The following is a 72,089-nucleotide window of genomic DNA, read 5'->3' as shown; positions in this document are numbered from 1 at the left end:
CACAGTAAAATATGAGTTTAGGAAGCAAGTAGGTAGCAAGGGATAATTCATTTCCATTATATGCCATTAGCTCTTGGAAGGCAGACTTCCAATTATGAAAAACACTGATTTCATTGAAATGAGGGTTTTCTTCTCCCTGAACAGAAAGCCATGGGAATAGGTGGTTTTATTCAAGTGACCAAGTATGGCTAGAATCACCTCTCACCTCCCTCTCCACATTAACCCTGCAGATGCAAACAGACTTCTCTCTAGTTCTAAAGATTACACACTTCATCTTGATACTGTTGGGAAATGAAGAATTAGAAGAAACAAATTCTAGATTACTATAGTAGCACATCTATAAGATGAGATTTTACAGATTAATCCTCTTTGCTGAAAAACTAGATTTTTTTTTTCCTCTAAAAACCTTCAGCTTTCTTTGCTTGGCTTTACCCATTTTTTTCCCTCTAGCAATGGTCAAGAGACAAATTGTACTCTTCTGGAACCAAATCTTGAAATATTTAATAAATACCTAATTTATCTAAATCGTGTATTTATACATATTTGTTCAGAATACATAATATGGCATAATTTGTCATTTTTTAGTCATAAACCTCCTCTGACTCCTTCACAAAGGGCTCAGGTTTCCTTGCCTTGGCCAACTCCCTTCACCAAGAGACTCTAGGATTGGTACTTCCAGAAACCTGGAGGCCAGTGGGGCCCCCTCTTCCCCCTTCCTATACTCCCTTTTCCACCTCCCTGCACCCAACATGCTTTGCTCTTCTCTATTCTAGGTCATTCACTCCATCACAACCTCTGGGATTTCCACGTCATTACAAAACAAGCTTCTTTTATCCTCAGATACCAGCTCTTCACTGCTTGAACAGAGAGGATCCGTAGGGCCCCGTCTTTGTGACCTATAAACCAATCTGATACAGAACACAAATGATCATAGCCAATATGTACTGGCTGTGTCTACTGTGCCAGGCAGGAGCTTTCAAAGGTCTTCAATGTGTTAATTTATGTGAACCTTTCAGTAGCCACACAAAAAGTATTTAATCAGAAAAAAATTATATAAAAGTGTAATCTAAAAACATAGAAGAACAATCCTGAAAAGAGTGTGTTGAGCATTTATGATGCAGCTGGTTCTTTGAGAAAGCCTATCAAGCATAGACAGTGAATCAGAACACACCCAGGGCAGGTTCCAGAGGCCACCAGGAATGCTCCTTGAGGAGGTGCAGTGGAGAAAGGACAGCCTGCAGGACTGAGGACCAGAAGAAAGGCCAGACCCCAGTCTCCGTCTCTATTCCAAGATAATGCCAACATCATTTGGTCTCACACGTCTGGTGGCATCTAACAGTCCTCTAATGGAGAAATCTCTGGAAAGGTCTGAGCTGAAGTCATTGGAAGGGAGGTGTTAAATGTAAATGTGTCACATTCATTCCCAGTTGCTATATGAATGCATTCTAACAAGCTGCTAGAAAGGGAGTCAAGGAAAGGAAAGATTCTGATCCATGTTCCAAAAATGCAAAGCTGAAGAGACGTTGCAAGATAACATTCAATTTGGGGAAAAGCCCATAATGGGGCTTCTCAGCTTTGCAAGAAAACCATGAGATTAAGAGGAATGATGAAGACCCACCATCCAGACACGATAGAAGCCCCTAGGGTTTCCTACCTGGGCTCCCAGGGGCTTTGACTCAAGCAGAAGAAACCTGGACACACCCAGATCTCTGCCTCTCCCTGTAGGCACCACAGGGCCCCTGGCTGGAGCCTCTCTGCTCACTGATGACAGCTATTGCTGCACTCACCATGGATGCCAATGCAAGCAACACAGAAAAGGGGGTCTGCAGTGCTCCTCTCAGATGCCAGGCCACACTTCCAGGCCACAGCTGAACTTGCATCTTCACAGACACCATTAAAACTCAACCTACCGGCCGGGCACGATGGCTCACGCCTGCAATCCCAGCACTTTGGGAGGCTGAGGCAGGTGGATTGCTTGAGGTCAGGAGTTCAAGACCAACTCGGCCAACATGGTGAAACCCCATCTCTACTAAAAATACAATAAAAATTAGCTGGGTGTGGTGGTGCACGCCTATGGTCCTAGCTACTCAGGGGCTGAGGCAGGAGAACTGCTTGAACCTGGGAGGCAGAGGTTGCAGTGAGCCGAGATTGTGCCACTGCACTCCAGCCTGGATGACAGAGTGAGACTCAATCTCAAAACAAAACGAAACAAACAACTCAGCCTACCATGTGTCATATTTCTGCCCACAGTAGAAGCCCTTAGAGCTATCCACTTTCTCCCATGGGGTTATCCTAACTGATGTTTTCCTTTCACCCAGCCCTTTTTCACTCCTTTTCCTCCCAAACACTTCCAGTGTCTTCTCTCAAGTGTCCTTTCCATTGCAACACCACTCCCATGCTTTCTGAGTCTCAGCCTTTCCTGAAAGCTGGCTGCATCCTGGGGACACTGACTCTTCTGCTCCTGGAGGATAATGGTTATTTTGCCCCTGGAGTTTCCTTGGGATTCTTTTCGTTCTCCAATGTTTCTGCCAAATAGTAGTTTGAATTCATAATGCAAAGACTTCATTTATTGAAAGTTCATTCTCATGGATCCTGTCCCATCTGTCATGCCTTCTCCAGGCTGCATTCCCCTCTTCCTCACACCAGGAAACCACGCACTGGATCAACATGGCTCCCATGTCACCAGGTCCCCTACCTGGACCACTCATCCTCGTTACCCCCAGCTGGCCAGTCCCTGCTGCAATGCTCTCTGCTGTCCACTCCCGTGGTTCTTCAGCCAGTTAGTCTGTGCCCCTTCATTGCGTTTTCTCTGCTAGATTACCTTTCTGTCTGTGACTTCTAAATGTTAGAGTAGTTGGGTCCAATCCCAGGTGCTCCTCTCTATCTCATCTCTCAAAGTCACTTTTGGCAAATCCCAGGGCCTTAAATGCAGCTAGATGCCCATGAATCCCAAATTAATATCTCCATTCCAAGCCTCTCCAACAGTCTATCCAACATCTTCTCTCAGATTTCTATTATGTCCAACCTCGTGTGTCCAAAATAAATCTCTTAACTCTCCCTCCCCCATCTCAGGAGAAGACCTTTTTATCAACCAGTGACAGTACAGGACACTGAAGGTCCTCCCTTCCTCCCCCACCCCCAAATCATCACCAAGCGCTACTGAGCCTTTAGAAATTAAAGTCAATTATTTTTACACTGTTAAATATTTAATACACACTTGTGCTACAAAATTCGGAAAGTCCAAAAAGTAACACGATGAAATGTGAGTCCTCTCCCCAACCCGTCCCTTCCCCAGGAAGCCAGGTTGGCTCCTCACATTGCCATATTTGTGAGGTCACTTGCAGTAGGTATCTGTGCACATACCCACATATTTTAAAAATAAAAAAAAACGGTTGTACTATACTATACTCACCGTTCTGAAGCTTGTTTTCCTACCTCACATTATACAGTCAAATATTATTCTGGGTCAGTATAAACAGAGCTGCCTCGTTTGTGTTACAGTTGCACAGTATTCAAACCTTTGCCATTACAAGACAATACTGTAATGGGCATGTGTATAAGTTTCTATTCCTAACAATAATGCAATGAACTCCCTTATAAAGAAGTCATTTCCCATCCACATGAGTAATTCCTGGAAATTAGATTGTGGGTCAAGGAACATAAGACATTTGTCGTTTTGATAGATACAGCCAAATTGCATAGATGCTGTTCAGTTTGTACCACCAGCAGCCTTGGGTGGGAACCTGTTTCCCAACATTCTGGCAAACACACCGTGTTATCAAACTTCTTGATCTGTGCCAATCTGATAGGTGAACTATTCTACCAAATTGTGGTTTTAATTTGCATTCATCTTATTACAAGAAAGGTTAAGCAACCTTTCATACATTTAAGCCTTTCTTGCATTAGTTTTCGTTATTGTGAAATTTGTATTCAGGTCATTCACCCATTTTTAGAATGTTTTTCATTTCTTATTTTTTATAGCGCTCTTTTAAAGTATTAAATAAGCATCATTAGCACTTCATCTATGATACTGGCTGCAATTTCCTTCCAGCTTGTATTTTCACTTTGCTTTTACTGTTTTTGTTTTGTTTTTACTGTTTTCCCCCTACAGAATCCTATTTTAGAAAGTCAAGTTTATCAATATTTCTTTATTTTTCTACTAGGTTTTATGGTTTCATGTTTTAATATTTAATTTTTTGCTTCACCTGACATTTTAGTGAAAGGAGAAAGGCATCTAACTTTTATGTGTCTACAGGTATATTTTCTGGTTCTGCCAACTCCATTTACTGAATAATCTCTTATCCTCCAATGAAATAAACTGCCAGCTTTATAATATGCTTTGTCCCTTGTATCTAGATTTATTTCTATACTAAATACAACTGACCTTTTGATTTGGCTATGTGCATGTAGGTTCTCCACCTCCCACTGGTTTGTGAGCTTCCACTGTCAGGGTCTGAGATTTTATTCCCCTTCTCTTAGAAAGTAATGTTAGCCCGTCACCGTCAGGTGGATGCTGGCAGAGGATGTAAGCCTTTCCAGTCAGAGACTCACGGCACAGAAAGCGGCATGACTTGCCTCTATTCCTCTTGCTTCCCGGGCAGCACGGGGCAACAGGGCGGGGCCTTTTGGGTGCCACGCCTGCAGTGGGCTGTGTTTCGGCTGACACAAAGGGCTTGGGTAATCTACCATTTTTGTAGCAGGAAACAAGCAGGCCCGCTCTTTGTTCTGGAATGCGACCTCACCTTTTAGTGTGGTTTGCTGCAAGCACACTAGAAAAGGCTTGAGTAAAGCGAAGCCAGGGTCTTGCGTATTTCACTGACCCACTAAGAGGCGTGGGAGCAGGAGAGACACACGGAGGAGGGCCTTTCCCAGCAGACACAGGTGAGTGGTTGTGGTCGGTTTGCATTTTGATGTCCACAGCATCAAACAGTGTCTAGTACAAAGTAGATGCTTAAGACACGTTGATAGATTTGACAGAATCCAACATTTTATTGGGTTAGAATGAATTTACCACCACGTAGCATAACTACATAACTACATCTATTGAGTATTATTCTCTACCACACAGATAGTTCCTCACACTATGGACCCAGGCAGTGTCAAGAGTCTAAAACGGTACCTTTTAAAGGAAGCAACCTAAAAATAAAAGAAATAGAATTACTGTTTGACTCATTAAAACTAATTTCTGTGAAATGAAATTTAGAGACTTTATTTACTATCTTCATTTCCTGTGAAATGTTCAGCTGATAACTTGTAAGCAAGCACTGAGTTGAAGCACCCCTAACTGTTTTTTAGTGGCTGTGCCATATTTATCAATGGCCCTTGGTTATTATCACTAAAATGTTTTAATTATGCCTTATTATGTTTGAAATTACTATCTAACCATGACCGGGAACACCATCCAGTGAAGAAACACGAGGAGATAAAAAAGCGTTTTTCCCTCTTACGAAATTAGCTAAAGATTGCAAATACCATTTAGAAACTAGAAAAACGAACTTGTTTAAGAACTTAAAGGAAAAAAGACCCAATGGAAAACAGTGAGACAATTGGTAAATAGTTTAACTATACTTAAGAAACATTTGGAAATGAATGACAGAGGATGCAGTCTCCTTAAACATGTAGACTTGTGAGTTTGTGCCTGCACACTAAGAATTGAATGACACGCATGACGCTCTCTGTGGAAGCACATTAGAAGACAGTTAATGTCACAGGTGGATGTGCTGCAGGCCTCACTGAAGCTGGCACACTGAAAACACCTCTCTGGATCACTTACAAATCAATTTAAATGTTAACATTTAACATTGGTACATTAAAACAAAGGTTGCCTCAATTTCTCTTCTACTTGTTTTCATTTACCTCGTGTCTTCTAACTGCAAACATAATTTCAATCAGAGGATAAATCTATGTAACGAAGATGGAGTTCCATTCTTTTTTTTTTTTTTTTTTTTTTTTTTAGAGATGGAATCTCGCTCTGTTGCCAGGCTGGAGTGCAGTGGCACGATCTCGGCTCACTGTAACCTCTGCCTCCCGGGTTCAAGTGATTCTCCTGCCTCAGCCTCCCGAGTAGCTGGGACTACAGGTGCACGCCACCACACTCAGCTAATTTTTGTATTTGTAGTAGAGGTGAGGTTTCACCATGTTGGCCAGGATGGTCTCGATGTCTTGACCTTGTGATCCTCCCGCCTCGTTCTCCCAAAGTGCTGGGATTACAGGCATGAGCCACTGCACCTGGCCCATTCTTATCTTCTTACCCTATCTTTATATCACTTTTTCTTGGAATTTCCCTGAATATGTTATCTGATGTGATATTTGATACTTTGTGAAACTTCCTCAGCTCAAAGATAAAAGTCACTTTCTCTACTATATACCATTAGTAAGAAGAAGCTAAAATTGCAGCACTGGACATTAAAATTAAGCACTAAGAATGTTAAAAAAAAAAAAAGCCAGATGATGGTTATAATATATGGCAATTTTTATCTTCAAATTATGTGTGGCAATATTGTAACAAAAGACACAAGAAAAAAATATGTGAGGAAAGAAATATTTGAGGAAAATAGTGCCTTATTACTTAGATAGAAAGCTAATGGGGCAAAGACCTATGTTCTGGGTAATTCTTAGTATACGTTTGAGGCCTAACAAATATTTAGCACATTTTTAGTAACAATGTTTGCTGATTTTTATATTCAGAATTGAAAAAGCCATAAATGCACCTTCACAATAAAGGGTGAGCCCACTTTTGCATTATTCTGTAACTAAAACATGATGATATTTAAAAGAACAAAGCAAAATGATGTAGATATTAATTTCCTTTAAAGTTTATATTGTGAGAGACAAGGGTGCCATTTTGAAATTGTGGTGTACTTTTAGTGTGAAGAAACCTTAAAACTAGGTACAAGTTTATCAAAATAAAACAGGTAAGTATCAAGTCTCAAAATTATGTATTTTATTTTCTGTGTGCTTTTAGTGGCAGTGAGAATCATGTTTTTAAATTCTCACTTTTACTACCTAAAAGGAAATTTTTGTAGTATAAAATATAACTTTAAGATGTTTTCAATATATAATTCCTATTTTTTTTTCTCTTTTAGCAAGACAACCTTGGGCTGACATTCGAAACTTTTACTAAAGAACCAGCAAGTATTAAAATGCAGGCTGATGTTTACACTTTCAGTAGTAATTCTTAGAATGTGTTTATCTGAACTGAAATCTCCACTTAACAGTCAGCGGGAAATGGCAATAAATGGCATCTGCCCTAAATTTTACAAGTTGTTGCTTTATTTATTTTCTTGTGAGCCTCATTAATCCATACTCCCTCAAGTCACTTTAGTTTAGTTAATATTATTTGTGTGACAGAAGTGTTTTAAACAAGGAAAAATGGAAAATTCATGTGTAAATAGCTAATCATTGTTCTTAAACGTAGCATATACATGGAGGCTCAGAGGACAGGTTGGTAAAGATTACTCAAAAGGAGAATTAAAAGACCTTTAGCTCAATTCTCAGTTGTGTCATAATCGTATCTTTATAGTAGCTACATATTATATTTTTTATTTATCCCTCATGCTGGTAAGCGTCAAATTCATGATCGTTGTGAGTACACTGACAAACTACTCTCACAAGCTATTACTATTATTGCTATTTTATATATCAACTTTTTTTTTCATCCATAAAAGTACCTCAACGACACATTCAGTAGCAAATAAGTCAAGTTTTCAGATCCCTTCACTCTATTGAATAACAGCTCTGAACACTTGGACTAACTTGAATATCTTCTATTTGCAATGCCTAAAGATTGAGAATAAAGCAGTTAAGAAGGAAGGTGTAATTTGTAAATTTAGAATTGCCAAATTAGTAATGAGTACGTAAGTTCAAATAATTTTACGCAATCAAAAAGATAGTGACATTTGATGCTTATTGCCATTTGTTATTTATGTTTTTAATATACTTTTTTGTTATGTGTCATTTTCAGAGTATGTTTTCTTTCCTATCTTACTTTTTCAAATTTTGCTTTTCAACATCTTTCAAGATGACTTTGGCTTATCCTAAAAAGAATTTGAGACTTAAAGGTCAATGTAGGGGAGAAATACAATTAAAAAACCTTTGCTTGCCAGATAAGCAAATCTTGATTATAACTTATTTTTGATTAGGTAAACATTCTAAAATAATACTGAATTTAGATTCTTGTTTTTATTTTGTTGGCTAGTATTCTAAACTCTTAAGTGGGCATTGATATACATTTCTATTAAACTGCATAAGTAACTATGCAAATTGGGATATAAACTGCATTAGAAAATGTGAACATATTTGCTTGATACTTAATTCAACCATAAAAAATAAATTATTGCACTTATTAATGTTCTCTTTCCTCATTTGTCATCTGATATTGCTCTTAGTCACTCACTATCAAAATTTCTTTGTTTAATCTTACTTCTATTAATTTCCTTAAAGATTCATGTAAAGCAAATCTATGTCAGGTTGTAAGCACCTTTCTCTCAAAGCAACCACCACTGTATTTGTGACAACTCACGCCAGAACCCTGAATCTGCCTTGGGAAGAAACATTGCCAGTTGGTGGCAGCATTCACAAGAGAGGGTCACATTTCCTGTCTTATCTTTAGGTTGAATTTCAAAACAACCCTAGAAAACAGACTCAGAGCGCTAGCCTTGGAAACAGCATGCAAACAACTGCAGAAAAGTGGAAGGTTTCTGACTATAATACAGTTCTACCAAACAGCAGAGCATGTGGCAAAAAAGCAGGCTGGCTCCCTTCCTCCTGTTTACCTCCTGAGCAGTGTATAAAACAGGATGAGCTTGCTCCTGGAATCAATAGGTGAATCAATGAACACAGGCTGATCTTCCCCACTTCATAACATCTGTACTCTGTACAAGGACACTCCGGGCCACCCTCGCTGAGCATCCTCCCGCCCTCTCCCAGAAAATATAGCTGTGTCATCTTACAGACATTTTTAATGTCATCTGCTTATGATGTGCAGATCGAGAAGCAGACAATTTTGTTCTGCTCTGGCATGAAAAAAAAGTTTTAATCGGCAGCTAGGATAGCAACATGAAGCAACACACAGGACATCAATTTCATCATGCAAAATATGAGTGTATTATATTACAGGGGCCAAGCATTCCAAGGAAAAGTAATGATCTAAGAAGATGCTCTTGCATTTTAAAAATATCTACTAGTGTTATACAGTCATTAATGTGTAATTTCCATTTCAATAATGGAAGCCTTCAGGGAAAAAAAGCTTGTGTTGCTTCTGAAATCTAGAAACACATTCTCAAAATTCAAACACAACAAAATCCAGAGGCATATTAATAAATATTTTAAACTCCTAACCGCAGTCACTTTTTAATTAGGCATTTATGTATTTCTTCAACATAATTATATTTATAATGAAAAATGTTGAGAATACTGGATTAGCTGCATTTGTACCTACAACATATTTTTCTAAACAGTATTAATTCAATTGATAGACTTTTAAAAAGTTATAGTAGTTTGTTCTATCATACATGCACATTAATAATTTATTTTAGAAAATCCTCCCTCATCAAGTGAACATTTAGGAAAGAGACAGATCCATATTTTTAACAAGAATAATAAACACACAAGTAGAAAGCCTTTATAATTTCCAAGGGGCTGATCAATTCCTTTAACAAATCCTGATACTTCAAATGTTTGCAATGCCATACACAGCAAATGATCCAAACAGCAGTTATATTCTCTCATGTAAGTCATTCTGCTGCACATACACAGAGTTAGCATGTTACAAAACTCTTGTGAAATTTCAGTTGAAACATTACCAAATAAATTTGCTGGTAAAGTGCAAGAAGTCTCCTTATAAATCCTAGATGAGGAAAAGTCTGTCCACAGTTCATTCATCAGAGGAATGGAATTTCTCAAATGAGCTACTGAACAACATTATCTAATAAAATGAAATGGTGCCACTCATTTTAAAGATTAAATATATCCTTTGACAGAAAGTTGTGAAGTTTAAAATCTTTCCCTCTTAAAATACCTTTTAAATTAAAGCTATTCTAACTAGTTATATAGCATTCCACTTAATCTGCTTAGTTTTTAGATTGAGTTCACCTAAATACAAAATACTGTCAAATACCTACAGGGCAAAGAACTAAAAAAAGAAAGAAAATTTCACAAGCAATAAAATGCTATTCAACTTTCTCCTCCCATACTTGCCTTTCCTATATGAAACAAAGAAAAGAATTAGTGATGTTCATTACTGGTAGTGCTACTAGTATTTGTATTGTGAACCTGTAACATTTTTAAATCTCTACACTTTTATATAATTGATTCTTTCTTGAAAAGTACTTATTTCAGAAGGCTTCTAATAAAATAATCATTATTGTATATGATTCTGTTAAAAATAGAAAAAACAAACAGAAAAAACTCCCTGCTGAAAGATATGGCCATTTTATTAGCTGTGAAAGGAAAGAAAGCTTCCAAGGAAAGATCTTGAACCATGAGAAAAAATTTCAACCAGGCTGTTTGCTGGCAAGAGGCCATGCCAGCCCCAGCCAGTCCTGCGTGCAGAGCATGTTGGCAGATGTTATTAGCTGACTTTTGCTGAAAAAGTATGGAAGAACAGTTGGAAAATCACAAGGTGTAGAACAAGCTTTAAAGAAATAAATAGCTTATCTGGCAATATAAAGGCAGAAAGAAAACAAGCTCCTCGGTTGAGGAAGAGGACTGGGATACTTCCAATTACACAGTTTCTTACTGTTGGTTTGTTTCATGGGCTGACTCTCAATGAGAATTGAAATTGTGTCACCCATATTTGTATTTAGAGGTTCTAATTGCAGAATTGCAATTAATTTCCAGTTTGCTGTAGGAAATTTATACTCTCTATGACAGAATACCACGGACATAGGTGATAATTCTTTAACCTTCTCTCTTTTGTCCCCAGTCTGGTAACTGAGGCAGTACAAGGGAAAAGTGCTAACTGCCAATCCAGAGCTGCTGACACCTTAAAAACACTGGCCTTTAACACTAGGATGGCCCCAAGAAGCAAGCAAACAGGAAACGATGACACTTGCTAACGTGTGACAGGCACAGCAAGTAAATGTTCAACACGGATATGAAAATGCAACTTCATATTAAAAGTCAAAATGAAAAAGAAAAAAATTGCAAAATATACTTTCTCAGAAGAAACCACGACATGATGTTTAAAAGTGGTGGTTCCTTTAGCATTGTCTACTGATGGCTGGCAACATACAGGAACACAGAGGTGGCCCATTTACATCCTCATAAAAGTGGGATGTAAGTGATCAACAAAGCCAATAAAACTACACCACATTTTCTTCAAGCTCCAAGATAAGAATCCCTTCATCTTTCTTGAGTAGACATATTGCTAGGCAACATTTGTGAACATAAAAAAAGGTAACAAGATCTAAAAAGAACGCCGAAGCGTAATGTTCATAAAGGTGGTGCCCCCAACACACACAATCATACACACATACCTATACATACACAATCTATTATATAAACAAGCACACACACATGCACAGATAGGTGCACAGACTTAAAATGGCATTTCTTGAGGTATTATTTTTTTAAGGTATGATTTAAAAATGGAAGATCAACTTTAAACACACCTCTTTGAGGCACACTGTGTGATATTTGCCACAATGATTATTCTTCCCAAATTCAGGCCACTGATCAATAATCCTAACTGTATACATGCTAAAAATAAAAACGCTATAATCTTTGTACTAGTCAGGGCTCTCTTGACACATAAAATTAGCCAACACAATCTTCAAGTCACATGTTACAAAAATATATTAAAATATATATCACCCTTTCAAAACTACTTATTTTCTCTTAGATTAAGATTTTATTACTTTTAAAATACTTCTATGAATTACAGAGGACATCCAAAAGTAAACATCCGGGACTTAAAAACAATAACCAATATTATAAGACAAATTATTGCTGTAAATTATTTCATGAAGGCACAATTTTAAAAAAAATAAAATAAACAGCCAAAGCCTGTTTTGTTGAGCTTTCTTCGCTGCGCAGGATCGGGGAGCTCGCTGGGATCTGAACGCAGGAAGCCCTCACCTCACCCTGACTTGGTCATGGAGGAGATGTAAACTGCAGGGGTGCTTATTTGCTATAGGCTTTGAAACTCACAAAAGCCCAGTAGATATAAGAATTCGAAGCAGTTCTCCAAGGGCATCTCCAACTCGGCCGTCACCACCCGCACCGCGCACACAGGTAGTGGACGCCCGCCCACCTGCCCGTCTGCTGGGCGCAGGGCGCTCCTGGGGTGGGGAGGGCGCTCCTGTGGGGGGAAAAGGGGCGCTCCTGCCTCGGAGGGGGAGAGGACGTCCCTGTGGAAGGAAGGGGGGCTCCTGCCTCGGAGGGGGAGAGGACGCCCCTGTAGAAGGAAAGGGGTGCTCCTGCAGCGGTGGGGGGAGAGGACGCCCCTGCGGAAGGAAGGGGGCGCTCCTGCGGGGGCTGGAGAGACGCCCGCGCGGTCTCCCGGCTCAGGGGCCGCTGGCTCGCGGGTCCGCCCTCTCCCCGGCGCTATGGAAACCGCACTTTCTCCGCCTGCCGTCCCCGATCTCTTTCTCCTATTACCTCCCAAACGCGATTTCAACTTCCCGAGAAGCTGACAAGTGAATGGCGCAGAGGACGCCCCGTAAAGCGCCCACGAGCGGGTGGGACACGGGCGCCCCCTCTGCGCCCCTCGCAGCCTCGCTGTCCTCCAGGGAAGGGCGCGCGCCGCTCTCGAGCTGGAGCGCGGGGCTCGCGAACCCGCGGTCGCGGGCCCTGGAACCTCCCCGCGCTTCGCGGCTGCGGGGGACGGAGACAGGGACGGGGGACGGGGGACGGGGGACGGGGAGGGGGCGCGCCCACTCCGAGCGCGGGAGAGGCCGCCCTCGCCCAAAATGGGGACCCCGCGCCCCGAGAGCACGGCCCGGCTCGCCGCCCATGCTTCCCCTGCAAGGCCGCAGCCCCCGCTGCCGATCCCGATCCCCCGCCCCGCCCAGCCGCGGCCCCGCCCGGCGCCCCCTCCCCGGCGGAAGCTCAAGCCCAATTAATTGAGTCCGAGGCGGGAGGGAAGGGCCCTGCGCGCCGTGGCCCGCCCCGCCCCTCTTCCGCGCCCCTTTTCCCGCCCTGGGTGGCATCTCCTCCGCCGGCATCCACAACAAGCCGCTGATTAATGAGGCCGGGGCCGCCCCCACCCCGCCCGGCCCGGCCGGGGCCTCCGCGGGAGGGTGAGGGGACGGCGGGAAACGCGGCCCCGGGAGAAAGGGGGGCGGGGCGGGGGCGCGCGGCCCGCCCCCGCGAGCGCCGCGCCGATTGGCCGAGCGGGCCGTCCGTCGGGGGGCGCGGCGCCAATGCGAGACAGCGGGGCGGGGCGGCCGCGCCGTGTGTGCCTGCGTAACGCCGAGTCACATGTTGTTTTGCTCTTCTTAGTTCAGTCACTCGGTGCGCGATGTGTTACTCACTGTGCGGCGGGGACCGCGACGAGCCCGGGTCGCCGTTGGCAGCAGCAGCAGCAGCACCAGCAGCAGCACCAGTCCCGGCGGCGGCGCGGACCCCGAGCGCCCGGGCGCACCCCGGCTCCCCGGAGCGCGACGCGGCGGCAGCAGCCCCGGTGCGGCCGCGCGCTCCTTAGGCTCGGCCCCGCGGCTCGGGGACCCCGACTCCCGGCCCAGCCAGCGCGTCCCCCGGCGCCGCCCGAGAGCCCGAGGAGGCAGCGGCCGCAGACAGCCGGGGCGGGGGGCGGCCACCGCCCGCGCCGGGCATCCTCGGGAGCCCCGGAGCGCGGAGGGCGCGGCGCCGCCGAGCGGTGCTGGCCCCCGCGGGCCTCCCTGGACCTTCCCCACCGCCTGGGCCCGAGGGACGCGTGCTCGGGCGGGCGGCCGGGCGCAAGGGTGGGAGGGAGCCGCCCCCGCCCGCGCCCCCTCCGCCCCTCGCCCCAGCCCCTGGGCGCCGGGCCCGGGCGGCGCGGCCTGAAGCGCCCGCGATGGCGAGCCCGCCGCGGCACGGGCCGCCCGGGCCGGCGAACGGAGACGGCCCCAACCTCAACAACAACAACAACAACAACAACCACAGCGTGCGCAAGTGCGGCTACCTGCGCAAGCAGAAGCACGGCCACAAGCGCTTCTTCGTGCTGCGCGGGCCCGGCGCGGGCGGCGACGAGGCGACGGCGGGCGGGGGGTCGGCGCCGCAGCCGCCGCGGCTCGAGTACTACGAGAGCGAGAAAAAGTGGCGGAGCAAGGCAGGCGCGCCGAAGCGGGTGATCGCGCTCGACTGCTGCCTGAACATCAACAAGCGCGCCGACGCCAAGCACAAGTACCTGATCGCCCTCTACACCAAGGACGAGTACTTCGCCGTGGCCGCCGAGAACGAGCAGGAGCAGGAGGGCTGGTACCGCGCGCTCACCGACCTGGTCAGCGAGGGCCGCGCGGCCGCCGGAGACGCGCCCCCCACCGCCGCGCCCGCCGCGTCCTGCAGCGCCTCCCTGCCCGGCGCCCTGGGCGGCTCTGCCGGCGCCGCCGGGGCCGAGGACAGCTACGGGCTGGTGGCGCCCGCCACAGCCGCCTACCGCGAGGTGTGGCAGGTGAACCTGAAGCCCAAGGGTCTGGGCCAGAGCAAGAACCTGACAGGCGTGTACCGTCTGTGCCTGTCGGCGCGCACCATCGGCTTCGTGAAGCTCAACTGCGAGCAGCCGTCGGTGACGCTGCAGCTCATGAACATCCGCCGCTGCGGCCACTCGGACAGCTTCTTTTTCATCGAGGTGGGCCGCTCAGCCGTCACAGGCCCCGGCGAGCTGTGGATGCAGGCGGACGACTCGGTGGTGGCGCAGAACATCCACGAGACCATCCTGGAGGCCATGAAGGCGCTCAAGGAGCTCTTCGAGTTCCGGCCGCGCAGCAAGAGCCAGTCGTCGGGGTCGTCGGCCACACACCCCATCAGCGTCCCCGGCGCGCGCCGCCACCACCACCTGGTCAACCTGCCCCCTAGCCAGACAGGCCTGGTGCGCCGCTCGCGCACCGACAGCCTGGCCGCCACCCCGCCGGCGGCCAAGTGCAGCTCGTGCCGGGTGCGCACCGCCAGCGAGGGCGACGGCGGCGCGGCGGGGGCGGCGGCCGCGGGCGCCAGGCCGGTGTCGGTGGCTGGGAGCCCCCTGAGCCCCGGGCCGGTGCGCGCGCCCCTGAGCCGCTCGCACACCCTGAGCGGCGGCTGCGGCGGCCGCGGGAGCAAGGTGGCGCTGCTGCCGGCAGGGGGCGCGCTGCAGCACAGCCGCTCCATGTCAATGCCCGTGGCGCACTCGCCGCCCGCCGCCACCAGCCCCGGCTCCCTGTCGTCCAGCAGCGGCCACGGCTCGGGCTCCTACCCGCCGCCGCCCGGCCCGCACCCGCCCCTGCCGCATCCGCTGCACCACGGCCCCGGCCAGCGGCCCTCCAGCGGCAGCGCCTCCGCCTCGGGCTCCCCCAGCGACCCCGGCTTCATGTCCCTGGACGAGTACGGCTCCAGCCCAGGCGACCTGCGCGCCTTCTGCAGTCACCGAAGCAACACGCCCGAGTCCATCGCGGAGACGCCCCCAGCCCGAGACGGCGGCGGCGGCGGTGAGTTCTACGGGTACATGACCATGGACAGGCCCCTGAGCCACTGTGGCCGCCCCTACCGCCGGGTCTCGGGGGACGCGGCCCAGGACCTGGACCGAGGGCTGCGCAAGAGGACCTACTCCCTGACCACACCGGCCCGGCAGCGGCCGGTGCCCCAGCCCTCCTCTGCCTCGCTGGATGAGTACACTCTGATGCGGGCCACCTTCTCGGGCAGCGCGGGCCGCCTCTGCCCGTCCTGCCCCGCGTCCTCTCCCAAGGTGGCCTACCATCCCTACCCAGAGGACTACGGAGACATCGAGATCGGCTCCCACAGGAGCTCCAGCAGCAACCTGGGCGCAGACGACGGCTACATGCCCATGACGCCCGGCGCGGCCCTCGCGGGCAGTGGGAGCGGCAGCTGCAGGAGCGACGACTACATGCCCATGAGCCCCGCCAGCGTGTCCGCCCCCAAGCAGATCTTGCAACCCAGGGCCGCCGCCGCCGCCGCCGTGCCCCCTGCGGGGCCTGCGGGGCCAGCGCCCACCTCTGCGGGGGGCAGGACATTCCCGGCGAGCGGGGGTGGCTACAAGGCCAGCTCGCCCGCCGAGAGCTCCCCCGAGGACAGTGGGTACATGCGCATGTGGTGCGGCTCCAAGCTGTCCATGGAGCATGCAGATGGCAAGCTGCTGCCCAACGGGGACTACCTCAACGTGTCCCCCAGCGACGCGGTCACCACGGGCACCCCGCCCGACTTCTTCTCCGCAGCCCTGCACGCCGGCGGGGAGCCGCTCAGGGGCGTTCCCGGCTGCTGCTACAGCTCCTTGCCTCGCTCCTACAAGGCCCCGTACACCTGTGGCGCGGACAGCGACCAGTACGTGCTCATGAGCTCCCCGGTGGGGCGCATCCTGGAGGAGGAGCGGCTGGAGCCTCAGGCCACGCCAGGGCCCAGCCAGGCGGCCAGCGCCTTCGGGGCCGGCCCCACGCAGCCCCCTCACCCCGTAGTGCCTTCGCCCGTGCGGCCCAGCGGCGGCCTAGGCGGCGGCCGCCCGGAGGGCTTCTTGGGCCAGCGCGGCCGGGCGGTGCGGCCCACGCGCCTGTCCCTGGAGGGGCTGCCCAGCCTGCCCAGCATGCACGAGTACCCACTGCCGCCGGAGCCCAAGAGCCCCGGCGAGTACATCAACATCGACTTCGGCGAGTCCGGGGCCCGTCTGTCGCCGCCCGCGCCTCCCCTGCTGGCGTCGGCGGCCTCGTCCTCCTCGCTCTTGTCCGCCAGCAGCCCGGCCTCGTCGCTGGGCTCAGGCACCCCGGGCACCAGCAGCGACAGCCGGCAGCGCTCTCCGCTCTCCGACTACATGAACCTCGACTTCAGCTCCCCCAAGTCTCCTAAACCGGGCGCCCCAAGCGGCCACCCCGTGGGCTCCTTGGACGGCCTCCTGTCCCCCGAGGCCTCCCCGTATCCGCCGCTGCCCCCGCGTCCGTCCGCGTCCCCGTCGTCGTCCCTGCAGCCGCCGCCACCGCCGCCGCCCCCGGGGGAGCTGTACCGCCTGCCCCCCGCCTCGGCCGCTGCCACTGCCCAGGGCCCGGGCGCCGCCTCATTGTCGTCCTCGGACACCGGGGACAATGGTGACTACACCGAGATGGCTTTTGGTGTGGCCGCCACCCCGCCGCAACCCATCGCGGCTCCCCCGAAGCCAGAAGCTGCCCGCGTGGCCAGCCCGACGTCGGGCGTGAAGAGGCTGAGCCTCATGGAGCAGGTGTCAGGGGTCGAGGCCTTCCTGCAGGCCAGCCAGCCCCCGGACCCCCACCGCGGTGCCAAGGTCATCCGCGCAGACCCGCAGGGGGGCCGCCGCCGCCACAGTTCCGAGACCTTCTCCTCCACCACGACGGTCACCCCCGTGTCCCCGTCCTTCGCCCACAACCCCAAGCGCCACAACTCGGCCTCCGTAGAAAATGTCTCTCTCAGGAAAAGCAGCGAGGGCGGTGTGGGTGTCGGCCCTGGAGGGGGCGACGAGCCGCCCACCTCCCCCCGACAGTTGCAGCCGGCGCTCCCGGCGCCCCCTTTGGCACCGCAGGGCCGGCCGTGGACCCCGGGTCAGCCCGGGGGCTTGATCGGTTGTCCTGGGAGCGGTGGATCGCCAATGCGCAGAGAGACCTCTGCCGGCTTCCAGAATGGTCTCAACTACATCGCCATCGACGTGAGGGAGGAGCCCGGGCTGCCACCCCAGCCGCAGCCGCAGCCGCCGCCGCCGCTTCCTCAGCCGGGAGACAAGAGCTCCTGGGGTCGGACCCGAAGCCTCGGGGGTCTCATCAGCGCTGTGGGCGTCGGCAGCACTGGCGGCGGGTGCGGGGGGCCGGGTCCCGGTGCCCTGCCCCCTGCCAACACCTACGCCAGCATTGACTTCTTGTCCCACCACTTGAAGGAGGCCACCATCGTGAAAGGTGAGGCCCTTTGCCTTGGCGTCTGGCGGGAAGGAGGGGTGGGGCGGTGAGGGAGCTTCTTGGGTTTCACTGCTCTCACTTTTTGGGGACCTTGACCCAGAAGCCAACAGCCTGGCTCTGGCTCCTTGTTTTGTTTTTCTGCGGGCTGCCTTGGTCTCTTCCCTTAGCGAACTTGCCAGGAACATTCGTCTTTGAGTTGAATGTGACGTTTTCCGCGTGGGAGGGAGACAGATTTTTTGAGGCCCCACCCATTCACCCATTCTGTGCGTCCCACAGCCCCCTGTCCCTTAACACAGTGGAAGTTCTCCCAGACCGGCCACACTAGAGGCCGCGGGGCACCCGACTGTCTTCATCTGGGTGCGTGGGTCCGTTCTTCTGGAAGGACCTCGGGTCGGGACCGCTGCCCTCAGCCGCAGCTTTCACCTTTCCCTGTGTTCCTGGAGCTGGGCTCCGCCTGATTCTTGGTGAGCTTGAAGGTTCAGACCTGAAAGTCATTTAAGAAATGAGCATCCATTTTGATGGCTGCTAATAGCGACAGTTAACCATTTCCATTTTACGCATAAACTGTAGGAGCTTTTCCATCAGAGGCATTGTTTTTCTCTGAAGGGGTGAAACGGTAAGGCTGCGCAGAGCCTAATGCGGTGGTGTTCAACTTGAGCACATGTGGGAGTTACCTGGCGGCTTTGCTGAAACATGGATCTCTGGCCTGTGTTAACCCCGCAGTTGCCGATGCTGTAGCTTTGGGGCGCGGCCCAGGCTGTGCATTTCTAGTGAGTCTCCACATAATGCCGATGCTGCTGGCCGGGGGACCACCCTGTGAGGACCCTGCCCCAGGTGAGACTCACCTGGGGAGGACTGAGAAATTACCTATTGGGCCTCACCCCAGACCCATTGAAGTGAAACATGACATGGCTAGGAGGCAGGGACGGGCATTTTTCAGAGTTGTCCAGATGATCTGAATGTGCAGCCAGGATTTACAATCAGTGCTTTGGAGAAAACAAGAGAAAGACAAAAAAACACAGGTCTTTTCAAGAACAATTGGATAGGAGGGTGCCTGGTGTTGTTCTTCCCGTTCTAATCAAATATCCATGAGGAGAGAGAGCTGAGCTGACTTTGCAGCTGGTGGTGCATTCTGGCTGTCTAAACTTTGAATGGTGTTTGGGGTGGGGGAGATGAGAGGGAAAGGTGAATGCTCAATTCGGGAGACTTTATTTAATTCTGTAGCTGTTTTCTTTGTAGGGTTCCTAGCAGGATAGAGGCTTTGTGGGAACAGTGAAACATGTAGTAAAATTTGGATGCTGGATTAGATGTGAGCCTAAGGTGTAAACAGTCTTCAAGGGTCGTAAGATGAGGATCAAGGTGGGCTGGAGATTCACAGCCTTTTGTTCTTAAATAGACCAGTTTAGTGCTATCTAAATCCGGTATCTGTTTTATAGTATACTTAGGACTGTCGGTCCATGGGATTTAAAATTATAGCTGTGGGGTGAACACCCTGTTATTCTAGCGAAATAGAGAAAAGCTATTTCCTTTATTAAAACCGTATACTAGAAGATGAAAAGAGTCACAGAGAATTATCAGGAGTGTGGTGCTTCAGCATCCAATTAAATCATTGGAAGTCGCCAGAATGTATCCCGTGAACAGTGATTCTCAGCTGAAGGTCACTTTGGTTGGAGTTACTTATACACTATTGCTAATGTGTCAGAAAGTTGAAGGATTAGCTGCCTTATAAGACACAGACCATTATAAACATAGCAGCAGCAGCAGCAGCAGCAGCAGTATAATTGAGTGGGGAAAAACACACGTTTATGGTCTGCACAAATGGATATATGCCAGAGTGAACATGAAAGTAAATTACATCTTGCCCAAATCTGATTCTAATCAGAAAACAGCCTAAGAACATAACACCTTTTCCTGCTTTCGGTGGAGCTGGTGGGGCAAACCTGGACTGGGTGGAGCTGGGGCCCCAGCAGTGGGCTCTGCCATAGCAGGGGCCGTAAGCTAGAATTTGTGCCTCCAGGCCTGGAGGGACGCAAGACCTTTCTGATGAAGCTGATACATTCAGAATTGGGGTCCAAATAGGAAATAATGCCCTTTTCAGGCTAGTGAAAATGTTGAACTCTAAGAGATAAGTTTATTTAGAGACTGGATTGAGCTTTTGTTTAAGATTTCCCACCTGCCTAAAATTCCTTTCAGCCCATAGGATTCTCGATTCTGAAGTCCAGACAGAAGCCTGTGTTCTGTAGCTGCTGAACAAAGATGAGAGATCATTGGGGCTGCTGTTTGTCTGAAGTTCGTGTGGGTATCATGATGAACCCTCTTCTAAGAAGTAAAAGGACTCTTTTAAATCAAAATAGACAACTGCGGTCAGTCCACCATGCCAAATGACATTTAAAAAAAAAAAAGAAATATCTGCCCCATTGGGTTTCTAGTAAAGTAAGTTGAACACAGAGAACAGCAGAATAGGAAAGGCTAGTGTCACCTTAGTCCACGTAGCACCAAAGTTGTGGTCCTTTGAGACAGAAAGGAAACATTTAGGAACTTGGGATAAATATCCACTTTATTTAACTCACACATGCACTAGAAATTTGTTTGTGACGCTCATAAATACAGAGTTCACTGTAGATAAGTGTCCTTTGAGGAAATGATTTGTAGAAGGCAGACCTGCAAAGCATTTCTTTGAAGATGAAATAGAGAAAGCACTTCCTGGGCGGCCCCCTGTCCTGCCTGGCTCTTAGAAGTGGCCTGTGTTTCCACCCTGAGCTCCTCCTGTTCTGCATGGGAAGACCTCGTTAGTGATGCTGATGCAGAATAATTGGGGTTACGTGGGTAATGTTTGGTATCTGCATAAGTGATAGCAGAGAGGTAAGGTTCCAGCCATGTCTGGCAGTTGTTTACAGTAGAATTATTGTGAATGGGGGTGGGGTTTCAATGCAAGAGCCAATTAAAAAGTACATCTCAGGTACATCTGTTTTTATGAGTCCAGAGCAAACTCTAAATTATGCATTTTATTTGAGGGCAGGTTAAGGTTACTTATCATGTGTTTTTGGTGTGTGTGCATGTGGAAAACTCTAACCAATTTGTTAGGTTTTGTTGTTGTTTGGGAATTGGAAATACGCTACTGAATTTCCTGTGCTTTAAAACTGATTTTTAAAATTAGCTTTATATATTTTTGTGTTAGGATGGTAGATTGATGAATGCCATAAAATTTGCTGTTTTAGTATTCCTCTTTAGTGATTTTAGGGATTTTATTCTAAAATTGGTATATATATATGTATGTATGTATAAGACAGATTAGATCAGAATTACCACTGAAAGTATCCATATTTAAATTTTGTTGAATAAAAGGACTATCTTTTCTTAAGGGGAAAGAATGATAAGAGATATGTTTACAAAGGGACAAAAAAATCACGATTTATGTTGAAAAGTTTTGCCTTTTGAAGTCGTAAAGCAGAGAATTTTCCTAAATTCAGAAATCCAGTGAGATGATTGACAAACCACACAAGCTTTCTGTTTGCTGTGGCGGATGCTAGTTTGCTTTAGTTGGCTGGCTCTGGCCATAATAAGATAATGGCGTGCACTGCTGCTGCCCTATTCGCAGGAGCAGACAACTAAGGTGCTAATGAAAACACACACGGGCTTTCGTGAATGAAAGTCACATGACTTGTTCTGTTTCCTTTATTGAAAGAGAAACCTTTTCAAAAATAGTACTTCATAGAAGGAAGCATAGTATGTGGAACACTAAACCAGGAATCAGGAAGCCAGGTTTCTAGTTGCTGGTCTTAATGAGTCATTGTGTGTCTATGGGCGAGCCACTTAAGCCTTCCTTCTCACTTTCCCCGTCTGTAAAATGGGGGTAATTATAATCCTCCCCTTTCTGTGTCACAAAGCCGCTGGAAGGTAAATGAGATCATAAACATCCAGAGTATTTTAAGCTCTCCTAAAGGAAGATGCTAATAAATCCAAATGTTGATACTTATTACTTTGAAACCATGAATGTATACAGGAAAGACACTTTTGTAAATGGGTACTCTTAAATTGAAACAAACAGTAACAGCGTAGTCTGAAAATGGAGCGAGCACCTTAACAATTGCTTACCTTTACTGCTTCATTGCTAGTTCCACTCCAGGTTCCCAAGAGCCGCTGTTTTCCCCCTTTATGTAACTTAAGATCTGTTCCTAGATATTTATGAACGGATTGTAACAAAGTAGTGTTCTAAATTACATAGTAAAGTAACAATTAGGGAAAACAGTATGGTAATCCTGAAACTATATTAAGACTGAACTTCTGATTACCTTTTTTGGCTTGTTTTTATATTAAGAAATGTTGACAAGATGAAAATGTATAATTAAAATATACATTTTAAAAATCATCTCTTAATGCCGAATGCATTGAAAGAAAAACAGAACCCTGAGGTTGTTTGACTACTCGTTGTTTTTTTTTTTTTTTTTTTTTTTTTTTTGAGATGGAGTCTCGCTCCGTCACCAGGCTGGAGTGCAGTGGCCCGATCTCGGCTCACTGCAACCTCCGCTTCCCAGGTTCAAGCAATTCTCCTGCCTCAGCCTCTCCAAGTAGCTGGGATTACAGGCGCATGCCACCACGCCCAGCTAATTTTTCTATTTTTAGCAGAGACGGGGTTTCACCATGTTGGTCAGGCTGGTCTCGATCTCGTGACCTCGTGATCCACCTGCCTCGGCCTCCCAAAGTGCTGGGATTACAGGCGTGAGCCACCGCGTCCGGCGACTACTCATTGTTTTTAGTCAGGGGGTTCATTCTTTGGGGTTGATTTAATGAGGGTGGTCATTCCTGCAGTTTTGATGGTAGCACGGTGCTTATCAAACATAGTAGGAAAATGTGTGATTCTTTTGTTTTTCTACCACCCAAAAAGGACTCTTAGTAGAGAATTGATATTTTCTTTAGAAGTATCAGTATTTAAAATGAGGCTCTTTTTTCTGAAGAGAAGAACTTGGAAAAGTTTTAGTAACAGCATGAGTATAATGGATTTTCTGTTAAAATTCCCACTAATGCATTTTCTTTAGAAGCATAGTTCTAAGAGCTAATTTTGGTATCAGATTTGGCAAGTAGAAAGGGTTTTTGTTTGTTTGTTTTGGTTTTTTTTCTAGGGGGAGTAGCACAGAATCAAGTGTTCCCATTTCACCTTATAAACTTAAGGGAAAACGTAACTTTATTCTTTCATCTGCATTGCCAAGTAGAATCAGGAAAACACTGGGTGAAGCAAAGTGCTGTGCTCCCCACCCCCCATCCTGCATTTGGACAGCTGTGATGCAGGTGGATTCTCTGTTTAATTTCTCTAGTACGGATGACAGCAGAATGTATATTTCTATACAAGATGAACAAAACATTTTAATGTTGGTATTTTAATGAACAAATGAAAACAAAATTTTCTGAATGTCCAAAAGTATTGGTTATAAACATATTAACTGTCAGATCATGATTTTTGTGAAAATAATGCTGTCCAAGTTTAGATAGGGACACTCTTTCTATATTTAGTTTGAGTGGGTTCTTCAAGATTGCAGTGGTTATTCTGACTCATTTAAGATAGATTATTGTACACAGAGTTCAGTGCTAGGCTTTTCCAAAGAAAACTAGTAAAGTCATCATTTGGCATGGAGGAGATGATGGGGTTGATGATTGCTACTGATTTCAATTTCTTTCCAGATAGCTACAGAGACTTACATTAACTGGGTGCTAAAATAAAATGCATAGGTGAAGGGTAGTATAGAGAGAGTTGGAGTATATGTTGTATACCAACATTTTGCTCTGTAGGTGCAAAATATGCAAGATGCTTCTGTGTGTTATAGCTTTATTACCTAAGTGAATTCATTACATAAGAATTCCTAAATAGATTGGATAAAACTTATAGGTTACATGTTTAGAAATGACAAAATATTCAATTTGGTGGTTCTGATTAATTTTCTATTAGACTAGAAAAATACTAAGGTTGTATAGAGTCACTTTTATGTGTCCAAAGACACTATAAAACTTGAATGGGTAAAGGTGAAGCCTTGGAGACTTTGTCCAATTTTCTTAATGTCATATATGATATCTATATACACAAACAAGGTTTATAAAATATTCCTTGCTTACTGTGTTTTTACTGAAATTTGGTATATTTGATCAAATATTTTGACACACAATATATTTTTTAAAGATAAGTGATCACATGCATTGCACCCTGTAAATGCTGGGTTTTTTTTTTTTTTTTTTTTTTTTGAGATGGAGTCTTGCTCTATCACTCAGTCTGGAGTGCAGTGGTGTGATCTCGGCTCACTGCAACCTCCACCTCCCGAGTTCAAGCGATTCTCCTGCCTCCGCCTCCTGAGTAGCTGGGACTACAGATGCGTGCCACCATGCCCTGCTAATTTTTTGTATTTTTAGTAGAGACGGGGTTTCACCGTGTTAGCCAGGCTGGTCTCGATCTCCTGACCTCTTGATCTTCCCGCCTCAGCCTCCCAAAGTGCTGGGATTACAGGCATAAGCCACCACGCCCGGCCTAATGCTGGATCTTTTAATATTCATTTTAAAGAGTATCAGGTTTTCCAGAAATAAATATTTGGGGCTGGAGTTTGTGTGCGTGTGTATGTGTGGTTCGATAATACCTCATCTAGTCATGCTCCAGTAGGCTCGAGGTGATATTTTTCTCCATAACTGAAATTCAAGTATTAATGATGTGTTCTTTGTTCATGGTGAAACTTTATAACTTAAGCATAGTCTACTGTTACTTTATCCCTATACAGTTAGTACAAATACTTGAGTCAGTTATTATGGTGTGGTATGAAATTTCAATTGTTTTCAATGCATAAAAACAGATATTATGATATAGTTCATTATACTATGTGATTTTGTTACTTTACAATCCTATTATACTAGGTGATTTTGTTACCTTAAAATCCTTACGTTTATGTTAAGAATGACTCATTCTTGGATGGGTGTGGTGGCTCATGCCTGTAATCCCAGCACTTTGGGAGGCCGAGGCGGGCGCATCATCTGAAATCAGGAGTTCAAGACCAGCCTGGCCAACATGGTGAAACCCTATCTCTACTAAAAATACAAAAATTAGCCAGCCATGGTGGCATGCACCTGTAGTCCCAGCTACTCAGGAGGCTGAGACAGGAGAATTGCTTGAACCCGGGAGGCAGAGGTTGCAGTGAGCCGAGATCGTGCCACAGCACTCCAGCCTGAGCAACAAAGAGTGAAATTCAGTATCAAAAAAAAAAAAAAAAAAAAAAAAGACTCATTCTTTTGCGTAGTATTAATGCTTAATCTTTAATATTTAAGAATATGATATAGTGCTTTCTCTATGCATTCTATGGACTTAAATAAGTCAATCTTTGGCTTCCAAAGCATAAGTGTAATAGATAATCCTGCAACTTGGTAGATAACTGGCAACTGAAGATTTTGAAAGAATGTTATTGAAGTCGAATGCAATGACGATATACCATTATGCTGATCAGTATTGACGGATAACTGCCTGCCACTCTCCTCTTGGGGTTAAAAGAGTTGTGTAAAATTCAAAAAGTGTTTTTCTTCCCTTTATAGTGGTAAGACATTTTCCTATATACAATATTGTATAATATTCCAAAAAATCCTATGGCATAGGCAGAACCACCATGAACCCCATTCTTTGGAATCGAGCACCTACAGTGTGGAGAGGCCAGATGACTTGCTTAAGATCTCTGAGCCAAAAGGAGAAGGAGTGTCGGGTTCAACCTCATACCATCTTAGTATCCCTAGCCCAGTTCTCTAGTGTCATATTGTCTGCTTGGGAAGCTCATATGCAATAATTACATTAGGATTGTATTCTAGACCCTTGCCTCAAGCAACATTTAAGTTAATATTTTGCTGGAGTGATAGTTACTTAATCCCCCCCCCCCTTTTTCTTCTACTTGGTATCAATTCAAAGAAAAATGGGGATAATTGAGGAGGAAGACTGGTAGGAAAGCCCTCTATTTATTTTAATCAGTTTTTACATCCGCCAGTTTGGAGAGTTTAGTATTTGATACTATTTTCAAGGCTGTCATGTTGCTAGTGAATTTTAGAGTTGACAATCAAGTTGGTGATGGATCTGTTCTGGGGACTCCAGTCGTGCTTCCTGGACCTCTAGATGTGTCGACAAAGTGGAAAACTTAGATTCCTCTGGCTGTCTTTGATTACGTCTTAGTAAAGCAAACTGTATATGATACTTGCTAAGATACCTCCCCATCACCACCACCATCAAATACATTAAAACTCTTGCAACTCGGGTGGTGACAATAAGAAAACAATATACAAGGGTGTTTTGAGAATGAAGAGATGAGAACCATTGATGGAATGTAACTTACTTATTTTAAGGTTGTGAAAACAGGCTGTGGGAGGTCCGGAGTCTTAGTCAAGGTCACTGATTTAATTAGTGGTAGAGTTGTTTGTAGATATCATCAAGAAAGAGTAGGAGAATGTGATACAAACAATGACACATCTCAGTTAGTTCTTTGTATCTTGATGAATAACTTTCTCCCAGGATACAGCCTGTGCTCTTTAGAACAACTTAGTATTTGTAGAAATGATATTAGTCTTTTTACTTTGGAACATTTTAGTAACTTTCTTCACCCATAGACTAAAAGAAACCCTGAAAGCCAGAAATAGAGAATGCAGAATTCCTTAATGAAGAAACGCATTATAAATCAGAGAAATATGGCTGTTCATGACTATGTGGACGGTGTTTACTGAGTGGGGAGAAGATTTGGCAAATATTTAAGGTCATGTATTTACTTTGTTAAAGAAATGAAACAAAGTTATTGTTTCATGAAGACCCCCAGTGAAATCTAAAGGCATACATTACCTAGCAGAATTGAAGTCGGCTCTGTGTAACAGGTTCAGCCTGGGCGGTGACACAGTAATTGATGAGTCACAGGTGTGTTCAGTCACTGCTCTCTGTGTCTGTAAGACAGGCGCTTGTTCTATAAGTGAAATATCATATATTCCCCATTATGGATAAGTCCATTAACATTTTCCTAAGAAATGAGTCATTAACCTATTTAATGAGTTTATTTGAAAACTAACTAATTTAGAATTTGCCTAAGGACCAATAACTAACTAATCAGTTGTTGCTAGGTGGTTATCTTCTGGGGATTTGAGTATTTTGTCAGTGCCTTTTTATTTTTAACAGCCCTTGTTTTTTGTTTCTTTTTTTTTTTAATTCTCAGGAAAAAAATCATTTAGCTGGATTTTTATATGAAGATAAATAGTTTTCATACAAATTTAATTTCACAGAAGCTGCCATTATTCTAATGACGTGGGTATAACCTCACTTTCAAAAGCAGAAAGAAACACTTTAGCAAACACATAAAAATTCTTAAGATATTCACACTTTAAAAAATGTAATAGGCAAATCTGTGGCCTGGAACTCTTGTGGGCAGTGCAGTGTTTGGTTTGTGTGAGCTGTCAGGCCCCTCAGCATCAAGAGACGGTACCTCCTTCCTGGCCAGCACCCCCAGCGGTGAGCCCCGTGACCCACCAGACAGCAGGTGAGATTGGAGACCTGGCTGGATGAGCAAAGCAGGAGCACAGTTTTGCTATTGGGGCGAATGGAGTTACAGGCCTCTTTCCAGGTTAAGAAGAAAGCCACGTTCGGAGCACCGTATGTTGCAGTGATGGGTTTGTTGAGCACCCACCAATTTAGTCAGGAAAACTGATCCAGACGTGTGGTCCGGGGGTCTTCATGAATAGGCCAGAAGCCTTTTCCCCAGCAAGGTTTGGGTGCCTCTGGGAACTTTTGCCTTCTGCAGAGGACCTGGGAAGAGTGTGCACCTACCTGCACTGTTCTGTGCTGTGAACCACCGAAAATAGGGACTGAAGTCATGGACCATCTGACCCCGTGAATTCCCGGGTCTGCGGCAGAAGCCGCCCCTGATCCCATCATCTCAGTGGCCACCCACACCCATGACTGCCCTGCGCTGCCTGGGCCCAGCGCATGCCGGGTGAGCCTCTCTGCCCTCCTTTCTTTGTTCGGGACTTCCCATACCCAGATGGATGGATAAATAAGGGGAACTGTGAAGCAGGGAGAAAAGTTTTGGAAATAGGCCAGAATTTCCTTACGAAATTTAAAAACCATGCACATAATCCTTTGGAAACTCCAAGCAATAAGCAGGATTAAGCAAGTCGTGGATTAGAGTGTATTGAGCAGAGACTGTTTTTGTTTGAAGAGGTCAGAAATGGAGGTTCTGGGACCCTAGTTTACTGTGGACATCGCAGGGCTTCTGAACATCCCAGACAGCAGAAATTCCTGGAGAAGTAGAGTCTTGTGATCAGTTTCTTACCCCACACCTCCGGTGCGTTTTTAAAAAATAAATTACTAAAGTGCTTTGCTTCAGTTTTATTCTGGTATGATAGTAGGTATTCACTTTTTATTGTCTTCCTGCATGAAAGCGAACTAAAATAACATTTTACATATGCAAATGAAACAGAAAACAAATCCATAAGCTACCCATACCCTCTTCCAGTTCTGTATATCAGGTGAGTGTGCTGAGACTGGTACAAATAACTTATGTTGTCAAGTAGACATCTACTAAATGTATAGTTCAACTGAAAGTATATTTGGGTATGCTTTAGCAAAACGTATTAGTTGCAAAAGTACCAAATCTCTTTTTCTCTTTTAAAGTATTATGAATCCAGGATTGTAAATTTATTTTAATTGCAGTCAGTTTCAGAAAACTCACTTTAATTTAGCTGGCTGAGAAAGCAAAAGAGAAAACATTAAAATTTTAATATTGAACTGCATGAAAATACTAGATACAAAGGCTACACAAAACCCTTTTAGATATAAACATCAATGAATTTGCATTCACTGATGCAAAGACACTGTTGAGATTATTTGTTCTGACAAGTTTTTTAAATGAGAATTTTCTCCTAAAGGTTTTGTAGCTTCTTCATGTAAGGGCATTTTGGTGTTTGAGGACAGATGAAAGTTGCAGTGGTCCAGTAGAAAGGACACACCTTGGTTCTGTTTGCCGTCTTACTGTTATTTGCAGCTTAGCTTATCAGTGTTCCTAGTTCCAGATGAAATAATCACTGCAATAAAATGTCCAAGTTTTTCCAGCAGGGAGCATTTAATTAAGTTCTTAGAACAAGTCTGGGTGATACGCATTCATGTGTGTGAGTCTTGATCTGTCCAGGTCCGCTGGACTGTTTAGAATTCATTGGGTCTTCAGCCATTTCCAAAAGGCGGAACACAGTTGATATTTTAAGCCAATCAATGTATTGAGAGTTCAGCATGTGTCAGCACAAGAGTAGATGTCCTGGGAGATGCAGAAGAAATGTGAAGCCTGGCCTCTGTTCCCTAGGTGCCTTCAGAGTCAACTTGGCAGCATCCCACCGTGCGCCATTTTCTGGGCAGCCCCTCTGATCCTTTCCATAAGTGTCCACCCTGCAGGTAATCTTGGCTGAGCACAGAGAATGGGATGTTTCATGGGATGTCTCTGCTGCGACTGTGGATGTCCTTGCAGGAGCATTCACAGTACTCGTCCCATTCACAGCTGGGACCACTCAGATGTTTCACCCCTTCACCCCTGCGTGAACCTGGGGTGCATCAGATGAGGTGGTGTTTGTAGGTTTTCTTCTCTGAAAAATAGTAGCTTTGATTCTGCTGCTATCCCAATTCCTAGATGTTGGCTTGCCCTGAGCTCTTGGCGGTCTTGCCTCCAAACTCTCCTGGTATTTCATTCTGTGCTCAGTCTTTGTCGTTAATGGTAGTAGTCCAGAAACTTCCCCATTGTTAGGTTTCTTGGCTCCTTTTTGCAGGCGGCCCCAAAGCCTGCGTTAAGAGTATTGATCCCATTCTTTCTACAGGCATCCCTGGCCTGTCCAGGAAAGCCCCCTCCTTTCCTGCCAACCACAGCCCCCCCGGCTCAAAGGGCTGCTTCCCGCTCTTGGCCTCCCTGCCCTCCATGGTGGTGGCCAGTGTAGGCGAAAGAAGGAAGTCCCATTGGGTTGGGGAGCTCCAAGTCACCCACCCGTGAGGCTGATGGGGGAGTTAGTCACAGATGAGTCTCCTCCCATTCTCACCTTTTGCCACCTTTTACAGTTTTCAGAAAAAAAGAAAAATAGGAACTTTACTTATGGGGTGCTTGAGAAAGGTAGAAAGTTGGGGGCAGAAAGGACGATGGCAAAAATGGTGAGATCTCCCTTTAATTTTTAAATGTATTCAAAATGTTAAATTTCTGCATGTTTTCATTACAAAGATGACAATTGTTACATGTAGACTATCTCAAAAATGCTTCATCCATTTTAGCAATATTAAAGGATAGGCTAGAGAGAAACAGATTTAGTTTTTCAAGCTAAAAAGAATAACAGAAAGTGGGCAAGCCTTCAGTGAGCTGTCTGCCTTTGAAACCTAGGAAGTAAACTTAATTTGGATGTGCATTTAGGACACGAAGCACTACAGGTGGTGAAATGCTCTAGAAATGAAGCAGGGAAGGGAGAGGGGGAAAAGGAAATTTGAGCCAAGCAACCTGAAGGTGGGAGGAAGCCAGTCTTATGGATGTTAAGGGAGGAATCCAGGTAGGCAAAGGGGATGAACAGCAGTGCCAAGGCTCTGGGGCAGCAGATTGCCCGGTATGTTCCAGAACAGGAAGGAGGCCAGTGTGGCTGGCATGGAGAGCTAAGGCTCAAAGGAGAAGGTGAGGAGAAAGAGATAGTAAGGGACCAGGAGGAATTGAGCCCGGCCAGCCGTGCTATTGCCGTTAGTTCACATGTCACAGTGTGTGAGGGAGATAGAGTCCTTGGGAACAATAATATGCAGAGCTTTTAAAAACTTTTATGCTGTAGCCATCAATTCCATCATCATGGTGGTGGTATCTCTGGGTGGTGGTGGTGACTTGGTAGAGTATATGTCAACTCGAATTTTTTCCTCAAAAGTATATAAAATTTGAAAAGACCTAGAAGTGATCTAGTGGAATGAAGACACTGAGATATCATTGAGGTTGGGGAAACTACTGGGATGTGCTTTCAGGATAAACTGCAAAACAAAAGCACAAGTTTGTAATCATGGAATGACATGCCTTATTCTAAAAACTTACGTTTGCAGCATACCTTATAATTCATAAGACATTTAAAAATGGTATTGAATCCCGATAACCTATGCGTAGGGTTGGATCTTGTTGTTATCCCTGTTTCTTAATGGAAAATCTGAGGCCTGAAGATGGTAGGCCATGTATATGCCTGGCCCCTGCTGTTAGAGGAACTTTCCCAGTCTGTAGCGAGAGGATGTGGTCCTGGCAGGGCTGGCTCCTGCCTGATTCTGTATCTTCTGGGTAACACACAGCCGTCATTTAAAAAAATGGCAAGGTCTTTCCCTCTGACAAACTAAAAGCTGAATCCGCTTATTTCGAACTCTGCCTTGAGGCGGGGCGCCTCGTGCATTACGGTTAACTGTAGGACCTGCTAACCATCGGCTTATCAAACAAATCAATTTCACTCTTCAGCTAATCTGGAAATGAAAATTATAGAAGTTAGAAAAAATGTGCAGAAAATGTATTATTCCAATGTATTATTCCATTTGTTTCATAGAGATCCTGGCTTCACAGGAAAGAGCCAAGGGCATGGGTTTTGGTGAGGGCGTAAGAGCTCGGGGAAGGTGAGGGCTAGGTGTGTACAGGTGCCCTGATGTCCTCTTAGCCTGCTGATGAGGAAAGTGCACGTTTAATAAATGGGCTCCAGCCAACTGTGTGCAGTTATTTGTAGCCTGCATAATTTTAAAAATGTGGTTGAGCATTTAGGTCTATCTTTAGAATTTAGGTTCCATTTGACTTAGTTTTCCTGAAATATGTAGAAAACTAATGGTGAAAGAGGACCTATTTCTTGAATTATCTGCTTGAACTGTGTTGCTAGTTATTCCAAGTAGAATTTGTAAAATGACCCATCATTCTCTAAGCAAAATGAGGGAAATAACAATTATTTTATAGGAATTTCATATATATTGAATATTACAAAATCATGTAACTGGAAATGTTTAAATGATCAAGCTGGGCCAGGCATGGTGGCTCATGCCTGTAATCCCAGCATTTTGGGAGACCAAGGCTGGTGGATCACAAGATCGGGAGTTCGAGACCATCCTGACCAATATGATGAAACCCCGTCTCTACTAAAAATAGAAAAATTAGCTAGATGTGGTGGCGCATGCCTGTAGTCCCAGCTGCTTAGGAGGCTGAGGCAGGAGAATCGCTGGAACCCGGGAGGCGGAGGTTGCAGTGAGCCGAGATTGCACCACTGCACTCCAGCCTGGGCAACAGAGCGAGACTCCATCTCAAAAAAAAAAAAAAGGAAAAAAAATGGTCAAGCTGATTTTCCAGAATGGAATGTCACTGTGTGATGCTGTCTGGGAAGAGAAGGCATTAAGTCTGTAACACACAAGATAGAACTATTGTCTACTCTGTACGCATCTGCTTGATCCTGAGTTTTGTCACCTTGGTTACTAACAAGATGGTTAGAAAGTTATCTCTCTTAGGCCGGGCGCGGTGGCTTACGCTTGTAATCCCAGCACTTTTGGGAGGCCGAGGCGGGCAGATAAACGAGGTCAGGAGATCGAGACCACGGTGAAACCCCGTCTCTACTAAAAATACAAAAAAAAAAAAATTAGCCGGGTGGTGGCGGGCGCCTGTAGTCCCAGGACTCGGAGAGGCTGAGGCGGGAGAATGGTGTGAACCCGGGAGGCGGAGCTTGCAGTGAGCCGAGATTGCGCCACTGCACTCCAGCCTGGGCGACAGAGCGAGACTCCGTCTCAAAAAAAAAAAGTTATCTCTCTTAAATCCATTCTTAAAGGCCTTCAAGGACTCAGGCACAGCCTTGGGAAACCAGGAAATGTGACTGTGTCAATCATCACACACAGTCCAACTTCCTTTTCATGTAAGAAATGTTTTCTTTATGATTAATTGATCATTTCTCTCCTTTCCAAACTTCTGGCAATTTGGGAAATGGAATCTTTACGTTGCTGGGTATTTTCTTCTTCCACACCTCCTCCTCCTTGCTGGAAAGGAGGGAGGGCAGAAGACGTGTTTGTGGCCACATTCCCAGTGTGGCCTGCCTGGACATGAGCTAGGATGCACACTGACCTGCATGGCCTCTGGCCTCTGTCCCTGGGCCTGAGAGGCAGGAGCAAAGGGCCTGTTCTCACTCTGAATCCAACTGCTGGTGACTCAGGGCACCCTGCTGGACCCTCCAGGAGAAGTTGGGGCCCATGTTTCTAGGCTGCCCGCTCATCCAAACCTCCCTCCATGTCCCCAACCAAAGCATTTCACGAATCTGGCTCCTCTGGTGTGTGAGGCTCCTCCCAGCCCATGAGCATTTGAAAATGTCTACAAGATCTTTGTCATTTTAGGTTCTACGGAGGCTAAAGAATGTATGTTTCCTCTGCTTAGACTTAAGTTTTTGAGTAACTTTATAGACACTCTGGCGTTTTGGCTGAAAGGGCATGTGCAGTAACTTAATATGACTTGTGCACTGTTTCAGTGCCAATCGGTCACATGCAGGGGAGTCGGAGCCAAGGTGGATGAGGCTGGGATATCTACATGCTTGGTGGGGAGGAGGAACCAAAGACGTGGATTTCCTCTGTCTCCACATCCTTGGGCAAGGCCTGGCGATCAGCTGCTGCTGTCTTCTTTTATTTGCTTCTCCAGTAAATGAACTTTATATAGTTGGTAACTTGGCGTTTTCCATTTTGCATTATGAAATTTCAATAAATAGTGCTTTAGTTAGATGTAAATCTCTGTCATTTGTGGCAGAGGAATTTAAATGTCGGCCTGCATTTTAGTGCACCTTTTTGTATAGAGCAGAGAGAAGAGAAGTGCTGTCCCCCAATGGCCTGGACCAGGCGGAGTCCAGCCTGTTGATGATGCATTGTGTGTGCTTGGCATGTGTGACGTGGCAAGGGATTCGTGTTCTCTACGGGCAGCTGCCTGAGTAGTAGACATGTGAGGCCCCTCCCCAGGCATTTTGTCCTGTCCTGAGGACATGAAGAAAGCAGCTAGGCAAAGGCACTCTTTTGCAGCTTTAAATGGCCTAAAGTTACCCCCAGAAAAACAATTCTACTTCTGTTCCATTGCTGTCCAATTAAAACAAGTTTGTTCATTTTATTCTAGGAGCTATTTGCTATTGTTTTTGTGCATTCGGCAGTTGTTTATTTGCTGCTTGCAGTTGTGGTTGTTCATGGTATCATTCACGAATACAATTTTGAACGAGGAAGAGCTGTGATGACAAATGCACTAAGAGACACCGACACCACTGTGGCTCTCCACAAATTAGCCAGAACAGAAGGGTGGGAGGAGCCTGTCTTTCCCTGGCAGCACAGGGCTGCCTGGTCTTCAGAAGTCTGTAGTTGAGAACACAGCATGTGGTTACATGTATACATTATTTGAAGGTGCACAAAGAAAGCAAAGGGAAGCCAACCACAAAATGCCAGTTGTGCTAGTAGCATGTGCTTCTTTATGAATGAAAGAACATATGTATTTTTGGTATTTTCATATATTTTATACATGAAATCTCATTTGAAAGATTCCTGTGACTCCACTGGGGAATTCAGGGTGAGAGAGGTAGTGCCCCCATCTTCATAAGAGGGAGAAGACTTAGAGACATAGCTGTAGAGATTACAGAGCTGGTAAGAGGTGGTTCCTAGATGCCAGCCCTGGGGACCTGGCTCTGGTGTGGCCACAGCACCTTTCACACCTGTATCCCGAGAGTCGTGGGAATGGCATGTAGTTTAAAGCACAGAGATGGTGGCATGGAGTCATTCCTAGGCTCCCAGGGAAGAGCAGGATGTTTTTGATATGGCCGATGAGGAAGAATGGGTACTTTGATCTCTGCAAAGAGAGCCTGCGCTTCAGTGACTAAGTAGGATTTGACCCTTCAACCTTGACTCTAGTAGATCGCTCAGTTAAAGGCTACATGGTCATTCTTATGAGGCTTTTAAATTAGATAGATGGATTTGTCCCTGGAGAGACAAAGCCGAAATCCTGTATCACATAGATATTATAGACCGAGGAGGGGGGATATACCTACAATTATTTAAGCTTTTGAAGTAGAAAAAGGGTCCAGTTGAAATGATATATAACAACAGGCTCTTTGGAGATGGATATATTTTGAATAAATAATTATTCTACATTCTCTTAATTTGGTAGCAAAAATATTAGGTTTTATAATTTCAGATATAAACAATATAAACATTGTTATGATGTACATAAAATTTTTTAGATTAGTAAAAAAAACATACGTATAAACGTGTTAAATCTGAGAAAAGAATTACATCATTCATTAGCTATTTGCAATTTTAATGCACGTTATATCACTTGGCCCAAATACTCTCAAGGCAGAAGCATAATGCTTACATTCACATTCTCAGATGACCCAAGAAAGAGAAAAGATTTGGACCCTTTATGAATTGCAGATCTCATATGTAAACCTTTACTTCTGTTAAAGGAAGAATGCTAGTGTAGGATGTATTTAGCAATGATTAGATTTATTGAGCACTTTTGTGTTATGCATGAAAAATCAAATAGAATAGCGGTAGCCGAGAGAAATTCATTCCAAAAGTGTGCTGGCTTCATAAATGATTTTGTGGTGTGTGTCCTCTTTTTCAGTAGGGTCTGTAACAGGATAGTGTGGTTTTTTAGTAGACAGTATTGCATTTCTAAAGTACGTAAGCTTGCAGATAATTTTCAAAGGGATATCCATTAGTTTCCCAGTATAACACACAGATGGAAATATATGGTGTTATTCTGACAAATTTGCCTGTTTTTCTTCGCATTGTCTTCCTTAGTAAAGGTTGCCATGTTCATGTGCTCCTTGAAGGATTAACAAACATTCTGTGAAAGGTCAGGTAGTAAAGAGTTTAGGTTCATTGCCATGCAGTCTCTGTCACAGCTGCTCCACTCTGCTTATGGTGTGAAAGCAGCCATATGTAAATACGTGAGCACGGCTGTGTCCTAATAAAACTTTATTTTCAGAGACAGGCAAGCCAGATCTGGCCTTACTTTACTGACCTCTGCTTAGAACGTCACTCTCCGAGTGGGCTGGAAAGGGTTTTCTTTTCTTCTGGGTCTCACGCAGTCCTAAAGCTTTGTTCTCTTTCAGAAAACTTTATTGAGCATTTCTGCGTGTGAGAAATGGCATGAACCACATGGGGTTTTTGCTTCAATTTAATACCTATAAGCTTTACTAAGGACCTGACCAGCAGGGTGCCGGGTGCTGGGGACAGGGAGGTGAGAAGGCAGGGCCTGGGCCTCAGCTGGCAAGGAAGACAGACCGTGGAGCACACCCGCATCGACTCACAGGCTGCACTGAATCATGTGGCATGCCAGTGTGCTGTTTAATGTCCTTCGAGGAGAGGTTTATAAAGAGCTAGTGGTTCATTGTGGAAGTTGACACTCTGGGGCCCCAGGTGACAGTTGCAGGTGTCTCCGTTCCTGCCCTGTCCCACCCATGTCATTGTCATTAAAGGGGAGCAGAGCAGAAAGTGTTCTGGGAGAAATTGAGGACTCTGTCCTTCCACAGACTGGCAGGGAGGCTTCAGCAAGTTGTTCATGCTTCCTGGTCTGAGTTTTAACTAAAAAGGGTCTAACGTTTCATAATTTAAAAGGAAGGGTCCACCCGCAATTCTTGGGACTTTTTGTGTCTCAAGTGTTTGTGCGGAAGAATCATCGATACTGTTTCTCGTACGGCATTGACGGCTGCTGCAGGGGCAGTGGGCAATTCTTGCCATAGACGAATAGCTCACATCATGCACATGGCAGGGTTTTTAACAATAACACTCAGAAAAGAACTGTGTACGTTCTGTGTTACACTATCTGCTGTAGCCATGCGCTGTAAAATTTATACAGGCTCCTGTGTAGGAAAGTTGAATGTGTAGAGGGAATTTGAAGTGCAGTAGGTAAAAGTTTAGGAGGCCTGATTTTCCTAGTTTTGGATGATTAAGACCAGGTCTTATGTGCAGGATTAAACAGGAGTTAAAGGGGAAAGATACCTTTTACTAAACCCAGCCTGTGAGACAACTAGATTGTCTCATCCTATTTTGTATTGTGTCATTAACATCAAGTTGCAACTTGATATTCGGAATTTTTTTTACTAACAAGCATTCAAAATGAAATGATTTTAATTGTCAGTGGAAGTGATGAGCTCATAGAAAAGAATGTTGTCAGTCTTTCTCAAGGAGGGCAGGAAAGCAAGTTATTGCCCCTGTTTGTCGTGGGGAACTATTCTTCCATATTTTCCTTTTAAGTTACTTTTTTTTCCAATTTAAAAGAAAAGTTCAAGTAACTGTTTTTCCTAGAATCTCTGGCTTTTGTTATCATAACCAACCTTACCTTTTTTTTTTTTTTTTCATATTCTTAGAGTGTCTTGCTTTAGTAAAGTCTGGAGATACTAAATTATCGGGTTTATTTTTCTCAGAATTGCTCCTGCAACTGAAAAGTCAATTTTCCCTCGTAATTCTGTGTTTAACATAAAAGGCTGAAACTGGCCACTGAGATGTACCTGTACAATATGTTTGAGCTCATGGAAGGTTTCATTGCTTTCGGAATCACATTTGCTACTAGAAATACAAATTTTAATTTTAAGAAGTGTATTGTTTCATTTTGTCAAGCCCATCAGTATTTGTAACACTCCTAATTTAGCTATGGCTGAAAATGTGAAAGCATCTTTACCTACTCCATGGATTTGTCCTAAAGGCCTGTGAGGCCCCATGTCTCACTGCCGTGCCATGGGGCCCTACGTGGCGGCCATAAGCCCCTCTGCAGAGAGGAAGAGGGCCTCCCTGGGCAGAGCTACCATGACCCAGGTGTATATCCTGGATTTTGAACATCGAAATGTAACATTGGAGGCAAACATGTCCAAACCCAAATTGTCATGAGAAATTATGAAGAAAAAGGATTCGTGAGTCAGACTGTGTGCCTAAAATGCTGCCTGATTTTACTGGCTGGAGCAAATTGACCTTATTTCCAACATGTTCTAGGCTTGATGCCCACTTCAGTTTTCTGTAATGTGATTGCAGTCATGGTGCCCAGCTCTGTGTGGCATGTCATTGTTGGGACATTGTTCCATATATTACAAGGAAGCTTTCCTCCTTGTCTTAATCACAATGTTCTCTAGTGATTTGTTTTCTTTCCTCCTTTCTCTCTTTTGGGGGAGTCAAGTTGAGCAGTTTGAAGGTGGAGTTTCTGCTGACAGCTCTCTCCTTCATTTGCATTCTGATTGCTCTTTTAAGTGGAGGAGAAAAGGGGAGGAATTATTGCCCATCTGCAGGGCATTATGGTGAGTGGCACAGGGGACTGTATCCCACGTATGAATGTCATCTGTCATAAGCGACAGCAGAAAGGAGATGCGGAGTGGATACACTGCACGACATGTCACATGGAACAACTCTCATCTCTGCTGAAAGTGTTTTTGTTTGTTGGTTTTGTTTTATTTGCTCAACTATACGTGGATACGTCTGTGGATGGATTTCTTTACAAAGCAACATCTAAGGGACAGAGTAGTACAGTGTGTAATGAATGATGTGACAAATTCAATGACTATCAGTAAGTTTACATTTTGTATATACATTACCTGTAGCAGCAGAACTGGTGGATGGTGTTCTGTCATTGTGTTCATGAGCAACACGTGAGTGTTACTGTTTTCTTTTTGGTTTTGCCATTATAGCTGATGAATTCAGAAAATCTCTCCCTTCTTAGTGAATATTCAGGGTAGAACAGCCATAAAATTAATAATTCTTTGCTTCTACTAAAATTAACACAGATAATACAACAAATAAGTTTTTGCTGGAATCTCATCTTCAGGAAGCCTGAAGTTTGATCATATTTAAAGGTTGAGGATGTCAGATGATTAGTGTTAGAAAATTGTTGGTTTGTTTTTTTCCCCTAGTCAGGATGAACCAGGCCTATTTTCAGGGTGAGGGGTAACTTCAGTTACTTTGAAAGTAAATGAATATAAAGGCAAAAGTTTACTCTCGTTCCTAGGTTTGAATCTATGGAGTGTTTTCCAGCTTGCTTCTTCCTGGGGTAGGGGAGTGTCACTGATGAGTGGGTGGCTGTCAGGTGGGTGGCAGGTATCATGTTGCCGTGGTGGCTTCAACCATGGGCACCAGCTCTTGGTGTTTGGTGTCTGAAAGCTGTGTGTGAACTACAGAGAGCCCTCCTGAGCCCTTGCACATGTTAATTATTTTAGCCCTATGCCTGTGGGGCCTTTAATAGTATGTGTGGCAAAGATTCTACCACCAGCTCAATTGGAAAAAGGTATTTGAGACATCAGTTCAGGCCGATGGCTTCTTAGACCTTCTTTCTCTAACAAATGAATAAAAATTATACTTAGGGTTTCAAAACAGATCCCTTTTTTCCACCATCCATTCTTAGTACTGATGCTTCTTAAGTCTCCCTTGTATCCCAATCCCTCTGCTGCAGCTGGCAGGTCCTAGTCATCTGGGTCCAATCTGAGGTGTGCTCCAGCCTTTTCCTCGCTGCCGTTTTGCACCTCTGCAAAGGATTGTTTCTGCTGGTTAACTGTGTTTAAATCACCGCGAGCGCTTCCAAGCATCCCAAAGGGTCACCTGGAATCAGCCGCGGCCTCCTGGGGTGGGGGGATGTCTAAGCAAGCAGGTCTGTGAGAGGCAGGGCGCTGAGGAGCAAGAACCACAGGCCTGTGCCTGCTGAGCACACCCAGACCACATTTCTCGCTTTACCATGAAAGGAGGCGGCCATTGAAAGCAGCTGTATTTTAACCTAACAGGAGACAGGCTAGGTGAGACACGTGCACGTTGTGCTTGCTCTGGTGCACGTGTGTGCATGCAGATGTGTGTGAAACGCTGCACAGCTGATGCCCCCATGCCTGGCTCTGAGCGGGTGGTCATCCTGTTTCTGGTCTCCCTCACCTCAGCTCTCTTGTGTCCTTTGAGTATGCCATTAACAGGTTCATCTTCCTGTAATAACCCTTCCTTCCTCCTTTCTCCTTCCCCTTCCTCCCTCCCTCCTTTTTTTTTTCCTTTCCTTCCCCTTCCTCTTCCCCTTCCCCTTGCCCTTCCCTTTCCCCTTTCCTTTTTTTTTTTTTTTTGTCAGCCATCTTCCCCCAAGTTATCACTGAGGCCCTGCACCAGAGTAGAATTAAAAAAAGAAAATTGTTGAAAGGTCATTGCATGAATAAATGCATGGATGAATTATTTCCTTGCCATTTATCAGCTCTTTTCTTGCATAATGCTAATGCTTAGAAATTAACGTTTTGATAGCTGTATTCTACTTCCAAAAAATAAAATTACATGTTCAACTTAATTAGAGCTCGCAAAGATGTAATGATAAGAGTTGAATTTTACAGTGATACAGCATCCTAAAAAAACAATGAAAATGTCAGTGGCCTCATGAAATCACAAATGAAAATGGAAAGTAATTTTTTTCAGCAATAATTTACCCGCCATTTATATGACAAAGTGCTTAAGTTTGAGAAACTGAAGAAGTTACTTGTTTAGCTGTTTTCAAAATAACAGACTTAGAGTTAACATGAGATAATTCAGCCACATTTAGCTAATTGTTAGTGTCAAAATAAAATATATCAATTGATTAGAAATTCTTCTGTCAATGGATTTGCAGAGTCTCAGTTACCTGCTTTGTGGTGGCCATGGGATTCTTCCCAAATCAGGGCCTCAGGGACAAAATGCAAGCTCATTTTAGGGTGAATTACAAGTCAAGGGGTGTTTTAGCAAATGCCTGTTTTTTTTTTTTTTAGGGGATACAAACAATTAGATTCTCACTGAAGTCTCCTGGGATTGAAGATCACAACAATAATGAATCAGATAACTCAAAGACAGATCTTTCCTTAGGAAGAAATTAATTCTGTTAAGGTTCATTGCAGAACATTGTTTACTTATTAAATTTATAATGGACATAAAGCTTTTTAAAAATAACAAGATAGGCCGGCCGCGGTGGCCCACGCCTGTAATCCCAGCACTTTGGGAGGCCTAAGTGGGTGGATCACCTGAGGTCAGGAGTTCAAGACCAGCCTGGCCAGCATGGTGAAACCCCGTCTCTACTAAAAATACAAAAATTAACCAGGCGTGGTGGCACGTACCTGTAATCCCAGCTACTTGGGAGGCTGAGACACAAGAATTGCTCAAACCTGGGAGGTGAAGGTTGCAGTGAGCCAAGATCATGCCACTGCACTCCAGCCTGGGTGACAGAATAAGACTGCGTCTTAAAAAAGACTAATAATAATAATAAATAAAATAGATAAAACAGCCTCAGAATGTCGCATTGTAGGGGATTTTAAAATGTTTACTTTGTATATTGACAGGTATTTTTTCTGTAAAGCTTTTGGGGTTTTTGGGGGGCTATAGGGTGTAGTGCCTCGAGTTCATAAGGAGACGTGGTTTTGAGGGACTCACTCTCAGCTTCAGGGCACACTGGAAGTTTCTGCCTTGTTGAGTTCAGTCCTCCAAACTTAAGATAGAGAGAAAAGAATTTCGTTCACAAAAAAGTAAGTCAGGGAGTATGATAAGAGGCTAGGATCAGAATTCTAAATGATTTTAGAAGGGTGTCCAGAAATGCAGTTGGTATAAATGCATCTGCAAAGGAAGGAAATGTATCTGTTTGAGAGCGAAGCAGTGCTCACCCTCATGGAGCTGAGTGATGAAAATGAATAGTGTGTCATTTTGGTTAAAAAGCCAAGAAGCTTAGAAAGAAAAAAACAACACGCTGTGAAAGGTCAAAATCTTCCAATTTGTTCTGTCCCTTGAAGAAGGAATATATCAAGTAAAAATAGGCCTAAAACACTGGAAATTGAGAAAGGTTAAAGAATTTTGATCCTTCATCCTGGAAGGGAGGAAGCAATTAGATCTGGCCACGTGTCTTCAGTCCCTGTCCCCTCTGAGCACAGCGAAAGGGTAAATTACTTAAACTGGAACATATGAAAGTTGAGTGGATAAAAATAACCCTTTCCTAATGTTGAGGGTTATGCAACAACACGTGAGGCCGTGCAGGAACGTTCCATTGCTGGGCACGTTCGAAAAGAGGTAGATGATCCAGCTGGAAGTTTTCTGAGGGCAGAAGTGTGGAGTTACTAGTTACTCCACTTTCGTAACATAATGCACATTTGTAGAATAAACATAGTTTACAGAGCATTGTCACGTGTGTCATAGTTTTTCATCTCTGCAGCCCTGGGAGGAAGGCAGTGGATTCTGTGTATCCCACACAACACAGGAAGCATCAAGGCCTAAGGAGTTAGAGGGGTCATTCCATCACACAGACACACAGTGCAACCTGGGAACTGGCCCTTCTTTTTCTATCTTGTTCGACAGAATGATTCACAAAAACACGTGTGAATATTTTTCTTAAATTGAAAATATGAACCTAACTGTCTGGACAACCCACCATGAACCTAACGGCTCTGCTTCCAGGAAAACTCAGTTTTCCCACTGAACTCACTTCTGGAAAACAGAATGAATACATGTTTCTTTCTCAAAGGTCAACAGTTTATGAAAATGACCCAGGTCCTAGCCGCGGGTTAGAGGGGCCTTTTCTGGAACTCCAGAGATTGCTCTGTTCTCCTGAGGGTCTCTGCTAACTTCCCTCCTTTCTTTTTCAGAGTGAAGATCTGTCTGGCTTTATCACCAGGATGTCACACGTCAGAGAATATCATTAAAAGAAGATGCTCAGCATTTTTTCAGCCCGAAGCTGCTTGCAGTTTTCTTTTGGATCTGAGCAATGACTGTGTTTGGAAACATCTGTGGACTCTGTTAGATGAGGCACCAACGAGGCAAGGTCACCTGCCTCTCTCCCTTGTTCCCGGATGGGGCATTCATCATTGTGCTGTTTGCGTTTTGTTTTGTTTTGTTTTGTTTTAACAAAATTAGCTGAAGAAGTTATTCTCAAGAAAATTGGATGTTTTCATTGGCCTTCTTAAATTGTGGCCAGTGTCTTAATTTCTTCTTTTCCTTTTGTCAAAGCAGATGTAACCCTCAGCATGCTAGGAGAGTGTACCCATACCTATGGAAGTGGTAAAATCTGGTATTTACTGGCTTACACTCAAAACGACCACAGTCCTACCTCAGTTCAAGGTAAAGCCGGATTTCCGTGGCGGGGGTCCGACAGGACCTCCTGTAGTGGCCCCTGCGCTGTGTGTCTGGAGCGCGGTCCTCGGCCTTAGTGGAATGGTCCAAGTAGACAGCTGCTTGTTGGATTCCAGTGCAGGTACCTGCGATGTTTACGTCCACACCGAGCCCAGTGTGGGACTGACATTTCTCAATGGAAGTGAAATTTGGGATTGGACTTTGAAGACAGATTACTAAATAATAATTATTATATGTAACTGAAGCAACCTACTTTTGAAAATCAACTGTATTGGGTAGTGGGAGGTGGGAGGGAAGGGCTTTGGGAAGGGGATGAATATCTCTTTTTACCTTTAACAGACTTGTTTAATCTTCTCGATGTAGATGTTTATGTAGGTACTTCACATTGCAAACGCCTTTTATTCTATTTACAAGCTCAGATGTCTCTGCTCTCCTGAATCTTGGGCATGCCTTTCTGTAACCAAAAATCCCTGTAGGCGTGCTAGCAATTCCAGGGTGGTCCGGGTTTGGCAGATTTAATTTTTAAAAAATGTATTATCTTTAATAAAATGTTATTATGTCAACCAGTGAGGCTGCCCTGAGCAAAAAAAAAAAAACAAAAAGAAAAAAAAAAAAGGAAAGAAAGAAACTGATAAAAAGAGGCATTCCAGCCCCTATGTTATTGGTGGAAAAAGAAAAAGAAGAAAAGCAATCTCGCAGTACATGTTACTTGTCGAAAAAATTCCGGACAAGACTACCCTTGTTTTATGTTTTCAGTATTCTGAAAATACCAGTGTTGTGGCAGTTCTTGCAGATGTTACCTAAAACTGCTGAACTTGACCGGCAGAATGTTCTGCCGTTTCCTGCTCCCTCGACACTTGATTGGAGGGCTGTCGACCTCTCCTCCCGTGGGGGCTTCCCCAGTGCCTATCTTCTCTGATAGTCATGGAGAGGTTACACTAATTCATTGGAGATGTAAGTTGTTGGTTTTGTTTTGTTTTGTTTTTAGAAAAGTATATATAAATATATAGATATATATCACTATAGAATAATGCATTAATAAAATGAGGCTTTTTTAGAGGAAGACCAAAAAATTCAATGTCTTAAAAATATATTTAATGGCAATGCAAAAGTCTTCCTGCTTCCGTGCTGAACTTTAGAACAGAGGATTGTATTGCAAGACAAAGTTGAATGTAAAGTGATCTCCCTGAACATTTTTAAGGTTTTACTTTTCTGAAATTACACATCACAGCAGCGCATAGGCCATATAATGTTAGCTGGAAGGTCAGTTTCAGTGTATGATATACTTTATTAAGATGTATAAAACATCCTGAAGTTTTTATTTAGTTTTGGGAATAGGCATCAATGGGTGGTATTTGCTTTGTAACTCCCCCCAGGTACGATAGGGACTGAATATGGACCCTGCTGAAAGCGGTGTATTGATGCATATTTAACTCACCCTCTATCCTTAGCGTAGTCATGACACTATACAGATGGTTCATGTTCATACTGCAGCTTAAAACAAGCAAAATACACAGATGATAATATACTAAATTTTCCTCTATCCTGTACATTTCAAAAAAAGGCATATGCAATATTTACATTTTTAATTTAGTTTACAGAATGGAACCAAAATGTATAAATGTTATGTTTGCTAAAACTTCACAATGTATATTGGGTCTTTGTACATTTTGCCTGACTTACCTTAAATTTAAAATATTTTTTGCTATATAAACTTTAACAGTAATTAAACAGTGTTTTCTTTTTGGGTACGTATTGTTTCTGGATATCAAGATGTTAAATATATTTCTTGCTATTGTGATATGACAAGAGACTTAACTTATCTTGCTCTGTCTTCCACTGTACACGCTGTATATAGGGGTCAATGTGATGCTGCTGGAGACGAGAATAAACTGGACTAGAATAGTGCATTGTATTTAGTCTGTATTGATCATGGATGCCCTCCTTAATAGCCATATGCAATAAAATAAAGTACATTATTTATGAAATGAATACAGTCCTGAAGATTTTTTCTGTATGAATTCTCCGTTTAACATAAAGCTAATCTACTTTTAGAGTTTGGGAGTAGGTGAGGAAATATACTAGGCTTCTAAAAATACTTGGATACCTTTTAATTTTAAAACTTTTATTCCGGAAGCCAAAAAATACCTGCCTGATAACAACATTTATGAAAAACAAATGTGTTATAACAACAAAACAGAACATTCGATTTACTCTACAAAACAGTCCTTATGATGTGCTGGATGCTATTCTAAATGCATTACAAATATTAACTTCTTTATAGCTCATGACAATCTTAGGAGGTAGGAATTGCCATCCTCATTCTACACAGGAGGAGCCTGAGGTACAAAAATGCTAAGAGACTTGTATGAGAGCACACAGTCCATGAGTGGTAAAACCAGGACCGCTCCCCAGCTCTGCAGTCCAGAATCTGCTTATGCACCTCTGCTCAGTGCTCCCGTCCTGATGTGCACACAGAAGATACACCAATGTGTACATCAAGAATGCTCCCTCCATGACATGCACACAGAAGAAGATGTACCAATGCATACATTAAGAATGCTTCCTCCGCCGGGCGTGGTGGCTCACACCTGTAATCCCAGCGCTTTGGGAGGCTGAGGCAGGCAGATCACCTGAGGTCAGGAGTTCGAGACGAGCCTGACCAACATGGAGAAACCCCGTCTCTACTAAAAATACAAAATTAGCCAGGCATGGTGGTGCATGACTGTAATCCCAGCTACTCGGGAGGCTGAGGCAGGAGAATCGCTTAAACCCGGGAGGCAGAGGTTGCCGTGAGCCAAGATCATGCCATTGCACTCCAGCCTGGGCAACAAGAGCGAAACTCCGTCTCAAAAAAAAAAAAAAAAAAAAAAAAATGCTCCCTCCATGACACATACACAGAAGAAGATACACCAATGCATACATCAAGAATACAAAGAACAAAATCATCAGATCCAGGAAAATGCAATTCAGGCAGCAGAAGATAGAAAATTGATGCCGTGAATTTTTATCCAGGACAGTTTTACCTCCTTGCTTGAAACATTTGTCTGTGCATCCACTTTGCCCTAAAATGATAGTCATGTAATAATGTGTGTGTTATCTTTCGAACAAATAAAATCAGTGCAATTTGGAAGGTGATTTTTAAATTACGGTTTTAAGCAGATGTACTGTGGTGGAACTGTGATGGATAGCATGGCTCATCCTTTTGTGTGGTTTGTTCTGTGGGAGCCTGTTAGTCACACAGTGTAAGAGGCCTGATCTGCAAGGCTTGATGTACCTGAAATCTGATAACCATTTTAACAATGAAAGGGCAAATGATGCAGTCATTCCACAGGCCTCACCTAAGGCAGGAACGGACAAGTGATTTATCTGAAAGAGCCATTGTGGATAAAGTACAGCGAAATGGAGTTGTTTCAAAGGTCCACAGATCCTGGAAATACCACTCAAAACCAATGCAGGGCCTTTTCCAGGATGTTAAGTGTTATACGACAAGATGAGAAGACTGCAGGCTGCAATAATTTTGGAAGAATTTGGTTCTAACCCACTGATGGCCTCGACAGGCAGCTTGCAAGAGGCACCTTAGCTCATGGTACTGTCATGATATTTGAGTCCCATCCTTGAGCCAATCTGCAGCTCGTCCTTCCTCAAACCTTCCTTAAGCATTGCTTCACAGATTAGATGGGTTGTTCATTAGTGCATATCACTGTGAGTTGACCAGGGGTAATAGCATTTGAGTGAAGCTAGCATTACTTGACATAGCAACTTTTGGATGGCACCAGTTGAAGGACAGGGGACAATTCCTCCACTGAGAATGTGCAGTGTCTCTTTCCTGTCATTGCCCCAATAGTATTTCTCTGAATTCTATAACCGAGTGAAATCTGATGTTTATGGTTCTTGCTTTGGCAATGATACACAGATGATAGACCTAGCATGCTGCAGTTGATAGCTTGAAAACATTAAGTGTCCCTTTAGGAGCTCCTTTTAGATTTCAAGCCTCACAGCTGTGTCTTTCCTCGTCTCTTCAGCCTCGTTTCCCTCTGCAGATCCCAATGACCCTAAATAGCAATTTGGTGGTTTATTGTCCGCTTATCATTAGTGCCTCCTTCATTTCACACTGGTCCCACTATCCTACCTGAGCTCTCAGATTACTCACAGCCTTTCTGCTGCATCTGGAAACTCTGTCCTATTTTAGGCACTTGGTTCCTCTGACAGGAGCTCTGTCTGAGTTTGTGCCTCTGAACTTTTCTTTTTCTCCGTTTCAAAATCCTCTCCTTTCACCTTGGAACTCAAAAAGTTCTAAATTTTTATGAAAATTACTTACACCCCAGGAAACCTACCCCAACTCTTTTCCAGCCTGTCTGGGTGTGTCAAACACATATCAGGGACTGTACAACATGCTCTTGTCTCTCCAGATCTTTCTGGCTATGACACTGTTAATTCTCAGATGACATTGACAGAAAACATACTGATTGATAGATTCTTCTAGAAAAAGATGCATAAAACACAATAAAGGAGCTGTATTAATTAGCATGCATTTAGCTGCAAGTAATTGAAACCCCAATTCAATGGCTCTTAGCTGATCTGAGCTGCTGTAACAAAATGCCATAGACTGGGTAGCTTATAGACAATAGTATTTTTTTCCTCACAATTCTGGAGGCCGAGAAGTCCAAGAACAAGCTGCTATAATGTGGTGTCTGGTGAAGGCCTGCTGCCTGCTTCATAGATGGTACTGTCTTAGTGCCCATGATAGAAGGGTTGACCTAGCTCTCTGGGGTCCCTTTCATAAGGCACTAATCCTAGTCGTGAGAGCTCTGCCCTCATGACTGAATCACTTCCTAAAGACCCCCAGCTCTTAATACCATCACTTTGGGGATTCAAATTTTAATATAGGAGTGGTGGGAGGACACAGACTTTCAGACTATAGCAAGCTCAGAGCAGTAGTTCTCAAACTTCAGGACTTCTTGGAATTATCTGGAGGGCTTGTTAAAAACATTGCTGGACTCCACTCCTAGACTCTTCTCAGCAAGTCTGGGGTAGGGCCCCAAAATTTGCATTTCTAAAAATTTCCAGATGATGCTGATACTGGTCTGGGACCACACAATGATAATCACTACATTGCAAAGGGATGTATTAACTCACACAACAGGAAGCCCAGGGCTGCTTAATTAGGCAGCTAAATGGCGTGCACAGAAGCCCTGGATCTCTTCGTCTTTCTACTCAGCCATCCTCCCGATCTTTGCTTTCATTTCAGACACTTGGCCCCCTGTGTTTCTAAGATGGTTGCGGCAGCTCCAGGCAGCATATCATCTCCTAACAATGTCCAGCGGAGACAGTGTCTCTTCCTGGGGTGTCTTTTTGGAATGATGCAAATGACCCCAGAGCCACCCCACCACCAGCTGCCTCTGCCTCACTTCCATTGTCTGGGATTGGGTCCCAAGCTCCTGGTTCCATTGATTATGAGGAAGGAAATGGCTGATTTACACTAAAAGAGATGCACCCTCCGGGGCTGGGAGGTGTCCGCATCCCATGAAGAGACAGTTGAACAAAAGCTGGGTGTCGGAAACCAGGAAAAAGAAGGAGTACTGTCACATCAGTAGCAACTAAAAGTGTCTGCTACAGCAGCAGAAAATGAAAGGGCCATCCTTTTCAAATGCAATTATATCTCTAATGTATGATCTCAATCTACAGTGATTTTGAAAGAGGGGATTTATAATAGGGTAAAAGTAGAACAAAATTATGAATCTAGTGTGATCAAAAAGAGGATGGCGTCATTGCTTCACTATAGGCTTCACATATCTTTGCTTTTGTTACTAAATTTTGTGCAACATGGGAAGCTGTTTTATAAAAGATCAAGATATAAAGGATTGGAGAATTGGACCTTTGAAGGTACATCAAAGAGCTAGGACTATTTAGACTGGAAAAGAGGAAACTACGTGGTGATTGATTAGCATTGATAACATTAGGGGCTATAGATAAAGATTAGTCAGCTGCCCTCCTCAAAAGATGATAAAACCAGAGAAAGGAGTAGAATACAATTAGAAAAATGTGTCTGATTTCCATAAAAAATAATTTGATAATAATGAGGGTTATTAAATATCAACTTTGAAACAATTGTTGATTTCATTGCCTGGAGGCCTTAAAAAATAGGACTTTGCAGCCGTCTTTCTTTGTAGTGATGGGAGAGGGGACACAGACCACATAATCTCCACTGGCCCCTCCCCCCAGGGGCTCAGCATCGCACAGCTGAGGAGGCAGCCATCCCCTTTGTTGCTCATGTCAACAGCTCCCCTGGACTTGCACAGGGCATGGCCTGAAGCCTGAGATCCTGGCTTCTCTGAGGATGAGAGAACTAGTGAGCATGGATTTAATCAGGAAAAAGAATCACCATAGTTTTTGCTGCCTAGTTTAGTTGGTAAAGTGTTTACCAAAGTAGTATTTAGGAATCTGAAAGAAAGATCTAAAATTCGAAGGAAGGATCAGAGTGCGAGGTCCATCCTGAGTAGTCCAGGTTCATAAGACTGTAAGATCATAAGATCATGCTGATAGAGCAGCTCTAAATCATGTTGCTTAAAGAGATTTTTAAATACAGGACAGCCAAAGTGACAAAGTGATCTTTATCAAATAGCCAGGCCCTCTTGCTGGCACCTGTAGTCCCAGCTACTTAGGAGGCTAAGGTGGGAGGGTCATTTGAGCCCAAGAGTTTTGGGGGCCAAACTGCACAATACAGCTAGATCCTGTCTCAAAAAAGAAAAAATAAATAAACACATGTCTAATTCAAATTCTCCTTCCTCCCCACCCACCCATTATCTTTTAGGAAAAGTCAAAATTCCTGAGTGTGGTAGGCCTGAGACATAAGGCGCTATATGAACTGGCTTCTGCCTAATTCCCCGGACGCATCTTCAAGGCCCTGTCCCTCCCGCTCCACCCCTCCCTGTGTCTGCACCTAAGCCTTCCTAGAGCATAAAAGTGCACGCAGCTCAAGTAAGGAAGAGAACATAAAGTGAAATGAAAAGACAAAGAATTGCTGAACCTAAAAATAAATGTTTATCTACCAAGAGTTATTATTTCCTAAAAGATCCCTTGAGGAAAGTTATGCAACAAGTTAGAAGCATTTTTAAAAATACACATTTAAATGCTATACAGCATTGCTTCACTTCTTCCTTTGAAACCTGAGGACATTCATCATCTCATTTCCATTCACCTCTCCTTTCTCCTTTTTCCCCGCCTTAACATTTGTCAGTTACATTATTTTCTGCATTTTCAAGGTAAAAAAATACATTTTTTCTGTAATGTAATTTATGAGTTTAAAATACTTATCCTTCATTTACATTGGTTCATTTCATGCCACCGGTTCTTTGAACATGCTTACCTTTTAACCATCTATTAATTGCTTGGATTTTGTTACTGAAAACAAACAACTCAAAACTTTTTTCCAGAAACTTTTTTATATGCTCTGTTCCCTGAGATCTCTCATATTTGAGAGGTAATTTGCCTGTTGTCTTTATAGATGAGCAACAAATTGGCTATGTAGACCACTCTTAGGTCCCATACTCCTTTCCAAAGAAGTTTGTGACATTTCTCCAGCCTTCTTATTTATTGAATCAGGAGATTTTGATAAGTGGTTTCCAAGTTCAAATTACTTTGGGGAAATTCACCTTGCACAAAGGTGCCCGAAATATACAACCCTATCTACCTAACCAGACCTCACCTTCTGCCTTTCTACCACCCCATGAACCCAGTGTTGGTCACAGTTGCACTGATCCTATCACCAAATTGTAATCCTTTTATGACTCTGCTTTGCATAAAAATTTCATTTGCCCTAGAGTGTTGAAACCTCTTTCTTCATCTAGAAACTTGTACTGACTCTTCAAGACAACTCTACCATGTGTCAGGAGAAGGAAAACTGGAAATAACCAGTGAATGCTTCCAAGGACTATAATGCAACCTGATTTCAACTCACCTAAACAGAGCTAGTGACCCCCTTCTCCAGATTCTCAAACCACTCTGCTTACCGTTCTGTTACTGCACCTTCCAAGTTTCACTGTCTTGTCTGTTTATCTGTGTTTCTCCCACGAGGGGGCTCCTTGATGGAAAGGATCACGTTGCAGACATGGTAGCCAGCAAAACTGTGTTACTGTAACTGCTGAGCAACTCTGTTCAGACATTTATCTACCTCTCATTCCATATTCACACACCTCTGAGAACTAAGTGCTACTAAGAAAATTGAAGCTCAGAAAGGTTAAACACCTTGCTCAGGGTCACAACTAATAAGCAGTGAGTCAGAATACAAAGCATTTATTCCAATTCCAGCTCTTTCCTACTGTGTTTTAGTGAACCTAACACAATACGTGACACATAGTGGTAGGTACTCAACAAATATTTGTTGAATATTTGAATGAATGCATTTGTCTTGTATACGACTAGAACACTCGCAGGCTAAGAGAGTAGGTTGCCTTGAATGATTGTATTCTATATTTGCACAATTTCTTCAACGATTACCCTGTTTTATTGGCTTTATGAAGGCATAACATTGCTCAGAGAAGTGCATTCATTGAATTATAATAAGTGACCAATATTGAATCCCAATGGTTCTCCGATATATGTATAGGAAACCTTTAACTATATATAGCAGAAAAGCCAAAACAACAATGGCTGGAACATATATAATGTTTTATTCTCTCAGATGAAACTAGACAGATGTGGGCATTCCAAAGCTGGCCCGGGGTTTCCATCACTTCCCAGGACCCACCTTCCCGCCGTCGTTCAGCTTTAGCATTTTCAGTGCACATCTTTCTGTCTTCAAGGTTGCCTCATGGTCCGATGTGGCTCCTGAAGCTCCAGCCATCACACTGGCTTTATCCACAAGAAAGGTGAAAGGGGAAAGTGTAAAAACGGGTGCCTCTGCTGGGCGAGTCAGCTACTTTATAAGTGAGTCTTCCACTTAAGACTTGTAGGCTGCATATTTGAAATACTTCGCTGAGAACATTTCCTTTCTCCATGATTGATTTCTGCAACTAATTCCTATCGCATTCTCCTCCTCATCCGATATGCTTCTGGATACTGGAGATCGAGTGGAGAGGAAGCCTGAGTGCCTGGACTCATAAGGCCTTCTTCTGGTGATCAGCAACTAAACAAATATGAAACACAAGATGAAGATAAGAACCGGGAGGAATAGCCCAGGCGTGGGGCAGAGAAGGCTGGTTTCCAGGGGATGGTCAGAGGAGGCCTCTCTGAGACGGCAACACTTGATCAGAGTTCCCAAAGGGCCCACTGTGGGGACCCGAAGGAAGAGCAGCCCAGCAGGTGCAAAGGCCCCGGGGCAGAGGCACACTTGACATGGTGGAGACCAGGAAGGAGGGCCACGACTCGGTCACTCTCCTCTCATTCCACTTCTTACAGTTCTCTATCTAGAACTCCCATGTTTCATTGAGAACCTATTATAGAAACAGTCTATCAAAGTCTTAACATTTAAAGGTGATCATTAAGAGCTTTGCTTTACTTCTTCACACAGAGAAGGGGTGGGAGAGGAGGAAGGACCGTGTGAAGCAGACAGACAGAAACTCCCCTTTGGCTTTGAAGGTGTATTCTTTGGGGGTGCCGACATATTCCACGAGACAAGGCAGGGCACAGGGAGGCTGGGCATTCACGTAGACAGTGTGTCTTCTAGCAGAAGGTGTGTGTGACACCCACCTGCATAGGAACGGGTGCAAGCACTCAATACCTGGTTTCTAACGGGGCACTGCCTGGGCTCTGCTGTTTCAACAATGCACTTGGCTTCTTCCATGACCCAGAGCTGCTGCAGAAACCACTGCTGAGAGTATGATTGATTCCCTGTATGCCGACGTGTCCAAGGACAGTTAGTAGGAGCGGAGGTTTCAGGGCATCAAGGAGTACTGTCCTTGCACACGGGCACGGTACTGATAAGCTGTTCTCTGAAGCCTGAGAGCCCGTGCACCCTGCTGTGACCAGGCGCAGCTCTGTGCTGCAGGATAACGTGAGCTATCTCATCGCTGATCACTCAAAAGGCTTCTGATGAAACCCGTGGCTGAATGGGTTGGGTCTCATGCTAACAAGATCTTGATGCGGATGCACCCTCCACCCCATGTTTAAGATCTTTAATTTTATGGGTACAAGTAATAAAAAATAATCAGGCTGTGTATTTTCTGTATCCACTGATATAAATGTTGCTATCAGCATTATTATAATCTTAATTACCATCATTGTTTACATCTGCTAAAAATGTTCATGCTGTCTGAAAGAAAATAAAAACAACTGGTGGCAGGACCCCTGCTCTCACACAGTAAAGGGCAATAAACATTTATCGACATGCTGAGGAGAGGAGATTGGCATATCCTTTTAAAATAACCAAAGATAAGGTTTTAAAGAATTCAACCTGTCGGGCTGTCTTTTCACACGAAGGCCAGAGACTTCCCAGAAACCATGATGTCCGCAGTGGCGTGGTAGGGTCTGGTTTGTAACTGTACAGTGCTGGGTGTGTGAGAGCAGGCTTTCCCTGAGCAGCGACACAGACCAGTTCATTTGAAAGGCATTAGAAGAGAAACTCCTGCGGTCAGCCTTGGCAACCTCCTTTGTCCCTGTGGATGTGTCTGGACACCCCTCATCACCCTCCCTCGGGGGACAGGAAGCCTCAGTTAAGAGCGGAGCCCAGTGCCCTCCCTCCAGGAAAGCCCATAACCTTCACTTCCGGGGTAAGGGGCTTCATCTACACAAGCTCCACCCGTCAGGCGCAGCAGCCTGTGAGCTAGAGCTGGCGGAGGGCACCGCCCTGCCCTTCAGGGAGCCAGGCCGGGGAGTGGAGGCATGAAGGGCGAACCCTAGTGAGAGGTGACAGCGTGCTGGCAGTCCTCACAGCCCTCGCTCGCTCTCGGCACCTCCTCTGCCTGGGCTCCCACTTGGGCGGCACTTGAGGAGCCCTTCGGCCCACCGCTGCACTGTGGGAGCCCCTTTCTGGGCTGGCCAAGGCGGGAGCCGGCTCCCTCAGCTTGCAGGGAGGTGTGGAGGGAGAGGCGCGAGCAGGAACCAGGACTGCGTGTGGCGCTTGCGGACCTGCTGGAGTTCCGGGTGGGCATGGGCTTGGCAGGCCCCTCACTCAGAGCCCCACGCAATGAGGGACTTAGCACCCAGGCCAGCGGCTCTGGAGGGTGTACTGGGTCCCCCAGCAGTGCCAGCCCACCAGCGCTGCACTCGATTTCTCAGCGGGCCTTAGCTACCTTCCCACACGGCAGGGCTCAGGACCTGCAGCCCACCATGCCTGAGCCTCCCACCCCCTCCATGGGCTCCTGTGCGGCCGGAGCCTCCCCGACGAGCGCCACCCCCTGCTCCACGGCGCCCAGTCCCATCGACCACCCAAGGGCTGAGGAGTGCGAGCACACGGCACGGGACGGCAGGCAGCTCCACCTGCAGCCCCGGTGCAGGATCCACTGGGTGAAGCCAGCTGCACTCCTGAGTCTGGTGGAGATGTGGAGACCCTTTATGTCTAGCTCAGGGATTGTAAATACACCAATCGGCACCCTGTGTCTAGCTCCAGGTTTGTGGATGCACCATCGACACTCTGGTTGGTGTCTGGTGGGTTGGAGAACCTTTATGTCTAGCTCAAGGATTGTAAATACACCAATCAGCACCCTGTGTCTAGCTCCAGGTTTGTGGATGCACCAATCGACACTCTGTATCTAGCTGCTCTGGTGGGGCCTTGGAGAACCTTTGTGTCCATACTCTGTATCTAACTGATCTGATGGGGACGTGGAGAACTTTTATGTCTAGCTCAGGGATTGTAAATGCACCAATCAGCGCCCTGTCAAAACAGACCACTCGGCTCTGCCAATCAGCAGGACGTGGGTGAGGCCAGATAAGAGAATAAAAGCAGGCTGCCCGAGCCAGCAGTGGCAACCCGCTCGGGTCCCCTTCCACACTGTGGAAGCTTTGTTCTTTTGCTGTTTGCATTAAATCTTGCTACTGCTCACTCTTTGGGTCCACACTGCTTTTATGAGCTGTAACACTCACCGCGAAGGTCTGCAGCTTCACTCCTGAGCCAGCGAGACCACTAACCCACCAGAAGGAAGGAACTCCAAATACATCTGAACATCAGAAGGAAGGAACAACTCCAGACGCGCCACCTTAAGAGCTGTAACACTCACCGCAAGGGTCCGCAGCTTCATTCTTGAAGTCAGTGAGACCAAGAACCCACCAATTCCAGACACACTAGGGGCGTTTGCCTGGGATTCTGCTGCTGGCCTCCCTGCTGGGTGTGGCTGAGGCCTGATGCCCACTGCTGCATGGCACCACGGCAGCCCTTGCCCCGCCACCCCATCCACAGCCCTAAGGAGGCTTCCTCAGCCGCTCTGTGGAGCTTTCGAGGATCCGCTTGAAGATGTCAGCACACTCCTCCCAGGCAGGCAGCCAATATTCTGTTTATTGGTCTCAAAGCACACTCACACTCTTTCCTCCCGTCCAGTCCATTTTCTGAAAACACTGAGCTCTTGGCTCACGGTCAATGTCTCCTGCTTTTATCTGCTCGGCCTGAAACAGTGACGTCGAGCCAAGAGGCCAGAGCTAGCCCTGGGGCTCCTCCTAAGCTCCAAGGGTGGTGGCCCTGCTCCCCGAGGAGGCCTGTTCCCGCAAGGCCAGTGCTTGGGCATTTCAGAGAGATGCACTCCTCCCCTCTTCTTATTGCTTTCCCCTTCTGCTTTATTAAAATTAGGTGACTTTTCAAGACTCCATGCAAAAGGTGGCATGCATAGCTCTGGCCATGCAAAAGAAACTAAAGTAAGGCTCCTGTGTATAATCCAATCACACAGCTGCCCCGCCTTGGTCTCACACCAGGTCTGCAAGATGGCAGCCCCCTTGGTTTGCCCTCCAGCCTTCTCTTAAGTCCTGGAGCCGCTCTGGTAATTGAGCCTTCCTTCTGGCATCCTCTGGAAGGCTAATTGAATACAGCAGGAGGCAGTCACAGAGCTTTTTAGCATTTCTACTTCCTTTCAATTGCACACTTTTCCAATAGGAAGCAAAGCTACTCAATTCAGGAGAGAACTCCCCTCTCTTCCTACTTAACCTTTCTCCTGCATACACATTCGGGCTACTCAAAGGTATGCTGTTTCCTTTCCGCTAAAAGTTTCCTCCTATTACCTGGAGGCATCCAGGTGTGGCTGAAAATATGCTCAACCCTGGGAGTAAATATCTGCACCTAAGGGCAGTGAGTAGCAGAGCAAAACAGCTTGTGCAGGGCGCAGTGTGCTTAAAACAACCTGCAGCTATTTATCTGGTGACTCAGACAGGATGCAGGGGCCAGATGGTTAGCATCTTGCAAAGGCTGACGGGCACTTCCATTTAATTGTTTAAGAGTAAGTTCACACCGGAAAGGGGATTTCACACGTCCTCTTCCATCCTGGAGTTTCAGTGTTTCATTAAGCTACTTTATAAACTATTATCTTGGGGAAGAAACAAAAAAACTTTTAATTATGTTTCCTTTGCATTGGCGGTCAGGTGGACAGGTGAACTTTTAATTATTGAATTGCTCCAAGGTGTGCCTGTAAGTATATCTGAAATATGTCTTAAAATAGTTATTGTACCTTTTTCTAGAAAATGATAACTTCTATGTTTTCTTTGTAAAACCCACTTGTGACTGGTATACAAAGAAGAAGCTGACCTGAAGCTGTCTAAATAATAAAGGCAAAACTAGTAGACCCCAAAAAAGGATAGAGCTCACTCTTCTCAGTCTCTGGCATGTGGAGAAGGCATGGAAGTATCAAAGGCCCCAGGAATTGAACTCGGGAAAACTTGGTTCAAGTCCGGTGGGGCAGTGGGCAAAGGGTTGATGTTGTTGAACTTCATGACTTCATCATTAGTAGGCATAAGGATATGATCGCTTAGATGTTTAGTGTGGCAGTGAAATAGTAAAAGTGCATAAAGGTAGTCTTTAAAGAGTGAATGAAGCACCATGCCGGGTAGGCATAGAAGCCATGTCAGTCACTAAGCTGAACATCAACAATTTGCTTTGGTGCTTTGGCGCATACCTAAAATTGTCAAGTGAGTCTTTTATTGAAAGGTAAGGATGCTTGTTGTCTAGTTTCTTTGGATGTTTTTATTTGGAAAACCTTGGGTGAAGTGTCATTAAATAATATATAATACTGCTTTTCTTTCTTTCCTTCCTCTTCCCCTTCCCCTCTCTTTTCCTTTCCTCTTCTTTCTTGACAAGGTCTCACTCTTTCACTAAGGCTGGCATGCAGTGGGTGCTATCAGAGCTCACCACAGTTTCGAAATGCCAGACTCAAGGGATTCTCTCACCTCAGCCTCCTGAGTTGCTGGGACTACAGGCATGCACCACACCTGGCTAATGTTTAAAAATGTTTTGGCCGGGCGTGGTGGCTCATGCCTGTAATCCCAGTACTTTGGGAGGCCGAGGCTGGTGGATCATGAGGTGAGGAGTTTGAGACCAGACTGGCCAACATGGTGAAACCCCGTCTCTACTAAAAATACAAAAATTAGCTGGGCGTGGTGTCACATGCTTATAATCCCAGCTACTTGGGAAGCTAAGGCAGAAGAATCGCTTGAACCTGAGCGACGGAGGTTGCAGTGAGCTGAGATCATGCCACTGCACTCCAGCCTGGGTGACAGAGCGAGAATCCATCTCAAAAAAAAAAAAAATGTTTTGTAAAGATGCAGTTTCCTTTGTTGCCCAGGCTGGTCTTGAACTCCCGGCCTCAAGCGATCCTGCCCACCATGGCCTCCCAAAGTTCTCGAATTACAGATGTGAGCCACTGTGCCTAATAATGCTTTTCAAATGTCAACATGCACACAAATCTCCCTGGCGATCTTGTTAAAATGCAGATTCTGATTCAGGAGGTTGGGTGGAGAGTGAGAGCCTCATTTCTAACCAGCTCCTGGGTGATGCTGATGTTGGGCTGGGGCGCGAATTTCGGACAGTGGGGGTGGGTGATGTGATGCAGACAGTAGACAGGAAATGCATGTTGAGAAGAGGAACTAAATCCTGAAAGTCAGTGGCCCTCACCTTATTCATTCTTCCTCAAACTCTGCCTTACCCAGGGGGCACAGTAATAGGGCTTAAAAGTCGTGAGGTGGAACAGGAGGATGGACTCACAGACATGGCGGGAAGGGAGCTGGGAACCAGAACTGTCTGGGCTCTGAGGCTGGAGTGCTGAGGGCCTCCACCCTGACTAGGGGTGTCTGGTGGAGGATCCAGCACAGACCCACTGGCTGGAAGGATCCCTGTAAAATCCCTGAAAGAGAGGAGGAGCCTCACCCCAAATGACTGCCTCTTCTCTAGGCCTCTCCGCAGCCACCCATGCAGGCCAGAGGTCCATGCAAGATTTGCCTTCTAGAGCTTGGGGGGAAGTAACCAGAAATCATGTAAACATCATGGTCTTGATTTCTTCCCCTCCTGCTGATCCTGTCTCACTCCAGTGTGGCCCTCAATGACTTTCCTTCTCCTTTTCTGCAAATGTACCTGACGGCTTGCCGGACAGAATTTCCACACTTGGTTAGAAAGGACGCAGCTGAGAAGATGTGAGATATTTACTGCCTTTCGACTGGAGTTTGTGTGACACCGCACCTTTCATCCGCATGTTTGTCTCCCGTCTCATAAAGGTCAGGGTTCTCATCTGTGCACCGTCTTGCTTGACACCCCTTCCCCAGGTGCCTTCATCCCCCTCATGACTTCAACTCCCTCATCTACATCCTCAACTTTGACTTCCACCCTCACATCCACTGCTGCCTGTGCGGCAACTCCCAGGGCTGTGCCATGGACGCCCCATACCTAGCTTCTCAAACAGAAAGTCTCACCCTGCCACAGCCTGCTCCTCCTGCTGAATCTAAGCCCCACTCAGCCACTGCAGCCAAACATATTCTGCCTCTTCCAAACAAGACCTGGGCTGGCAACTCACAAGATCACATGGCCTGAGTCCATCTGCATGCCGATGGCACTCAAATCCACTCCACATCTCCACATGCCTAGCCTGCACATGCCTCAAAACCAACATGATCAAAGCGTGGTCTTTCCTGAACAGACCCACCCAGCCCACCCCTAAGCTGCCCTCCCACCAGCCTTCTCTGCACCGATAAACGGCACCACCAGCTGTCCACACACTCAGGCCAACCAGCCGAGCACTCGCCAGGACTCCTCCATCTCATAGCCTGCACTCCATCCTTCAGCAACCCTGTCGCCTTGACCTCAGAGCATATCCAGGTCTCAGTCCAACCTCCTCTCATCCCTTCCCGATAGAAAAGTCGCCATCCTTTCTTGCTTGGGCTACACAGCAGCCTCCTAAGTGGCCTCCCCCTAGCATCCTTCCCCTCATTCCACTCCATTCTCCTTACTGCAGTGCAGGGTCAGCCAGTTCAGATCTCTCCCGTGTCTTCCAGCATACTTGGAGCAGAATCTGCCCTCCCTTCCAGGGTGCACAAAGGCCTACCGTGTGTCACATCCATTCATGCCAATATTGCACATCCATTCACCTTTAAATGTTGTTGGGCTGAGGGTACGACTGGGAAAGGAGAAAATAAAGATCTAATTGTGATTAGGTGATTCATGTCCACACAATCATTTGAACTGAAAATGTCCATCTGAATGCCCACACAGACGTCATCTATATGAATTGGTATAATCAGCACATGAGAATAAGAGCCTTTGCCTGCACTTTCCTCTTTTCCTTTATAACAGCAATGCTCACACATTCAATTCCGGCACAGTCGCCTCTGACTCACTGGTCACTGCCGCTTGCCACCACAGGTGTTTCCTGGTCAGTGTCCACTGGCTGCATCCCATGGTGCAAGCTCATTCTGGAATCTTATCTTTGAGCTGCTTCCTCTCACTCTATCTTCTGCAGACACCACTCCTCTGTGGTCTGGGGATTTTCTCTGCCAAGAACATCATGCAGTTTGGGGGTGCAGTTCCCATTTGTCTCTTGACAAAGGGAAACACTGATAAGTGTATTGAAAGTAGAAACGTAAGGGCTCTCTTTCCCCGAAGCCATTCCTGAATCCTGAAACCGAAAGAGAAGACCCAGAGGAAGTGTGAAATTAGTCATCATGGAAAAATCCAGGGTGGAAATAAATTAGGCTAATGATAAAATAATTGAACAACATTCTTGGGTCTGACTTCTGAAGCCACGGTGTTAGAAGTTGGCATAGATTTGATCCATTATGTCATAGGATCATCTATTTCATTCCGTATAATATAGTACAGTAGGCATAATCCTTTTGGGGGTAGACATGGATTAAATAAAAATTATTATGAAACAATGTCACTGTGTCTTCAATCATTTTCTTTTCTTTCTTTATTTTATTATTATTATTTTGAGACAGATTCTCGCTCTGTGGCCCAGGCTGGAGTGCAGCGGCACAATCTCGGCTCACTGCAACCTCTGCCTCCTGGGTTCAAGTGATTCTCCTGCCTCAGCCTCCCGAGTAGCTGGGATTACAGGTGTGGGCCACCACACCCTACTAAGTTTTGTATTTTTAGTAGAGACTGGGGTTTCACTATGTTAGCCAGGCTGATCTCAAACTCCTGACCTTTTGATCTGTCCGCCTCAGCCTCCCAAAGTGCTGGGATTGCAGGCATGAACCATCATGCCCAGCCTGATCATTTTCTTTTTTTTAAAATCACTTACAAAACATTAATTTTCAAAAGGAGAAAAGAAGGTGGGGTAGACTAGGATCCAGGAGAAAAGTGTGTTCACCTGTGTGGGACTGAGCAAACATTTGACCTCTCGGGGCCTCACTTTCCTTCTACCTGAATCATCTCACAGGTGACTGAATTAGATTAATTCAGCAAATATCTATACTGATCACCTATCTTTTATCAGTGCCCCTGTGCCCCAAGGCACAGGTCCTTCATACAATTCTTTTAAAATAAGTAATTACAAATTATTATTTGGAGACAGGGTCTTGCTCTGTTGCCCATGCTGGAGTGCAGTGGCATGATCATAGCTTATTGCAGCCTTGACCTCCTGGGCTCAAGCGATCCTTCCACCTCAGCCTCCCAGGTAGCTGGGACTACAGGCACATGGCACCACGCCTGGCTAATTCTTCGGATTTTTTTTTTAGTAGAGATGAGGTCTTTCTATGTTGCTCATGCTGGTCTCGAGATCCTGGGTTCAAGCAATCTGCCCTCACAAAGTGCTGGGATTACAGGTTTGAGCCACCATGCCCAGCCAATTAGATAAAATAAATTAATTTTATACTAAATGACAACCATTCAAAATAAATCATATAAGAAACCCTGAAGATCCTTTACCCAATTCACTAAATTACATTGTGACAGATTATAGTATCAAACGGCAAGTCTTAAGGCCACACATTAGGCCTTATTGGGAACTGAAAGTGATCCATCTTCAAGATTTTGAACGCAGACATTCCCCTGCTTGGCCACAGCGCCCCTCTTCCTTGTCCCTTTCCCCTTCCTGGAGGGGGTAGACTGACTGTCAAAACAGCCCACACGTTCCGCTGTCTGGCCCTGCCCTGCATCCAGCCCACGGTGATGTCACTTTGCGGCTCTTCTCATCTGGAAGCGGAGGGTATTTCTCTCCACTCCTGAGTCTGGCCAGCCATGCAACTCACTGTGGCCAATGGAATGTGGAGGAAGTGGCAGGTGCCCATCCCAAATCTATCCTCAGAAACTGTCTGCTGGGAAACAAGCCCAGGCAAATCTGCGGGATGAAGAGCGACCACACGGAGCCGGCACCAGTCCATCCGGTTGTCTCAGACACGTAGGAAGCCCAGCAGGATGAGCCGTCGCCAGACCCCCCATCTGGACTCACAGACTTGTGAGCAAAGGTCAAGGTGTGCTGGTGTCTGCCATGAGGTTATGTGGTTGTTCAGTCCCGTGTCCAGGTGATGGGTACCTCCCGTCCCTCCCCTCTTCCTCATTCTCCCAGCCCATCTCCCTTGCACAGTCTCATGTACCTTTCTGTCCACACTGATCCTGAGGCATCTGTGTGAGCATAAACTGAAGCAAGAGACCAGCCCAGAAAGGCTGACAGATTTCAAATCCCAGACCCCAGGTGACCTTGTGGTAAGGGACATTCCTGACCCTGGGTGGCAGGTGACACTACAAGTCAAGTCGGTAATTCTAATCTCAGTTTAGGTCCCATTGATGTTTTGTTATTCCTGTCTCTTTAAATGACACCTCAGGTGACTCAATACATGGACTTCTTCACTCCCTCCCCTTCGGCCCACTCACCTGCTACTAGGCCTGCTCCACACAAGTGATCTCATATCCAGGAGGTGGGGTGCCCCAAGCAAGGGTCCCCCTCCTCTCCCTCCTCGCTTCTTTAAGCTCCTCACACACCCCAGCTTCCTGCATTTTGCTTCATGCTCAGAGCTAGCCAGCTGTTCAGCAAGCACTCGATCAGAGGCTGTTCTATGACAAGGGCATCGTTCCTGCCTTGAGTCACTCTCAAGCTAATCTGCGTGGGTGGCTGCTGGAAAACATGCCTGTGAGAAAGCAAATGAGTGGATGGCATCATTGGGACCTCATATAAAGAACAAAGACTCATGGAGACACCAGAAAATGGAACCGCCCCAGGGAAGCTCTAGAGAGAGAAAATGTCAGCTACACCTTGGAAGGAAAAAGACCTTTGTCCAGATAGAGAAAGGAAAAAATAGAACATCCACCTACTTCTTGCCTCGTCACTTACGCCCTGCTCCTTTGCAATCTGGACTCTGCCACCCTCAGCCGTTGACAGGGCTGTGTTGACAACCTTCTCGATGCCACCACTGCAAGAGCTCCCAACCCCCTGCAGCAGCAGCTCACTCTGTTGACTCCTTCCTGCCTAATAAAGGTCATAGGCACCATTCCTTAGTGCTAGTTGTCACAAGACCTTGCACCAAACACCTTACGTCTTATTTCGCCCTTGCAACAACTCCCATTTACAATGCAGGGAAGCGCTGACGGGGCACTCAGATAGATGTCCCAGGTTACAAGACCACACTAGCAGAATCATGGCTTCACCCTGAGTCTGGCCAATTCCACACCTATGCGCAGCCACTCTGCCCCTCGCCTTCCCTGCAGGGTGAGTGGCTGAACATTTTCTTCGGCTAGTGCACTGGCCACCCCTTCTTTTTCCCTCTGCTCTCTAAATGTCCTTGACCCCCAACTTCCCAACAGTGACTTCCCATCCCTCACTTCCTTCCTGTGTGATCTCCTTCTCTGGAGATCCCTTACTGCCTTCCTCTCTTTGCAGCCACCTCTCAAATCCCAGAAGCCAGGATGTTACATGTGCAATTTGCCTGCAAGGTGCCTTAATTTGGTTTTCCTAATGGCATCTTAAATTTAACATGTCCAGAATGGATCAGTGTCTTCCTTGAAAACCAATTCCGTCTCTTGACCATTTTCTCTGAGTCACTAGGGCTAAAATTTAGAGAGGGCCACCTATTTCTGACAGCTCCCTCCCCACATCCTTGAGCCCTCCCCACATCCAATCAACTCCTGTCTGAAACGTCACTTGTAACCGCCCCTCCCTTGCCATTCCCACTGATATCACTTTACTTATTACTTGTTACTTCTTGCTGGGCCACAGAAATGGCTGGACTCACCTTCCTGTCTCTGGTTTATGTGCCATTCAGAGAACCTCTGAGGCATCACCTGACGAATCATTGTGATGCTCAGCTTGCAGGATCCCACTGCTCTACTCAGGGACCCCCAGTACTTCCCAATTCTTACTGAATAAAGTCCAAATTCTACACTTCACTGTTCTAGCCCCTTATCTCATGGGCTGTGAAACCTTCGGCTGCATCTTGGAGAGCTCATGGGCAGGTCCCCTCTGCTGTCACACCCAGAGTTAGGAAGGCCTCAAATTCACTCCCCGCACATTTACACTTCCCTGTCTCCTTGGCAAACTGCTTTTTCTTTGTTCTTAACTCTGCCTGGGAAAATCTTCCCCATCCTTGAAGGCCTTTCTCCACTGTTACCCCTCCATGAAGACCTCCCTGATCCCCCAACAAGTGTTTGACCCAAAACACTTGGCTTTTGCTTATAAATATTTACCTCTGACTTGGGGCACATGTTTCATTCTCTATTTGAGTGTATGCTCTTTGAGGGTGGGAATGAGTGACTGTCTGGCCTACCCTGAATCTTGACTCTCATGAATCACGTTTTATAAATTGACTCAAAACAATAAGTTAGAGTTACAAGAATAAGGTGGTAACGGTGGTTTTATAATTCAGAAATAATCCTTTTAAAAATGTAAAAAATACTCCAAAAAAGTCAGCTGTAGAGGTTTGTTCGTGGTTGCCAAGGAGCAAAGACTTTCAGAGAGCTTAACTCCGGTGAGTTTGAGCCTCTTTCTGATTAAAGCGTCAGTGCCAATAGCATTGGATCCCTCCAAGAATGCGATGTTTGGGACTTTACCATCATTTGTTTGTGGAATTGTGTGTAGGTCTGAAAAGTCAGGCCTGTAGGGAACTAACTTTGAATTTTGATAAATGACTTTCGTGGTCAGTTCGGGTCACCCAGTTACACTCTGTTGTGTATATTTTGGCACATCTGCTCTTGAAAGATATGATTATATGTAACTCCAACAAATATATCAAAAGTGTGTTTTAATTTTTTACCTTTTAGATTTAATGAACCAGTTCCTAAGAGAACCCTACATGTTTCTTTAGAAGACCTAACCAATTGATACTGCATTATGACAAACCCTCTACCAGAATTCCCTCATTCATTCAAAATTATGTTTAAACCCATAATGTCCACATTCTTTTTTTTTAGCATGAGGAGACATCGTAAAAAATGAAACAACAGTTTGAGTCACGGCAACAGAGTCCAAGTTTCCTTCCAAGAGGCCAAGTTGTTTTAGCAGAAAAGGACATTGGCCCCCAAACCCACACTAGGTCCACCAGCAGCAAACACAGAATGGTGCCCTCACTCTGGGAAGCTGGCTGTTCCATATTTTTATACTAGATTTAAGGTTCAAAATTTCATGTTGGTGTTCATAAATGCAAACACACAACCCAGCAAACAAAAAGGAGAGTTATTTAGTTTATATTTTCTTCTCCCATCCTCTCTCTCTCTCTCTATGCAAATGTTTCAGTCACGTAGGTTTGACCAAATAGCTACGTCTTACACCATTCTCCTCTATGTAAAGCAACTCTGTACTTTTTTTTTATTTTTTTTTTTTAAGACAAAGTCTCACTCTGTGGCTCAGGTTGGAGTGCAGTGGCACAATCTTGGCTCACTGAAACCTCTGCCTCTTGGGTTCAAGGGATTCTCCTGCCTCAGCCTCCCGAGTAGCTGGGATTACAGGCGATTTCTCGCTGGGTCTTAGTGGCCTCCCCGCGGGGCAGGGCTCGGGACCTGCAGCCCGCCATGCCTGAGCCTCCCCCCGCCACCCCTGCCGTGGGCTCCTGGCGGCCCGAGCCTCCCCTACGAGCGCCGCCCCCTGCTCCAGGGCGCCCAGTCCCATCGACCGCCCAAGGGCTGATGAGTGCGGGAGACTGCAGGGAACGGCAGGCAGCTCCACCTGCAGCCCCGGAGCGGGATGCACTGGCTGAAGCCAGCTGGGTTCCTGAGTCTGGTGGAGACTTGGAGAACCTTTATGTCTAGCTAAGGGATTGTAAATACACAATCAGCACCCTGCGTCTAGCTCAAGGTTTGTAACTGCACCAATCAGTGCTCTGTGTCTAGCTAATCTAGTGGGGATTCGGAGAACTTTTGTGTCGAGCTCAGGATTGTAAACGCACCAATCAGCACCTTGTCAAAACAGACCAATCAGCTCTCTGTAAAACAGACCAATCAGCTCTCTGTAAAATGGACCAATCAGCAGGATGTGGGTGGGGCCAGATAAGGGAAGAAAAGCAGGCTGCCCGAGCCAGCCGTGGCAATCTGCTAGCGTTCGTTTCTGTGAGGTAGGAGCTTAGTTCTTTCGCTCTTTGCAATAAGTCTTGCTACTGCTCGCTGTTTGGGTCCACACGGCCTTAATGAGCTGTAATAGTCACCACGAAGGTCTGCAGCTTCACTCCTGAAGCCAGGGAGACCACGAACCCACCGGGGAGGAACGAACAACTCCAGAGGCGCAGCCTTAAGAGCTGTAGTGCTCACCGCGAAGGTCCGCAGTTTCACTCCTGAGCCAGACAGACCAGGAACCCACCAGAAGGAACAAACTCCGGACACGCCGCCTTTAAGAACTGTAACACACCGCGAGGGTCCGCGGCTTCATTCTTGAAGTCAGTGAGACTAAGAACCCAATTCCAGACACACTGCCATCAAAAAGTGGGATATCTCTTTTTAAACAGAGATAACATTGCAGAATCTTGGAGTTGGAAGAGACCTCAGATGGGGTTTAGTCCTGTTTTATCTTCAGAGCAGAAATCCTGGGATGCCATTCTGGACTGATTGTCGGTCTTTTCTCCTGTCCCTGAGCTATTCTAATGACAGACACTTGTGGCTCCGCACAGCCAGGCTCTCGGTTGGAGAACTTGGTTAGCTCAGCTCAACAAAGGCTGCTCTGAGAACACTGACTCCCATGTGGGGAGACTGCACCCGGAGCTCTGGGAGGGCCGGCTCAGGCCTCTTCCTGCTATCCAGGGGACTGCAGTGGCGTTGGAGGGCCTTGGTGGGGCTGGGGAGAAGGGATTCCAGCCCTACTGAGAAGTCGTCTGGAAACACCTCGCTGTGGATTTCAGAAGTTCTCGGGCAGCCTGATTACCGCTGGCAGTGAGCCGGGGACGGAGCCGAAGCTGTGGGTGACAGACGGAAAGTACCGGGGGCTTTGGTGAACCAGAGAACGCTTAACTCCTCCAGCCCTGAAGCAGGCCCCACCACAGGGCTTATGGTCCTAAGAGCCACTGGGTTTCCTTATTCATTAAACTAGTTTAATTTGGGTTTTCTGCATCCTGAAGGACACCAAGTCGGTGTGCGGAGGGACCCCGTAGACACGTGCGCAAAGAATAAGCCGACGATCTTGGAATTTCTGATGACGCTACTGACACGTGGGTCAGAGGCCGCCTTCCCAGGGCACCCCTACGCTCATGACAATGAATCCTGGCTCTTATTCACCCCTTCGGATTTCACAAGCAAGTGGTGAGTAGAAAAATAGTTTCATTTTATTTTCAGTACATCAACCGAATGTACTAATACTTGTATCCACTCCCACATGTAAGAACTGTTACATAAATTTGAGAATAATCTGCTCTTCGCTATTTTCACTTTATTTACTTTCACTGCAGATTACCAGTTGTCCCTACAATTTGCGTTTTATAGTTTACAAAAGGTTCTCAATAATTACAAAGAAATGTGTTGATTTAACATACTCCAAGAATCTCATGGACACAGTCCAAATAATAATTCAAAATTGAAAGTGGTATATTGGACTGAAGTGTCTAGCAACTAAGGAACTAACAATGACTTTTATTGTCTTGGGTCACAGACACATAAAATTGACTAGAAAATTAATCCTGGTATGTCTTTTATATATTCAACATCACTATGAATCTTCCACTTTTTAAGTGACATGGAAACATTCAAGTTGGGACATGGAGTCTGAGAGTGACACGGGCTGCTGGAGTCCACACTCTGTTGACCAAATCCACATCTTCGGTGGCCAGCTCCGTTTTGGTTTTCAAACTTTAAGCTCCCTTGTATCCCCAAAATATATGAATGAAAACAAATCAATTTATTTATTTTCATTTTATTTAGTTGAGACAGAGTCTTGCTTTGTTGCCCAGGCTGGAGTGCGTTGTTGTGATCTCGCCTCATTGCACCTTCCACCTCTTGGGTTTAAGCGATTCTCCTGCTTCAGCCTCCTGAGTAGCTGAGATTACAGGCACGCACCACCTTGCCCGGCTAATTTTTGTACTTTAGTAGAGAGAGGGTTTTGCCGTGTTGGCCAGGCTTGTCTGGAACTCCTGACCTCAAGTAATCCTCCTGCCTCAGCCTCCCAAAGTGCTGGGATTACAGGCGTGAGCCACCGCACCCGGCCCAAGTCAACGTATTTATAATATGTGAATTGTTTGCACACCTTTTTCAAGCACTGGAAAAGAAAAAAAAGAAATAGGTCTATGAATGAGGTAAGCAGAGTTGGACCCAAATACTTGGATGCCTTCTCAACAATTTTTTCTAAATGGCTCCTCGAAATTAGCTCTGCACGACGTATCTTTCTTGGGGGGTGGGGAAGCGATTACTTTTTCAAAGCCACATTAAAGTGTGTGTTCTATATCACGATGGCAGTTAGGGGAGGGGAGGCGTCTACGTAGAGCTGACCTGGGGAGGTTTTAATCATTGAACTGTGCACAAGTGGGGCTGGGGCGGGAAGCGGCAGGAAAATGAGGCACCTTCTGCAGAACCTAGCCAGCCTGCAGGCGTTCCTGATCTGAGGAAAACACTTTAATTAATATGTAAAACAGCAGTGGGGAGAAAAGCAAGGTTAATTTCCAAACCACATCACTACCAGTGGCATTTGGGTTATGAAACCTTGGGAAACTTCTAGGAGATCCTGTTTTGAAGGCACAGAGGTGCTTTTGTGTGTGAGCAGTTTCCGAGATGCTCAAAAGCTCTTTTATCTGCCCCCTGCAGTGGTATTGCTCTTTCTGTGCTTAAAAACACTGCCTTTGACTGGCAGGCTGTTGTTTTTAATTTGCAGCGCGCCCTCCATTTTTGTTTGGAACTTGCCTGAAAGCAGCGTTTAGGAGAGAAAGAGCTGTTTGATTTCCTTTGTTGCGGCTTTCTTAGCTGCTGGCTACCTTTGGAATGTGTGACACAGGCCGTCTCTCCTGGTTAGGAAAATGTTCTGTACTTGCCTGGGGTGAGACTGTAGCTCGTTTCCTGGGTTGAGGTCTAAAATCCTGAGCAGAGTTAAGTGTATCAAATACTCGCTGTGCCAAGGATCAGTGTCGGGTGGAGACAGCGGATTCTCCAAGGTCAGGGAAGTGAAGAAACAGCTGACGAGTCTTTCCCTAACTTGAGCAGAAACAGCTCCATTCAGTGCGTGAACAATTAACTCAATTAGAGAACGTGCAGCTTTCTAAAGACGCGTCCGCTGTGAGTGCGTGTGCCTGCGTTTCCTGCCTCCCTCTCCTCACACCTCAAAAGCAACATATCTGAAAAGTCCTCTTAGCCACCCTGTCTAGGAGAAGTCAGAGGCTTGAGGACGATAGTGTGTCCTTCCCACCGCTTGGTATCCCACCACCACCCACTCTTGGCCATTAGACACTCAAGCATCTTTCAAGTAGGGAGATGACTTTTTTGGGGGTCGCAGACTCCTTTGAGAATTAAAATTTACCCCGGGAGGAAAATAATATCTGCACATACCAAGATCAGCACACACCTTCAGGGGTTTTCCCATACCTACTCTAAGCCCAATTAGGATTTCTATACTAAAATCCCTCTGTCCCATTTCTTCTGCCACGGCCATATGTGCAGCCCCACACATTACTTAGACATCTAGCCTGGAGGGTTAACTTTGACTTCCCAGCTTCTGGCACAATTTCCTTCTCCACGATGCAGGCCGGAGTGGTCTCCACATTCCGAAGGGCTCACCCATGGTCTTTAGAAGAAAGTCCAAACACTAGCTTGGCACTGAAAGTCTGAGGAGTTCTTCGTCTCATGCTCCAGGCACATGAAATGCCTGTGTTTTGCTGAGCAAACGTTTCTCCTGTGGCCTTCCAGTTTCTCCCAGTATATCCTGTGGACTATCATGGAGGATTTGCACTGCAGTGTGTGCCTCTCAGGTCCGTGTTGGAGTGCCCTGCGTCCACCTCCCTCAGCTTGGTGGCGTCACTGGTGACTGAACTTCTGCCTCCTTCCCTTCACTGGGAGACTCCTCAGAGTCTGGGTCTTCAGCTCTAAACCCCTCCGGGCAGCGGCAGCCCCTGATTTTGACATAGGAGATTAGGACTGCAGCTTGTAGGGAGTTGGTGATCCACGGAGGGGCTTCTTTTGAAGCTGACTTTTGTAGCAAGCACAGTGTTCCAGCTTACATTAAATACATATGTGGGGTGGCTTGATATGACGATGGAGAAGATCCCACATTGCACAAGGTGGGAGCTGAAGCCGCAATCCTCGCCCTGCAGCTGTAGCGCACAAACTCAGTTATGTGCACAGCCACATGTATGTAATATCTGGTATGTAACAGATGATTGTTGAATATTTGTTGAATGAATAATTCAGATTCATAATTCAGAATAATTCAGAATGAATAGATGAGCGACCCTAGAAAAATATGATGCAGACCTATGGGTAGAAGAAGCAAAGAACCTGGAGTTTCCTGGAAGTTAGGGGTTCCAGCCCACCTCTGTCCACAGCCATGCATGCTCTCTCTCTCTCTCTCTCTCTCTCACACACACACACACACACACACACACACACACCTGCACCCATGAGCCACCCCTTTGTCAGGGATCGTGATTCACAGGTTATGCCACATCTCCTAACTTTGCCATTTCTTTGCACTCGCTTTTTCACTCCATTTATAGGCACACAGCAACCCGTCTCCTGCAACGACCCCTGCTCCAGGCCTCACATGAACCACCTGCTATCTGCACTCCGCAGCCCTGGTCCAAAGGCAAACACAGTCCTGGTCACCTACCCTGAGGACAGTTGCTTCTAGCATCTCTTACTCTCCAGCTTTCTTTTGGCTCCACCCTCTGCTGAAACAGCTAACCCTCTTGACTGGCAGAGTCGAGGAACTTTTTGAGTCCAGGGCCTTCAACCTTGTGTCTTCAGGAGCCTTTGCAAAGCTGGATGCCATGTAGGTGGGCTCTCTCCCTCCACTCCCTGTCGTCTTCATTCTCTAGTCCTCCACATCACCCTTCTGGGCCATTCTTTCTCAGCTCACTTAGCGAATGTAAGGAAGTGTTTCATTTTCAGTCTTTCAAATCTTTCTTCAAATACTTTGTATTCAATCATTTCCTCTTCTTGGATAGAGTTTTGTGTTGTTTTAAGTACAGTGTTATCCAATGGCTAGATCCGCACCTCTAGCCAGCTCACTCCTCTGTGGCCCAGACTCTTTTTGCCAACTGTTTAACTCTCGTGTATAAATGAAAGGCAGCTGCATAAGTCCATATGTCCAGCTGTCTGTTCTGCAGTCGGTCACTTATGGGGTCAGATTGTACATCTGCCTATTTCACTCCAAATTGCCTCTTTCTTGCAAGCATCCAGGGGTGTCTTGCCTCACATACAAACACAGAACAAAACTAAAAACAACCTCAAAGGAATTTGTGTTGAAGGGATTTTAATGGTAAAATAATTACGTTTACTTGTGATTAAAAATAATTGTAAATTTTTATAAAAAACTCAAAACTATCTTGCTGTATTTTTCTTTTACTATAATCAAAGTTTAGGCAAGAAAAGGGGTATCTATTGGCTCATGAAATTAACAATTCCCTGGATTGACCTAGAACAATGCTTTTCAAATTAAGCATCAGGCCCATCTAGAGAGCTTGGGAACAGATCTCACTGAGTCAGCTCCATCTTCCAGAGTTTGTAATGCAGTGAGTCTGGAGGGTGGGCGTGAGAATTCGCATTTCCAGCAAGGCCATGAGGCTGCTGCTGCTGCTGCTTTGGGGGCCCCACTTTGAGAACCACTGACCCATAGCGTCAGGCACCACAGGACCCAGATGGTCAGTGATACCCGGAGAATCAAGTCTCCCTTTCTCCAGTGACACAGAAAGCTCTTGGCACTCCCAGGCTAACATCCTCTCTGGAGTTGGTAATTTCCAAAAGAGATCTTTCCAACTTCCATAAAAACTTCAAAAATTTGACTCTGGAACTACATGAGCTACTTGCTTACCCCTGGGCCAATCACTGATGTTCCCTGTGGGGTAACCTGATTCTCTGGCCTGGGTCACATGACTCGCCTTGTGGTGGGCAGGCTCCCTTCGTGACTGACAGCTCTCCTGCCCGCCCCACATTCAGAATCCTATCTAAAGCAAGGAATGTAGGGCAAACAGAGTGTTTTTTAAGTATATTTCAATCTCTATATCTATCTACCTGCCTACCTACTTGTCTGCCTACTCGC

At 45.7% G+C, this 72,089-nt stretch overlaps 1 protein-coding gene across 1 annotated transcript; it reads left to right on the top strand.

Annotated features, from left to right (window-relative positions):
* The first annotated feature begins 13,916 nt into the window (after positions 1–13,916).
* Positions 13,917–45,096, top strand: IRS2 (insulin receptor substrate 2). Its single transcript, XM_012506999.2, has 2 exons — positions 13,917–18,020; positions 42,621–45,096. The coding sequence occupies exons 1-2, from the start codon at positions 13,997–13,999 to the stop codon at positions 42,623–42,625; spliced, it is 4,029 nt and encodes a 1,342-aa protein (XP_012362453.2). The 5' UTR covers positions 13,917–13,996; the 3' UTR covers positions 42,626–45,096.
* The last annotated feature ends 26,993 nt before the right edge of the window (positions 45,097–72,089 follow it).

Source organism: Nomascus leucogenys, chromosome 5, assembly GCF_006542625.1.
Source record: "Nomascus leucogenys isolate Asia chromosome 5, Asia_NLE_v1, whole genome shotgun sequence".
Classification (NCBI taxonomy): Eukaryota; Metazoa; Chordata; class Mammalia; order Primates; family Hylobatidae; genus Nomascus; species Nomascus leucogenys.
Note: the sequence above shows the minus strand (reverse complement) of the source record. Positions and strands in the feature narration are given on the sequence as shown.

Excerpts from the sequence above, each read along its gene's own strand:
- IRS2 (XM_012506999.2), top strand. The coding sequence starts at position 13,997 with ATGGCGAGCCCGCCGCGGCACGGGCCGCCCGGGCCGGCGAACGGAGAC.